Here is a 72,089-nt window from a genome sequence, read left to right as displayed (position 1 = left end):
CTTGTTGGCCATTTGAATTTCCTCTTTTGAAAAATGCCTTTTCACGTCCTTTATCCTTTTCTTAACTGGTGTGTGACTTATTGTTGCTGAGTTTCTTGAGCTCTTTATGGATTCTGTATATTAATTCTTTACCAGTTTCATAGTTTGCAGATATTTTCAAGGAGTCCCTTTGGATTTTCTCACAGAGCTGGTTTTTGCTGGGTGCAGCCAGAGAAGAAGCTGCAATCCAGAGGGACACAGTTGAAGGCAGGAGAATATTTTTGTCCATTTTCAAAACATGTGGAAAAAACTGTTTGCAGAAGGTAAATGTTCCAAAGAAATACAAAATAGTCTTAGAGGTGATGTGGTGCTACTAATGATAAAACAGACAACGGACCTCTCACATAGGCTGAGCTCTAATATGCAAGCAAAAATGGTCCTTATCTTTGTCTTATCCATTCCTGCAAACCCACATAAAGGTATTCCTTTCCCTTCTCCCATTATCCAGCTCCACATTATCTGCTGTTTCTTCTGGTATAGCCTGGATGGAAGTCCTAAAGTGTTCAACAGTACTACAGCTGTCTAAGCAGAAAGCAAAATAAGGGAGACAAAAAGGAGATAATGGTGATGATGTTGCTGGTGGGAGATAATTTTCTCCTCCCATAAAAATAGCCAAGTGACTATCAGAGAGATTAGAAGGGAAAATGCCATTCATTATGGCACAGTTCTTAGGTTACATGATTTAATCCTTACCATGAGGAAGTTTGCTTTAGGATTATATAGTTTGAGTGGTGGAATGACCTCAGTAGATATTGCAGGCAGTATCAGAAATGATTATCCTATCGTTTGGGCCACTCTTATCTCTATTGAAGTATGGTGGTGGATGTGTGGGATTGAAGAGATGATTCACTCAATGAGGCTGCTTGGTTGAAAAGAATGTAGTTAATTGTTGTTTCAGAGATCTTTCTAAACAGATAAAAAAAGCCCTTTACAGAGCCAGTCCCTATGCAAAATGTGCAATTTCTGCATTTAAGTGTTCACACCAGTGATTTGCACCCTCAATATGGCTCTTGTTTTTAAATGATTTTTCTATTGGTTATTTTCTCTCCTGTGGTTATGTTTAACTTAATTGGTATATCTTGCTTAAATGAAAATCCTACTGTTTTTCTTTCCTGGAGAACCACTAAAACTTGCTCACTCCTCCGCTTAAGCTTTGGACAAGTTGTATGAGACCTTTCTACTCAGAATCATGTTACAATGTGGGTACGTGCAAGTTCTGTAGAAGAAATGCACCTAATGTCTTTTTAGAGAACAAAGAAAAGAACTAGAAAAAAAAATGAACAAGTGTGGTTAAATGTATTTTAACTTGTCATGAATGAAAAATCTAGCAAGTATTTTTAAGTTAAAGATTACAGAATGAGTATGTTACTTGCCAGGTCACATTTAAACAGTTAGTTCATACCTACAGGATTATCCAAGCTATCATTTACCTTGGCAATGAGACAATAGTAACATTTTTTAAAGGATAAAATGTTCTTGAAAAATGTCCCAAGAATCTGATGTGGACTTGTTGCTTTCATCACTAGTCATGGTTTTTTGCCTATTTATCTTCCTCAACCAAGAAATAGGGAGTCTTTTAAAATAAATGTAGGAAAAATGCCATTTCAAACTCTAATTTCATGTTTTGGATTACTATTTGGATTATTGTTGGTAGTTTATAGAGTCATCATGGAAATACTTTTCTGAGAGTGTACGTGTATTTTGTCTTTATTGAAGTCAAATGATAGCAAAAGACCATAAATCAAGAAAAGAGGAGGCCACAAAGTTCTGACCTGAATCCAGAGGTCAAATTCATGCTTGTTCACTGTATCAGAGATGCCAATGACCAGTTCTTGTTCACAAAAAGGATTTATGGAATTAAAAGAAAGAGTGAGTGTTTCAATTAATTACTAAAGATACCCTTATTTGTGTGTTGTATCTAAATTTGGGGAATTGAATTGTAGTATATTTAATGAAATCATGGCAGTATTAGATAATAATAATGTGTTCTGAAAATCTCAGGATAGAATAAAAAACATGGAAATTAAATTGTCCTAATAGATTTTTAATATAATAATTTATTTGTGAATGATAATCTGATTACTGTCTTCAGTGAGGTGACTGCTCTGAATCTTGTTGAAGTACCACTTTCATTTTAAAAAAATGGTGATTTTATTTTTTTTCATTTCATGGTTTTCGCATGTCCAGTGGTTGCCTGTTATCACAGGCACATGAATTTCATTAGCTAATATAATCCTGTCTTTCTGGTGAGGATTATTTATGAAGATGTCAAAGTTTCATTTTACAAAGATTCTTACGGTTCCTCTAATGTATCAGTGGCTCTGGTAATACTATCTGGATGCCTACCTATATTATTTTCCTAGGGCTGATATAGCAGATTGTCACAAACTTGGTATCTTAAGACCAAAAAAAAAAAAAAGTATATTCTTTCACAGTCAGTGCTAGGTATCTGAAAGCAAGGTGTTGGCAGGGAACTATTCCCTGAGAAGGTTCCAATGAAAAATCAATCAATTTTTTTTTTCAACTTCTAGAGCCTCCAGGTGTTCCTTGGTTTGTGGCTGCACAATAGAACCCCTGCCTCCTCCACATTTCTCCCTTGTCTGTGTCTTTTCCTCTTATGGATGATTGTGATTGGATTTAAGGCTCTCCGATTATTCAGAATGATCTTATCTGGATAACCTTAACTTAATGAAATTTTAAGAGTCCCCTTTCCTGTTTTAAATAAAGTTATTCACAGGGCATTTCCATTTTCCTGAAGAAAGACTTTCAGGTTTCAATTCTTTCTTTTTATTTTTTCAAAGTGCTATCTTTTTATTTGCAAGTCAGAGTTACACAGAGAGAGCAGAGGCACAGAGAGAGAGAGAGAGAGAGAGAAATTCCATCTGATGGTTCACTCTCCAACAGATCACAACAGCCTGAGATGTGCTGATCCATAGCCATGATCCAGGAGCTTCTTCTGGGTTTCCCATGCAGGTGCAGGGACCCAAGCACTTGGGCCAACTTCTACTGCTTTCCCAGGCCATAGCATAGAGCTGGATCGGAAGTGGAGCAGCTGGATCTCAAACTGGCGCCCATATGGGATGCCAGTGCTTCAGGCCAGGGCGTTAAACCACTGCACCACAATGCCAGCCCCCAGCAATTCTTTCTATATCAGTTACTTAGCATTATTCAGGCAGATCCATAATGAAGTAGTAAATCTCACTATTTTATTTTAGAGAAAAACAATGAAGATCATAACAATTTTTGTAAGACATTACAATAAATAGACCCAGCCATTGCATTGCTTCTTTCTTTACCTGAAAAATTTTCAAGTTTCTACTGAAATTCTTTGCTATTAGAGTCCACAGGGGCATGTGGAGAAATCTAAGGTTCCTCTTTCTTTGAGTAAGGGGAACTGTAAATGCAGACCATCATTAAAACACCTTTTAACACCTCTACAAAAAGAAAAATGAGTGAAGTTCCTTTGGGATTTCCTCATTTGTTATTTTTTTCTCACTTGAAATTGTCATTTTAACCATTTCTGAACTCTTTATTGTATCTTCACAAATCTTTGCAATACAAGATTATATAACTTCAGAACCATATTTTCTGGGTTTGAATTCTGCCTACTCTTCTTTGCATATGACTTTGGAGAAGTTATACCTGTAAAATAAGAATCAATATAATCCATGCTCATAGAATTTTCTAAGGAGTAAATGCAATAATGAATATACCATCCTTAGCACTGTATCTGGGACAATGTAAACGATTAAAAGATGCCGGCTGTCATTTTCATTAACTGAACACAGAAAGAGATATAATAGCACTTGTCTAAGAATACCTAATACCAGCCCTCTTCCTTCATTTCTTTTTTTCCTTTCCTTCTCTTTCCCTTTCCTTTATGTTCTGTTCATTCCTTTCCTCCCTTCTTAACTTCTTTACTATACATTGAGTTATATCCTTGATTCATGACCTGATTAACATGATATATGTTTTATTAAAGATTTATTTATTTACTTGAAAGAGTTACACAGAAAGAGGAGAGGCAGAGAGAGAGAGAGAGAGAGAGAGAGAGAGGTCTTCCATCTGTTGGTTTACTCTCCAGTTGGCCACAACGTCCAGAGCTGAGCCGATCTGAAGCCAGAAGCCGGGAGTTTCTTCTGGGTCTCCCACGTGGGTGCAGGGGCCCAGGAACCTGGGCCATCTTCTACTGCTTTCCCAAGCCATAGCAGAGAGCAGGAGAGGAAGTGGTGCAACTGGGACTGGAACTGTTGCCCATATGGGGCGCTGGCACTGCAGGAGGCAGCTTTACCTGCTAAGCCACAGCGCTGGCCCCAAATATTTTATATATATATATATATATATATATATATATATATATATAATTGTTAATTTGTTGCTTTTAGAGAATTGGTTTATTCCTTTGCTTAAGCATTCAGTGCTTTAGAAAGCTAACTTTCCTCTCTGAACCTCAGAAAAAGTATCTTTACTCTTATGCAGCCATACGGTGTGTGGTAACATATATATGCTGGGAATACTTTGGTTAGAGTAGCAAAGCAATGCCCCAACAGATTTGTCTGGGTATCTGAAAGTATTTTTTAGCATCTTATGGGACCAGTGGGTTCTAATAGTATTCTCTAGAAGTGTCTAGAGTTGAGAGGAACTAAACTTTTTATTTACTTAGCAACTGGCAATTATTTTTATTTGTTAAAAGAGTAATTATGTTATATAAAATTGGGAAGCTTCCAGTTAATGAACAAATTTGAAAAAAAAAAAGCCATGTTTTCCAACCCTTTGATTTGTCCAAAGAAAAATTAAACAAGAGGGAAGCTAAATCCAACATCCGCCAGCACCGCGGCTCAATAGGCTAATCCTCCGCCTTGCGGTGCCCGCACACCAGGTTCTAGTCCCAGTCGGGGCGCCGGATTCTGTCCCAGGTGCCCCTCTTCCAGGCCAGCTCTCTGCTGTGGCCCTGGTGTGCAGTGGAGGATGGCCCAAGTGCTTGGGCCCTGCACCCCATGGGAGACCAGGATAAGCACCTAGCTCTTGCCTTCGGATAGGCGCGGTGCGCCGGCCGCAGCGCGCTGGCCGCTGCGGCCATTGGAGGGTGAACCAATGGCAAAAGGAAGACCTTTCTGTCTGTCTCTCTCTCTCACTGTCCACTCTGCCTGTCCAAAAAAAAAAAAAAAATCCAACATCCATAGTGAAACAAAAACAGTGAGAATCCCTGGGAGATGTTAACTAATGGATGTGTTTCTGTGACAAAGAGAAATATCATCTCCCAGGAAAAAACAAGGACCAGGTACCACAACTATCGGTCTTTGCTTGGGGAGAGCTTCCTAGGGTGTCCCCTCATCTTCATCTGCTCGTAACACATTCCTAGAGGCAGATTGGATAATAGCAGTGTCCACAGTGCAATGTAGAGAAATTGGGTGATGCTCACTGCAGCACCATAACTAGCTGTGCTAGGAGCTGAGAGAGAGGATCCACTTGGACAGATTGAACTCTTGGTATTTTCTAACCAACCCCAAAATTCTGAGTCAGACAACTAAAGCTGACAATGACACCTCTTAGAAAAGAATAGTGGCCAGAGCAGAGGAATCCAGAGATTTCCAGTGACGTATAACACTGCCTAAGATGGGAAGAAATTAAACAAGTTGAAGCTTGGATTTCAAGACTAAGACTGTTTCGGTGAGGCATACCTCCAACCCTTGCTCATAAACTCATGAGGATAGGAACAGAGTGGAGTCCGGGTGTTTATTCCACTTTCAGAAAAGATAAGAGATACAACACATTGAGCCACTTCTTTTAAGAAAAGATTTCATATCCTAAAAAAAAAAAAAAAGAAAAAAAAGAAACTTAAATAAAAATAACTCTTCTCAGATAAATAAGAGAAGATATTCAAAACTCCAGACAAAGTATTGGAATAAAATCACTGGAAGATATTAAGAAGTATAACTTCTGAAATAGAATACATTATATGGGTTGAATAGTAGACCAGGTAAAGATAACAAATAAATCAAGGAGCTGGAAGATTAGGGCAAATATCTCTACTAATAGCCACAAGAAGATGTAAGAGACAGGAAAATGAGATGTAGAAGATACGATCACAGGTTCCCTTATGAAAGTAGTCCAAGAAGAAGAAGAAAAAATTGCCTGAAGTTTAAAATATATTTGAAATAATCACAGATCAATAAAACTATGTAGTAGTATACATTCTTAATCATAGGTTTGACAAATATATGAAACAAAAGATTCAATGTGATTACTTTAAAGTTTACCGTTTAAGGGTGAAATGGTCATTTTTTTCATTCAATTATTGTCTATAGCCATTGTCTATATTCTCATAAAACTAGCATCCTTTTGCTTTTTACTTGCTAAACTTCTGATTTAGTGAAATACTAAGTCTTTTAAGTAATGTAATTGTAAAATATGTTATCTCAAAAACTAAAGGAGACGAAAGGAGGGTGGGAGGGAGAAAGAGGGATGGATAAAGGAAGGGAGGAAGGGAATATCATTATGATCTTGGAATTTAATCTACAAGCAATACTGATTAAGTTAAGAACTAATTAATTTTTTTGAAAAATAAAAACAAAATATTAATTATACCAGCAAGTAATAAAATCTATTTGAACACAAAATCAAGAATTTCTCATAATCGAAAACAGAAAATTAAATTCCTCAAAATGAAACAGCACACTTAAGTTTTAAGAGCTATAAATGGATCTGGTAAGGTTTTAGAAAGTTGCAAATAATCTATCAGGAAATAGGAATCACTTTAACATCACATTTTTCAAGAACTGCATGCCAAAGAGTTAGGAAAAATAACTTGGAACATAGAGTCTTATATCCCACAAAAAGGAGCATTTAAATGTCAACATGTTGTAAAAATATTTTTACACATGGATAATTACAGCATTTTAGCACAAGAAAACTTTCTTTAATACTAATCTTCAGTGATCATACATCAACAATAAAAGGAATGGATTCAGTAATGAGCAAGATATAAAGAGTAAGAATGAGTAACTACATAAAATTTATTGGCTTCTAAATAGCAATACCTTCTCTGCCTAGCAAACTCATGAAAATCTAAAACCAAAATACAGTAAGAGAAGCTGACTAGAAGAGAGCAAGGGAGAGAACACTAAGTTACCCACTTTGGAGAGAAGACATTGATATTACAAAATCTAGAAACATTTGAATCTTAATAAGAATAACCATCAGAAGAAATCATAACTTTCAAAGCAGCAACAGTAACAAATTGATCTAACCAAGACAAGGTAGAGGAGAAAAAAAAATTAAGAAAACCGTGATTAACAAAGATGTAAAAAATATGGTGGAAGAAAATCTGGATATAGCAATAGTTTCACAAAAGTATAAACTCATTGATTAAAAGACAATCTTGGTTTGGGTTTTACAATCACTTTCAAAGACAAATATTTCACTCAGCATTTAAGACATTGCTCAGGACACCCATATGCCACAGTAGAGAACTTGAGTTTGACTCCCTAGTCTGCTCTCCATCTAGCTGCATGCTAATGTGCACTTTTGGTGGGCAGGGGGGAGGTGGGGGTGGTGAACGGGGGTGGCCCAAGTAGTTGGATCTCTGCCACCCATGTGGGAGACAAGTGTTGAGTCCCAGACTCCTGGCTGCAGCCTGGCCCCGCCCTGGCTAATGGAGGCATTTGGAGACTGAATCAGAGGAGAGAAGAACTTTATCTGACTGTCTCTCTTTCTCTCTCACCTTCAAACAAAACCAAAATAAAGAAATAAAATCTAATCATTTTCAAGCCATATATGACTTATAACAGTCACATTTCATTTATTTACATACTTTAATTAATTAATTAATTTGAGCTACAGAGAGACAGAGTTCCCTTCTTCTGGTTTACTCATCAAATACCTGAAACACCAATGACCTTCTGTGCTGAAGCCTAGATCCAGGTACTCAATCCAGGTATCCCATTTGGGTGGCAGAAATCCATTCACTTGAGCCACTACCCCTGCCTCTCCCAGGGTCTGCATTATTAGGAAGCTAGAATCCAGAGTGGAACCAGTGGAACCACAGGACAACAGAATCATGTTTTATTATTTATTTATTTGAAACTCAGAGTTACAGAGAGAGAGGGAAAGAAAGAGACAAATAGGGGTGTAGGGAGAGGGAGAAAGACTGGGAAGAGAGAGAGAGAGAGAGAATGAGAATGAGAAAATCTTCTATCTATTGGTCTACTATGTAAGTGGCCACAATGGCAGGGACTGAGCCAGGTCGAAGCAAGGAGCTAGGAGCTTTATCTAGGTCTCTAACTTGGGTGGCAGGGCCCAAGTATTTGTGTCATTTTCTGCTTTTCCCAGACCATTAGCAAGGAGCTGGATTGGAAGTAGAACAGCATGGACTCGAACTGGTTCCCTTATGGGATACCAGTGTTACAGCCAGCAGCCTTACCTGCTACACCACAATGCAGGCCCAGGATGTGGGCATCTTAACCAGTGCACTAATCACTAGGCCACAGGTCTAGCCATAAGGACATATTGTAAATAAAAAGATACGTCAAGTATAAGAAAATGAGAAGATTTTTTTTTTGACCGGCAGAGTGGACAGTGAGAGAGAAAGAGAGAGACAGAGAGAAAGGTCCTCCTTTTCTGTTGGTTCACCCCCCAATAACCGCCATGGCTTGCTAATGATCCGAAGCCAGGAGCCAGGCGCCTCCCCTGTTCTCCCATGCGGGTGCAGGGCCCAAGGACTTGGGCCATCCTCCACTGCACTCCCGGGCCACAGCAGAGAGCTGGCCTGGAAGAGGGGCAACCGGGACAGAATCCAGCGCCCTGACCAGGACTAGAACCCGGTGTGCCGGCGCCACAGGCAGAGGATTAGCCTAGAAGATTGAAAAATCTTATGCCAGGTAAATACACACAATTTTGCCTTTAAAACCTGTACAGAAATTTCAATTTTAAAACAATTCAAGTTAAAATATATTAAAATAATTAAAGAGAAAAATTATGTGCTGATGAAAAAGAGTTCTAAACCAAGAAAATATAGTAATATAAGTAAATACTTTTATCTAAACCAATTATACATTCAAATATATGAAGAAACAATAGCAAAATTTATGAAAAAGCCAAAGCAAATAAGATAAGAGATTTTAAGTATTTTTTCTAAAATGTATAGTTTAAAATATTGTAATAGGCAAGTTGTGGAAGATCTAAATAAAACAAGAAGTTTGAATCGATATTCATGTATACCGCTTTACATTTAACAGAGGTTTGGTATCCATTCTTTTGAGACATAAAAAATGAAAATTTATACTGGGTCACAAAGGAAGCCTCTATAAATTCCAAAGAATCAACATCATGCAAACTATGATGGAAACCATAATGCCATAAAATTAGAAATCAATAAGAAAGGATAGATAAGTAGTCCCACATGTCTGCAAAGTGAAAAACAGAATGCTAAATTACCTTGGGTTCAAAAGTCAGTTGCTATGTAAATCAAAAGAAACCAAAAGCTGAATGATAGTGAGATTACTAAATATTAAAATATGAAAAAACTAAAACAATGCTTAGAGGAAAATTTAGAGCTCTGTGTGTGTGTGTGTGTGAGAGAGAGAGAGAGAAAGAGAGAGAGAGAGAGAGAGAGAAAGACTAAGAGAGTGCGTATACAGAAAGCAAAAATAACATTGAAAACAACTGAGCTAACATTTAACTCAGAAAGTTAGACCATGAGCAACAAAATAAATAAAAAGAAAATAGGCAAAAAACAAAAGGAAAGACAAAAGGAAATGAGGTGGAATCAAAAGGATGACAAATAAAATCTGCTAGTTTCTCAGAAAAGAAAATATAAACACTAAATGCAAGTAAAACAAATTAAGCAATAATTAGAAAATTTTAAAATACATAAAATAAAAATAAGAATATAACTAGAGAGAAAATTTATCAGAATAATACTATGGACAACCATATGCCATTAAATAGGATGTATAGGATTAAAATGGTTAATTTTAATGGCATTAATTTAAAAATGAGAGAATTTGGAAGATAATAACCATTACAGTATCAAAGTAGTAATTGGTTTTTCCCTAAAAGAGAAAGATTTAACATATGACTTCTAACAAATTTTGAAACATAATAACTCCCTACATTTTTAAAAGGCTTATTTATTTATTTATTTATTTGAAAGAATGGCAAACAGAGATGAAGAAACAGGGAGGGAAAGAGAGAGCGTGCAAGTTTCTGCAGGTGCTAGTTCTCTCACCCAAATGACTTCAACTGCCCAGGCTGGGCAAGGAAGACAGGAACTCCATTCAGAGTTACCTTGTGGGTGGCAGGCACACAGATTTTTGAGCCATCATCTGCTGCTTCCCAGGTCATTATCAGGGAATTAGATCAGAAGCAGAGTAGCCAGGATTCAAACCCATACTCCAAGATGCGGATGCAGCCATCCCAAGTGTCTGTTTTACCCATGTGCTACAATGAGAATAACTCAAAAAGAAGGTAGAAAACCTGTAAAAGTGTCTCTCTATTTACCTATGATTTATCTAGCTACCTATTTTTCAGTATCATATAAGACTAAATAGGAAATTATATAGCTCCAAATTAAAATGGTATTTCATATTATAAACTATATTGTTTGAATTTATATGAAACTCTAAAGCAAAATGTTAGTTAATTTAATTCAACAATGTATTGAAACATGTAATACACTCTAATCAAGTAGGATTTATAGTAGGGTTATAAAATATTTTAACATAGGAAATATATTAGAGTAAATCTTCATAGACCTAGAAGAAAAATTGCAATTCATTTTATTTTTTAAAGGATTTTTTTTTTACAGGTAGAGTCATAGACAGTGAGAGAGAGAGGCAGAGAGAAAGGTCTTCCTGCCATTGGTTTGCCCCCCAAATGGCCGCTATGGCCAGAACTGTGCCGATCCGAAGCCAGGATCCAGGACCTTCTTCCTGGTCTCCCATGTGGGTGCAGGTGCCCAAGCACTTGGGCCTTCCTCTACTGCCCTCCCAGGCCACAGCAGAGAGCTGGACTGGAAGAGGAGCAACCGGGACTAGAACCGGCGCCCATATGGGATGCCAGCGCTGCAGACAGAGGATTAACCAAGTCAGCCATGGCACAAGCCCTCCCCGCCAATCATTTTAATAAAGTCTTTGAATTAAAGTTTCAGGTAAAACTAGAAAAGAGAAACACATTGATAGTTTATAAAGTCTTTATACTAAAACATTCTCCACTCTCACCCAGAAAACATTATGTGCATTCTATTTTAGTTCCACACAGTGCAATATGTCTTCTATCACTTCTATTTTCAACAAAGTACTGGAAATTCCAGCTAACATAATGAGAAAAAGAAAGAAGTATGTGTGTGAACTAAAACAGCATTAGTCATTATTTGCAAATAATAATTTCATGAGAATCACAGAGAAATCATAAAATTAAGGAGTTTAGAAATTTACAATATATGATCAAAAGTAATACTAGTCACTTTTTCAGTGCCTTTTGATTATTCCTCTTTTTTCCCCAGACTTTTTAATGAGTGACTTAGGACTTATTTTTTCTTTTTCTGTATACACTCTGAAAACTTCATATAGTTTCACGGTTTGAAATATTGCCTGTGTGTTTCCAAGTTTATATCTCTTTCTCATACCTGGCTACCAAAGACCAGATTTGTATTCAAACTTTCAAGCCTGCCTTTCCAGGTGAGGTTTACTAGGCATCCCAAATGTAAGGCTTCCAGAACTTAACTCCTGGGTTTTCTTCCCTAATCCTCCTTCACGAGCAGTCACTCCCATCCTGATTAATAGCAATTTCCTATTTTGGAGTTACTGAGGAAAAATTTTCTGAAATTATCATTGTCTTCTCTCTCAAAACCTATTCAGAATCTGATCACTTTGAACCATTGGCACTGCTATGGCCCTAGGCTGAACAACACTCTATGCCCCCGTAGTTAATGAAATGGCTTCCAAGCAGCTCTCTTATCCCTTTGCAGTAAAATCTCCTCTCAGCACTGTAGCAGAGTTGTCCTTACAAATTATAAGTCAGATCCTGCCACTCCTCTGCTCTGCACTGTCTTCCTTTCTACCTGGCGTAAAAACTGAAGTGCTCATACGCACTTTGTGATCTGCATCCCCACCTCCTCAGTTCTGTCACTGTTTCTTCTTCTGCCTTCTCCCCTCACGCATTCCATTCTAGCCTCATTGATCTCAAATCTGTTCTTTTTGCATACCCCTGCAATGGGATTTTTGCTTAAATCATTCCCACTACCTTACAATTGTTTTTTCTCCAGACACCTGTTTGTCTAGCTCCCTTTTCCCCATAAGCCCTTGTTCAAATGTCATCACTTTAATGAGGTTTTATCATGATGGTCCTATTTAATTCTCGACTTTCCCCTCACAGCACTCTTTTTCTACATTTTAAAAATATTTATTCATTTTATTGAAAGGAAGAGTTACAGTGAGAGAGGGACAGAGAGAGCCCACACATGCACACGAGAGAGATAGAGAGAGAGAGATCTTCCATCTGTTGATACACTCCCCAGATGGCCATAATGGCCAGGGCTGGACCAGGCCAAAGCCAAGAATCAGGAAGTTCTGGGTGTCCCATGTGTGTGGCATGGGCCCAAGCTCTTGGGCCATCATCTGCTGCTTTCCCAGGTTCATTAACAATGGAGCTGGATAGGAAATGGAGAATCCAGGACAGGAACTGGTACCCATATGGGATGCCTGTGTCACAGGCAGTGGCTTGACTCATTACACTACATTGTCAGCCCCAAGAATGACTTCCATTTTTAATAATATTTTGAAATAGGCTTGAGCTTAAATTAAATGTTTTTCCCAATTCAAATCTCTGCTTAGTTAATGTGTTAATGTGGTTAGAACTTCTCTTAAGCATATGTCTTTAGTTTCCCAGCTGCTCCAGAAGGTCATTCATTTTCTGGACAACCAAGGACAACAGGCTACCATAGGACTCCAGTGTCATATTTCCATACATGCTCCTCCGAGAACTGCCCAGGTCCTGCCACTCTTCCCAGGTGAAGTCCACAGCCATGTCCATCCTCAAATAACACCAACACCTATAATGGAGATATTTTCTTTGCTCTTGGAAACATGTAAGGAACTCCAACATTATACCTTTGGGGACATGGCTTAGTCCCAGAGCCTACAGAGCCACAACAAGACAGCAGCACTGCACGAAATATCTGGGAGGGAGAATGTGGGAGAGGGCAGAGCAGCACACATGCCCTCCCAGCATTGACTCAATGCACTTCAAGTGTTCCTCTAGTTCATAGATATATCACTATATATGAAATAGAATTCCTTTGAAAATTCAAGCTAACCTTGATTCTTAATGACAAGGATATGGTCTGAGAGATGCATTGTTAGGTGATTTTGCTGTGTGAGCATTATAGTATGCAGTTACATAAACCAAGGTAATTTATGATGGCACTAGTCAACATAATCAAATGGGACTAACATCGTATGCATGGTCTGTCATTGAGGTGAAATACTTGTTTTACCTATGTTTAACTATAGCGATGCTACTGTTTTCCTTTGAAGAGTATAATGAAAACTCAATATTCAAAAATATGTGGCAACAAAGTTAGGAAAAATTTAGCATGGGCAAGAGAATAAACTGGTACAGCCATTCCATATGCAATTTGCCAGTTTCAGCTACCATTTCAGCTAACTAACATGTTTATACCCTTTTATGAACCCTCCCTCTATGGGTTTCTCAAACAAAAATGTTTCAGCCAGGTTCTTTAAAGTGGTGTGATTGGGTCCAGTGCTGTGATGCAGTAGGTTAATTATCCGCCTGCGGTGCCAACATCCCAAACTAGCGCCAGTTCTAGTCCCAGCTGCTCCTCTTCCAATCCAGCTCTCTGCTATGGCCTGGGAAAGCAGTGGAGGATGGCCCAAGTGCTTGGGCCCCTGCACCAACGTGGAAGACTGGGAGGAGGCTCCTGGCTCCTGGGTCCGGCTCGCACAGCTCCTGCTGTTGCGGCCATTTGGGGAGTGAACCAACAGAGGGAAGACCTTTCTCTCTGTCTCTTCCTCTCACTGTAACTGTACCTCTCAAATAAATAAATAAATAAAATAAAGTGGTTTGATTAAGGAAGTTTTATGATATAGAAAGGACCTTGTTCTTAAGAATTCATTCAGATTTCATCCCAAAAGCCCTGTCTCCAAAGAGCATTACACTCAAGATTAGGCCTTCAACATATGAACTGTGGGGAGGGGACATTATTCAGTTTGTAGCATCTCCCATGCTTGTTGAAACTAAGGAATTGATTTCAACTGTGAGGTCTCCTATCATTCCCTATGCCTATGAAGAACAGTTATCATAAACAATTTTCAAAAGATACGCCACCCTTACTAGTATCTTTTTCAAGGCCTCAGTAAGTAGAAAATGTTCTATGTCCTCTTGAGGGGACGTATTTGGGGGGGATAAGTAAATGGCTCATATATATTAAATACATGTTAACATTCATAGCTCCCTAAGTATTTGGATTGATTCCATACATTAACAAGGTAATTCTCGTATCTCTGCTTTGTTTACAGTGGACCAATATTGCATCCAGACTTCTGTCAGCCAGTTGAGTAAACAGTTGAAACAAGACCCAGTTGCTCAAGCCACTCCAGAGTCCAGAATCTCTGAATTAAAATATATTGATACTTTTAGCCTGATTCTCTTTCCTTGGATGAGTGTCCTAAGAATGCATGCCCATATAAAGAAAAGATTTTTGTTGATATAAATGACAAAAATCTTGCAAATATTTTATTTATAAAACTGTGTTTCCTGGAGAATACTGAGATGTGGCTTTAGTTCTAAGTCGTTAGGGCATCTTTAGAAGGGAAATGGACTCATCAAAGGAGAAAAAGCAGATACTCCAGGTGGCAATGTAAATTAAATTGAGATTGAGTGATTGGGAGTACACTGATTATTGTAAAATACTACCTTAAGTCCTCAAAGCTATCATTTGGCTCCTTCTATCCTCATCCCTTGCCTCAAACCCACATCTCCACTAGTGCTCTGACATTCACACTAAAAGAGTGGCATGGCTCTCAATTCAACTGACAAGTAGTTTGATGAGCAACAGGATGAAACATATGCATGATTTCAGCTATGAAAGATTTTGGTAGCATTTTTAAAGTTTATTGGCTTGATCTTAGAAATTCCCCAGTTTGATCTGTTTCTTGAGTGAGAATTTAGGGATTTTAGCTATCCATTCTTTTTTTATTTTTGCTATCATGTGCCATTAGAAGCAGTTCATGTTGGTCTTATTATTCTCCAGTAGTAGCAATAACTTTCCTGGAAAACTTAACTTGAAGCAAGAACCTCACTCCAGGTGATGCTGGGAATGGGTGGTTTTATTCCCAGAGTGCCACGTACTAAAATAATCTCTTCAAGACTAAGAATATTCTTGTATCTTCTCAGCCTCAGCTGAGACCCCAAGGCCACCTAATAATATCCTAGACTTCCAATCATTTTTTTCTTATCATTTTGAGAGATGTTGCCAATAGTGCCCAATCCCTGGAACTATTTTCTACATTAGGCAGAGTTCTTGTTACAAGCAAAACAAAAACACTATGACTAGTTTAAACAAAATATTAATAACTGGCCTGAAATCAGGTAGGTGTGGGAAACTGGAAAGTCAACATTACAAAACTGACATGAACTAAGAGAAGCCAAAACACCAAGATGATGCCTCATGAACAGTTTATTTAGAAGATGACCTTGTACATTATAGATGGCAGATCTCTGATTTTGCTGCTGTTCACTTGATGTCTTTACACTTTTGTCTATCACCAAGGCAAAGGGGGAAAATTACTCTCTCTGCTTCAGGTTCTGTAAAGGATTAATGCATTTGCTTTCCAGCAGAATTCACACAGATCTCCAAATATACTGCAGGGGATTGAATAACAAAAAATTACTACACCATAATCTCCTCATTTGGTAGTATATAGTACCAAAATATTTTTGGACTAAAATGTATTTGCATGCAAGAATTCTTGGTTTCTTTATCCATTTCTGGGTCATTTTTGTTTGAATCTTCCAGTTTCCTAGGAATTTTTTACTGCAAGTTAATAGCTGAAGGAGAGAACTGAAAGAATCCAAGAGGGTAAAATGACCGACTAAAGACAGAACTAAGTAACTGATAAATGAGGGGAAGAGAGGAAGAGATAAGATAGTCTGAATGCACTGATGGCTTTTTCTTTGCTGTTTGTTGTGATGGGGTGGGCAGAGAGAGGACGAGAGAGACTGGTAAAAGGATGCATTGTATGGCATTTTGAAAGAAAAAACTGAAGGAGTTACCTGCCACGATAAGGAATAAATACTATCCAGAATATAATGCCATGAGACTGAACAAAGCCAAAGTCATTTATTATGATTATGTAAATTGCATTTATGTATCTTTTTGATGACAGTCCAACACACTCAGTTTTATTGCAATCAAAATTTAAATAATCTTCTTTGTCCTATTTAATTACTTTGGAGTTGATTTCTACATCTGAAATTTTATTGAATACATGTCTTCTTGTATTCTATTGATGGATTTATATGCTTTGCTGGTTTTTATCTATTTTTTCATAGGGATGTTCTGTTTCAATTGCATTACACTGTTGGCCCTCAGTATCTGCAGGGATTTGCTCAAGGACACTTGCCGATACCTAAATTTTGAGATGTTCAAATCTCTTACACAAAATGGCATAGTACATGCATATAACTCACTCATATCTCCCCATATCCTTTAAATCATCTCTAGATTACTTATAATACCTAATACAATGTAAATTCTATGTGAATAGTTATGATACTATGTACTTAGAAAATGATGACAAGGAAAAAGTTGTTTATGTTCAGTACATGTGCACATTTTTCCTCATTATATTTTATCTAAAATTGGTTGAATCCACAGATAATGGAGGGATGATGAATACTTTTTGATGGCCTTGGTGTTTGTGTTTCATTTTTCTCAGTTGCAAAAAAAATGGAATCTATGCTCATGACAGGAAAAGGTGAAATCCATACTGCAGCTGCTGTGCTTTTTGGTGATACTACCAGTAGACAAAGGTATGGGGAAAGTACAATAATGCACTGTAGTGTCACTATCAACCCCACCAGGTAGTTCTCTTTACATGGACTATACCTCTTGCACACAGTAAACTACAGTCAATTACCATTTTATTCTGCTACTTTGACAATTGCATTTATCAAATGTTAAAACGCAGAGGCAAGGGTTGGTGTTGGGTGCAGTGGTGAAGACGCTGCTTGGGACATCTGCGCCCCATATTGGAGTGCTTGGCTTAGAAACTTGGCTCTGCTTTCATTTCCAGCTTCCTTCTAATGCGTATCCTGGGAAGCAGATGATGAATAAAGTACTTGATTCTCTGCACCTACATATGACTTTGATTGACTTCTGGGCTCCTGACTCCTCGCTGACTTCAGCTGGCCCAGCCTCAGCTGTTGCGGGCATTTAGGAAGTGCAACATTAGATGGAAGACCTCTCTCTCTGTCTCTGTCTCTCCATCTCTCTGACTTTCAAATAAATACAAATAAATCATTATAAAAAAGGAGAGATGTGTAGGAATAGGGGAAGGGACATTTTCTGATGAGGATAGAACTTAGTGTACAGGCAATGATAGATGAATAGAAATCATCCTTCCAAACTATTTTCAACTAGAAAGAATCACTGTATTTTACGTTATAAAGCACTATGGCCCTGAAATTATATTAATCAATCCAGCTATAGTGAATTTTTAATTAATTGAAAAACCTTCAAAAATCTTTCACTAGTTTGTGATTTTTTTAAGATTTATTTTTATTTATTTGAAAGGCAGAGTTACAGAGGGAGGAAGGGAGGGAGAGAGAGAGAGACAGAGAGAGAGATCTTCCATTAGCTGGTTCACTCCCCAAATGGCCACAATAGCTGGGGCTGGGCCAGGCTGAAGCCAGGAGCCTGGAGTTTCTTCTACATCTCCCGCATGAGGCAGGGTCCCAAGCACTTGGACTATCTGCTGCTTTCCTAGGTGCGTTAGCAAGGACCTAGATTGGACCTGGGGCCCATAAGGGATGCCAGTGTTGTAGGTGACAGCTTAGCCTGCTGTGTCACAACATTGGCCCCTCTGCTCTCTGTTTAACTCCAGACTTGTATTTCTCATGTGTTAAATTAAATTGACATTTTGAGGCTTGATAATTATTTACAACCTTTGTCTCGACTGTTGAGAAACAATTTTTTCTTCATACTATTTGTTGAACTGTTTACTTAATGTAGGTTTATTCTTATGAGTATAAAGTAAACTGAAAGTAGATCACTGTAAAAATTAAGGAGTAGGAGAGGAAGGAAGAGGATGGATGGAAGCATGGGCAGGAGAGATGGTAGAGGGAAGTATCACTATTCTCCTAAGTCTGTATACATGAAATACATTTAATTTGCATAGCTTAAATAATTTTTAAATCAAAAAGTAAAAAATAAAATAAAATGAAATCTTGTGTTTCACTGCACGTCCAATATTTCCAAACTCAAAGGCTATTCTCCTCTCCCCTCAATGTCAACTTTTCCTGAGCTCTTTCCTTGCATATTTTAAAACAAGTTAATGGAGACAGGGGTTAGGTGCAGCAGCTAAGATGCCAATTGAAATGCCAGCATCCTACATGGAAGTACCTGGGTTCAAGTCCTGGCTTTGCTCCCAACTCCAGCTTCCTGCTTATATGCATTCTGGCAAACAGCAAGTGATGACTCAAGTAGTTGGTTCCTTGTCACCTATGTGGGTGGTATAGGTTATGGGTAATCCAAATTGAGTTCTTAGCTACTGGGCATTTGACATTTGGAGGGTGAATCAGTAGATAGACTCCCTCTCTTTCTGCTTTTCTCTCTTTCAAATAAAGCAAATGAACAAATAAAAAAATTTAAAAATGAATGTTATTCACTAAAAACTAAAAATAAAAACTAAAGCCATTTGGTGACAATTTTGTTTCCCCATAGATTTCTGAACTACAAAGTGAGATTTTTCTTATTCCTTTTTCTTTCATGTATGATTCCCACATTTAATGTATTGATGAACTTAGTCAAATATATCACTTTTTTCTCAGATAAGACCCCGTTTTTCATCCGCACTACTGTTTTCTGTCAAATCAATATCTTTCCTTTTTCAGTATCACCCATCACTTTCTAAATCATGTCCACCGTATGCCATCAAAACCATAAATCTATCATGCATCTGCATATAGTCCAACATCTCTAGCAAGACATGTAAAACTCTTAATAATATCTTACAACATATCTTAACAGTTATCCCACTACCTCTTCCCTGTTAGTCTTCAGCCTCTCCCTTCTCTTACCATTCTGTGGTATTCACTTCCCTATGACTTAGCTGTTACTATTCTCTGACTGAAGTTGATTTGTCCCTGTCCCCTCCTTCCCTCTGTAGACTAGAATGTTCAATATGAAATCATTATACAACCTTGACTTTGCCTTCCCTCATAATTCATGATTTCACCACATCTTGCTATTTTTTTAGGTTGTTAACTAAGATTTCAACATGAGTCTGTATTTTCAATGTTTCATTGCAACATTCACTATTTTGTGGCTGTCCCTGAAATTCCGTAGGAGTTTGAGAAAATAAAGTAAGTATTCTTAAGATTTCACCAGGGTTGAATTCAAATTTAAGAATTATATTTAATACTTACGCCTAAAAATCCATGTCACAGATATATATATTCATAAATTTCTTTTTTTTAACTTTTATTTAATGAATATAAATTTCCAAAGTACAACTTATGGATTACAATGGCTTCCCCCCCATAACGTCCCTCCCACCCACAACCCTCCCCTCTCCCACTCCCTCTCCCAGCCCATTCACATCAAGATTCATTTTCAATTATCTTTATATACAGAAGATCAGTTTAGCATACATTAAGTAAAGCTTTCAACAGTTTGCACCCACACAGAAACACAAAGTGTAAAATACTGTTTGAGGACTAGTTATAGCATTAAATCACAATGTACAGCACATTAAGGACAGAGATCCTATATGAGGAGTAAGTGCACAGTGACTCCTGTTGTTGACTTAACAAATTGACACTCTTGTTTATGGTGTCAGTAATCACCCTAGGCTCTTATCATGAGTTGCTAAGGCTATGGAGGCCTTTTGAGTTCGCCAACTCTGATCATATTTAGACAAAGTCATAGTCAAAGTGGAAGTTCTCTCCTCCCTTCAGAGAAAGGTACCTCCTTCTTTGATGGCCCATTCTTTCTACTGGGATCTCACTCACAGAGATCTTTCATTTAGGTCATTTTTTTCCCAGAGTGTCTTGGCTTTCCATGCCTGAAATACTCTCATGGGCTTTTCAGCTGGATCCGCATGCCTTAAGGGCTGATTCTGAGGCCAGAGTGCTGTTTAAGACATTTGCCATATTCATAGATTTCTTATAAACTATTCAAAACTCACAAACTCCCACTACAATCAGTCATAAAGATATGTTTTTGAATATTGAACAATTTTAAGAAGCAGTACATTCTTTCAATCTATAATTTCAAAAGGCTTTTTATTTGAACCTTACCTACCTACAAAGATAATTTATTAATTTCATATTATTTATAAATGACTATTCTTGGATGCTTCCAGAGAGCATAGTGTAAAATAGAGAGAGAAAGTGGGAAGGACTGGGAACTTTTATATAGATGAGATGTTGTGAGAGTAGAGAAACCATCTGTATGGGAAACTAGGAGCATGTACTTTCATCCAAAGAACCTCAGTTATACACCAAGCTGATACCTAGAGCTAGTGGTTTATTTACTGTTGAATAAACTCTAGGTAGTTGGATGGAAATGATACTGGTGCAATCCAGACTTTGACCACATTACCATCTTATGATAGGCTGAGACTCACAGTAGGCGTACGTTTACATTTAGAGACCAGTTGTGCTTACCTCTTTACTAGATAACCAATGCTGCTCTGAAACACAGCTATTGGCCTTATCTACACAACACCATGATCGCCACACTGGATTCCAACTGGGTGAAAATTAATTTAGATAACTATAAGAAAGGGAAAAAGGATCAAGTCTTTTCAATATATTAGATATAATTCATCAGGAATCACATCCTGATTTATTTATGCTCCTCCAGGATTACACAGGCTTGGATTCCAGTATTTTGAATTTTGCTAAAACTCAAAGTTTTAGCTTGGAATTTGTAATCATACACTTCCAAAAGTCTCCTGTTTGCTCAAAATTGATTCAGCTAAAATTAAAATATAGCACTCATATGATACCTTAAAACCCATAAGGAGATTCTTCCTTTTAACTCCTTGAGATTAAACTTGAATTCTAAGGCTACTACAGAGTATTAAAATAAGGATCTCATGGTTGAATGTGGTTCACTTCACTCCTGCAGTTATTTTCTTGACACTTATTTTGGAAGCATTAAAACAATTTGCACATCAGAGGGCATTAATTATTAAGTTGGCTAAAGTTTCAAACTGGTCAATGTTTGCCAGAAATCTGTTGGTGGAGTCTATGCTCAAAAACAACTTTCTTTTCATACTTACCCTGGTTGCTTTGTATTAACTAGGGAGAGAAGGGAGAGTCTGGATTGAATAAAATCTTTCTAAGATGCAATTACATAGAGGTTATACAATCTACACTTAATTTAAACATTAACAGTAGCATTTCCTACCTGGTAAGGGCAAAGTCTATGTAGATGATCTTTCTACCACCCCGTGCATCTATACATGTTGCCTGGAAAGCAGCCACTGTCCTTGTTTAGGGTTTTGTGGACTGTGAATCACTTCTTACTCATCTCATACTTTGACCCAATTGGCTTATAACTGGCATTTCATACAAGGACCTCTATGGTGCTTTGTGAACAAGATATAAGCTGTTAAATAATCAAGTGACTTGTTCCTCTGTCTTTGTGTATGGTTTTAAAAATTATATAACTATAATATCTTTGTAGGAATTAAAAATCATTCCAAAGAATTACAGTCCAATATTTATGTTAAATAATATTAATACACTGTAAGTTTAAGAAGATTGATATTTAAAATATAACTGAGTTAAAAGCTACACAGCACAGCTAATTCACATAATATTTTTCTCTTAATCTATACATTAGAAAAAATATTTCTATCAACTGAAACCATTGTGTATTTTCTGTGAAGAAATACTTTTACACAAACCATTGAAAATCAATTCATGTCCATGTTAAATATCTGTCATAATAGCCATAAGTCTTCCTTTGCCACAAATACTCCAAACCTCCATTCCAGGGCCATATAAATCACACCTAATTTCTTTCATAATAACCAAAGGGTTTATTTTCCTCCACCAACAGTTACAATGTAATATACATAAATCCATTTTAGAACTACTAGACAGTAATTGTCTGTAAAAATTTTCTTTTCCCATCAGCTATCTGGAACAACACTTCACCTAGTCACAAAAATGGAGATAAGAATATGCTGTTGAAATGTACTGTTCATTCAAGGTGTAGCCAATAGCCATGCAACTGTAAAATTTATTGGCCCTTAGGAAGCTAATGAGATATAATCCATACTAAACAAAGAAACATGAGATGTTATCCATACTAAAGAGAGACAAATGGGTATCAGATTCTAGTAAGTTCTATCACTAAATACTTGAATGATCTCTGAAAATCACTCTGGTTCTTTGGGCTTCATCAGAAAATGAGGAATTTAGTCTAAGCAATGGCTCTTTATCATCATGTGTATTATTCAAATAGTTTTCCAATATGCACATACTTATAAATCAACAAACATATCAATGGAATAAATATAGACACACATCATTGCATAGATTTATTTTATGAAAAATGTAGCTTGTTTAACAGTGGGGGAAGAGATGGATTTTGACTTATTCATGTTGGAGTAATTGGCATCCCTCAAAGAAAAATTAAATTGTATGCTTAGCTTGTTCCTTATGCCAAGATAAATTTCCACATGGGCTAGAAATATAAATATCTGAATGAAAAAGCAAAACCGTAAAATTCTAGAAGCAAAAATAAAAGAATGAGTTGATCAGAAACTAAGTTACAAAACTTTTATGGTTTCATGGAGGAATATGCAGATGTATTTAATATAGAATAACAAAAATTCTTAATAAAGCTACAGATAAAGCCAAAAGCAAAATAGAGGGGAAAATTGGGTAGACATTTATGATACTTATCACATAGGTTACTTTTTTCATATTTAACAAGATCTGACAAATCAATCAATAAAAGACAAGTACCTTATTTTAAGTGGTTACATATGAAGATACACTAAACAGAAAAGATTATATGCCTTTTAAAAAAGAAATATACTCAATCTTACAAGAATGTTTGGACACATTTTTTAGAGATAAGCCCAATCACCTGTGGTTTTAAGAAAAAGTCAATGAAAACCACTAAATTAGATATTAGTGAAAATCCACTAATCTCTGATCTTGTCTAGGATCTCAAATCTTGTCTTTGTCTATAATCCAATCTATTTCATTGAGCCATCTTCCCTATCATTTACAGAAAATGCTATACCATTTACAAAGCCATGTTCTCAGGCCGGCGCGGCGGCTCACTAGGCTAATCCTCCTCCTTGTGGCGCCGGCACACCGGGTTCTAGTCCCGGTCGGGGCGCCAGATTCTGTCCCGGTTGCCCCTCTTCCAGGCCAGCTCTCTGCTGTGGCCAGGGAGTGCAGTGGAGGATGGCCCAAGTCCTTGGGCCCTGCACCCCATGGGAGACCAGGAGAAGCACCTGGTTCCAGCCATCAGCCGCAGCGCGCCGGCCGTGGCGGCCATTGAAGGGTGAACCAACGGCAAAGGAAGACCTTTCTCTCTGTCTCTCTCTCTCTCACTGTCCACTCTGCCTGTCAAAAAATAAAAAAAAAAAAAACCATGTTCTCTACAAACATTCAATATTCAAGCAACCATGTATGCAGCAGGGGATGGGTGAGGCTAGGGGAAAATCTGCAATTATTAGAACTGGGGTTATTTCTCATCATGTTTTCTAAATTTGAGAATTCGATTATATTCTTCAAGAGTGTTCTCATTTTCGCCATTCTCTTTCACATTTACTTCTGTTCTATCATTCTGGACAATTTGTACTTCACTAGTCCTCCTACACGGCTTGATGTTTGTTCACTGTTTACCAAATGATATTATCTCCTTGTCTCTTCATTTTCTAACCTCTCTTCCATCCGTAAATAAATATTTCTTTGCATTGCTATACTCTTTCTCTCTTATTTCAGTGTCAGAGGGATACAAGTACCTTCTATATAAAGAAAACACCTTTATATTCTGAAACCCAATGCCTCTAACAACTTCAAAGGATTCTGCATTATTTTTTCACCTCACCCCCTAATGTCTTCAATCTCTTCCACTGCCCTGTTCTCCTTCTTTAGTATTGCTCAACCAGGAACAGTCTCCCCAGAGGATTTTTGATTTATACATAGTTATTGACAAAACTGGGGTGTTACTGGATTCAGTGGGTGAAGATCATGAATCACACTAAACATTTTGCAATGTATGAGACACCCTCCAACCCACATTTACATATATTGAAGTACCCTGTGATGCGTAATGTCTGTAGCGTCAAGACTGAGACAGTCTTTAGCTCATAAACTTGTTCAAGTCCCCCCTTCCCTCCCTCCCTTCCTTCTTTGCATTCATCCTACCTTCCTCTGTCCTTCCTTCTCATTTCTCTTTGTCTCTTTATTTCACTTCCCATCCCCATCCCCAACAGGCTTATATCTCAGCTACCTAAGACAATCTGGCTTTAGCCAATATGGTGCCACTGCAACTACCCTGGCAATGATCTCATGACTCGACATCACCAATCCTAAACAAGTCTCAACCTGCTCTCAGAATAATTTTCTGTGGCATTGGCATTTGTTTGCCTCTTCTCTTCTTTCCTGACAACTTTCTCCATAATAATTCTTTTTTTCTATGTCTTTCAGATCTTGGATTTCTAGATTCTGAAATGATAACTTCGCTATTCTTCTTAGGAGCTTATATCTTTGTTTTTGATACAATGATATTTCTTATTGTTTTCTTATTATTCTTCTATAATCTCTTCTAAGATCATACCCTCTATTTCAAGCATATTGCATCTGCCACCTAAAAGGTGATAACTTATATATACACAATTTTAAGCAAAATTGGAAGTCAAGCCAAAGACATCAATAATTTGTTAAGACATTATTGTGTGTATCTCTAGAACACTTTAAATTTTATGTATGAAATATGCACATATATCTGACACTGAAGACAGTTCCCATTGTCTGTATTTCCTATCACTGAAAATATTATCCAACCAGTCAACCAAGCCAGAAGCCTTTGGTCAATCTGTGACTGTTTCACCCCATATATGCAATCAAATATTACCTAACCCATTTAAATATGTCACATTAGTGCCCTAATTCAGGCTTCCAACATCACTTAGATAATTCTAAAGCCTACTAATCACCTCCAGTCTCTCTACACCACTCCAAAGTTTAGCTTTTAAGGTTGTACTTTACCATGACTCTCCTTTTTCCTAACTTCTTTCCTAGTTGTTCACTTCCTGTCAGACTCTGACTTACTTTACAAAGCACAGAAAACTGCAGTAATGTGTCCCTTTCCAAGATCAGAAGCCTTATATCTTTCTAATTTCTATTCCAATAATATGGAACTGCTTCTACTTTCCCACCTTCAACAAATTGCTTCAGATCTTTGTGCTAGAATCAACTGTCACTTTCCATCTGGCAAACACATATATTACTTTCACTATTCAGATAGGTGTTTTCCCAAGAAAACGTCCTTTAACATTCTAGAGAACATTACTAGAGAACATTGGAGAAACCCTTCAAGATATTGGCACAGGCAAAGAATTTCTGGAAAAGACCCGGGAGGCACAGGCAGTCAAAGCCAAAATCAACTATTGGGATTGCATCAAATTGAGAAGTTTCTGTACTGCAAAAGAAACAGTCAGGAGAGTGAAGAGACAACCGACAGAATGGGAAAAAATATTTGCAAACTATGCAACAGATAAAGGGTTAATAACCAGAATCTACAAAGAGATCAAGAAACTCCACAAAAACAAAACCAACAACCCACTTAAGAGATGGGCCAAGGACCTCAATAGACATTTTTCAAAAGAGGAAATCCAAATGGCCAACAGGCACATGAAAAAATGTTCAAGGTCATTAGCAATCAGGGAAATGCAAATCAAAACCACAATGAGGTTTCACCTCACCCCGGTTAGAATGGCTCACATGCAGAAATCTACCAACAACAGATGCTGGCCAGGATGTGGGGAAAAAGGGACACTAACCCACTGTTGGTGGGAATGCAAACTGGTCAAGCCACTATGGAAGTCAGTCTGGAGATTCCTCAGAAACCTGAAGATAACCCTACCGTTCGACCCAGCCATCCCACTCCTTGGAATTTACCCAAAGGAATTTAAATTGGCAAACAAAAAAGAGGTCTGCACCCTAATGTTTATTGCAGCTCAATTCACAATAGCTAAGACCTGGAACCAACCTAAATGCCCATCAACGATAGACTGGATAAAGAAATTATGGGATATGTACTCTTTAGAATACTATACCGCAGTAAGAAACAACGAAATCCAGTCATTTGCAACAAAATGGAGGAATCTGGAACACATCATGCTGAGTGAAATAAGCCAGTCCCAAAGGGACAAATACCATATGTTCTCCCTGATCGGTGACGACTGACTGAACACCAAGAGGGAAACCTGTTGGAGTGAGGTGGACACTATGGGAAACGGTGGCTTGATCAGCATAGCCCTGACTGTTAATGAACAACTTAATACATTATCCCTCTTAGTAGTTTTTTTATCTGTTCTACTTAATATGACTGGTTTAGTTCTGTAATTGATGCACAGTTATTCTTAAGTGTTGAAAATTAACTGAAATGTGATCCCTGTTGAACATGGTGGTGGGAATGGGAGAGGGAAGAGATGTATAACTTGGGACATGCTCAGGCTGACTTGCCCCAAGTGGTGGAGTTGGAAGCATACCAGGGGATTCCAATTCAATCCCATCGAGGTGGCATGTACCAATGCCATCTCACTGTTCCAGGTGATCAGTTTCAGTTCACAGTTGGTCATGGTGGAGGGACTGGGAGTCAAAGGGAGCACATAGACAAGTCTAGTACCTGCTAACACTAACCGATGGAGTAAATAAAGGGGAGAGTGATCCAACATGGGAAGTGAGATACTCAGCAGACTCATAGAATGGCAGATGTCCTAAATAGCACTCTGGCCTCAGAATCAGCCCTAAAGCCATTCGGAGCTGGCTGAAAAGCTCATGAGAGTATTTCAGGCATGGAAAGCCAAGACACTGTGGCAAAAGATCTCTGCGAGTGAGATCCCAGTGGAAAGAACAGGTCATCAAAGAAGGAGGTACCTTTCTCTGAAGGGAGGAGAGAACCTCCACTTTGACTATGACCTTGTCTAAACAAGATAAGAGTCGGAGAACTCAGAGGGCTTCCATAGCCTTGGAAACTCATGACTGGAGCATAGGGAGATTACTGATGCCATAGACAGGAGTGTCAATTGGTAAAGTCAACAACAGGAGTCACTGTGCACTTACTCCTCGTGTAGGATCTCTATCCTTAATGTGCTGTACATTGAGATTTAATGCTATAACGAGTACTCAAACAATATATTTCACTTTGTGTTTCTGTGTGGGTGCAAACTGTTGAAATCCTTACTTAATGCATACTAAACTGATCCTCTGTAAAAAAAAAAAAAAAAAAAAAAAAAGAAATTATCAATTCCCAACTTGACTCTCACTGGGATTAAACATGACAATAGGTCTGCTCTGATTTCATCATCATTTAAAAAAAATCATCTATTATTTTTCACTTTATGTTTCTGTGTGGGAGCAAACTGTTGAAATCCATACTTGATGTATACTAAGCTGATCTTCTGTATATTAAGATAATCGAAAATGAATCTTGATGTGAATGGAAGGGGAGAGGGAGTGGGAAAGGGGAGGGTTGTGGGTGGGAAGGACGGTATGGGGGGGAAGCCATTGTAATCCATAAGTCGTACTTTGGAAATTTATATTCATTAAATAAAAGTTTAAAAAAATAAAAAACAAAAACAAAAAAAAATTCTTTGAAAATTAATTACTGTCTTTCCTTTTCTCTTCATTGGCTTTCTATCTTGTTATTATTTTAAATATTATATTTCCCCATTTTATTGTAATTTTAAAATGCATATTTACTTCTCCTACTTAATCTGGACTTCTTTAGGAAGGATCTATGTCTCCATTACCAGTTTTCAGGGCCTAAAAAATGCTTAAGAAAATGCATTTAATGAATATTTGCTTAAGAAAGAAAGGACAAAGATATGTAAAGAATAAATCAGCCACAAAATATTTGCTATCCATCTATACAGTCCAAACATAGTTTAGAAATCTTTAATTTCAGCATCCAAAGCATTTACAAAGTGTTTACTTCCCTTTTGTAGTGCATGGAATATCATACAAAGCAAATTAACATAACTGGTGAAATATTTTGTAGGTAAATATAAAACTAATAACCAATCCAAAATATTACTCAGTTTGATGCAATTCTATCAGCACAGCATCACACATTATTGAGTTACCCTAGTCATGAAGCTTGCTTTCTTTTGTGCCTCACTGAATATTTTATTTCCCTGGGTTAATTGTAATTCCCTCAATACAAGAACCAAATTTCTGAATACATGTCCCAAGGAAACTGGTCCCAAGAGATTTGATCAAATAAAAGAGTTCTGTGGTCAACAGTGTTTGTACAGCATCCATGTCACATCTCTATACTGGAGATGTAGAATATTCATTAAAAGCTCTGAGAAAGTTAAATACTAAGGAAATTTGGTTTTACTAGCTAAATCTACTGTTCCACAAATTCATTTAATCATGCAACATTTTTCATGCCTTATCTATGACATCTCATGAAACTAGTGTTCTGTGAAATAAGCTTTGGGGAACACTTGTTAGAAGAGTAATTTTAAAAGCACCCAAATTTCACACCATTCTCAAGTTCACAATCCTCACTTGCTCCATAGGCACAGGTAGGGGTAAAGGTTAGGAGTGATATATGGGGTTGGATGCTTACTCCATGAATCTCAAATAAATCCCATATTTACTCAAAACAGTTTCACCTAAATTTATTTAAAGTGGAAAATTTTCCTTACTTTAAAATAATTGATATTCACTTTTCCATAATACTTGATAGAACCAAAAGGACACTGTTATTTTTATATGAGAATTAAGTGACAAAGGAAGGTTCACTTATAAGAGATCTTTCATCACAACACTGATCTGAAAATAAGATGAATACAAAACTGAAAGATCCTAGTCAATAATGACATCAGGGACTTTCATTTCAACAAGGATGTGGATTATACACACAAAGTCATAATACTGAAAAAAAATTGGAGATCTCTTAACGCAGTTCCTTGCTTTTGCCAGTGCTACTTTCTCTTGGGGCCCAGAGAAGATAGGTATCTTGTGGAATATAACCTGAATATCTAGAGAGGTTGAAAAGGTCGGGCTTCTGATTTCCACTTCTACACTCCATTTCCTGCCAATCAATTTAAGTCCAGGAATCGCGTTCAGAGTTGAAAACCAATAAAATGTACCTTGATACTAACTGATGTGTATTTGGCTCTGTGTTGCTTATAAAATGCTGTCATATGCAGTATTTCATTTGACAGGCACATCAACCTTGTAAGGTGAACTGAGACTTCCTTGTCTCCTTATCAGTCAGATTTACAATCTAGGTTTAAGTGAATACTTCTTGTTCACTGTGAGATGATGCCTTGATAAAATGTGGAGAAGCATAGTTATGCTTTCCAGAGAACAGCGCAGGAATAGGTTAAATAGACCAAAGATGATGTTGATATACTTTAGAGGAAACTGGTTCTGAGAAAACTTAGGCTAATAAACAGATATGCTTGTTTTGTTGCTGTTGCATACTGCAGATGGAATTCCAGACTCTTAAAGGTTAAAAATACACATTTTTCAGCAATCCAAAGTGTTTAATTTGAGTCAAGTGTAAAGTAAAAGACAAACAGTCTGGTACATGGGGAACTCTTCTAAACCAACTCTTCAGAGGACAAAAGAAAACAAGGTTGATATTGAAGTGGAGCCTTCCCCAAACAGCTCTCATCAACTGGCACTGAGACCTCACTAAACACAAACGATTAGAGCTTCATGGAAGATTAGAAAACACTGTACTGCAAACAGCACTCCCAGGCCCACAGAAACCAGGTCACTACTATGTAAACATTTTGCACCACTTTGTAAACAGATAAAAATATCAAGTCGGTTTGGTGTAAACAGACCAACAGCAAGACAAGCCAGCATCCTTCTGAGATAGGGAGTCTGTGGACAAGCAGAGACACATTGCTAACCAATTTAGAATTGCATGTGACTGTCTCCTTTGAAGTGATTACTCTTTCTGAAATCTGGCCCATTTGTTGGGAAGCTAATGGCAGGATAACAGTAATTCAGGGTGGCCCATAGCAGGCTCCAGATACTACTTCATGGCTTGTAACTCTGCCCACACCATTTCTGAAGCAAACAACTATTTTTATGTCACAATCTAAAATAAGAGTTGAACAGGGTGTACGTGAAAATAACAAATTATTGCTAATGGGCAGAGTTTGGGGATAACAAAACAGGAGAACTAGAAAAATAAAAAAAAAAAAACCTGAGTACCAGCTGATACCATATTTGGGGTTGTGACACAGGATTTACAAAGAAACTGGTATATTTTGGCAAAGTTTCCATTCCCTTCCAATAAACCCAATATCGTAACCTGACCCATTTTTTCACCTACTGCTCCTTACTGTCTTCACATTTGTTAGAAGAAAAAGTAAAATATATAGTGATGAGAAGGGGTTTATGACCTCCATTCTGAGTGATAGTGAAAGGAACAAGTGAATTAGTTTTACTTTAGTTTCAATTGTCTTTAGAGATCTTTGTTTCATTTACATCATATTATTGTCTGTCCCTCTACTACACACATGGCGGCAAAATGAAACATGTCTCCCAATCTCAAAGAACACATTTTATATATTTAAATATATTTTAAGTTGTGGAAGCCTTTGAGAATATGTGATTATTTATGATCCTTGGATCTTATAATGGTAGGTAGTAGAAGAAAGGCAGATGAAATACATTCAACTATAATATAGCACACATGATCACCTGGTAATACAACACTCATAAAATATTGACAATTTTTATGAACTATGAGCCTGACACCTCTTTTGTCCCTCTTCAAGTCCCTCCATGCAGTCTGTCACCACCTTTGCACAGATGTAACCTGGTGGTGCCATGTCTCAGATACTTGTTACCCTCTACCTCCATTTCCAATGCCTTTTCTAATATGTGGAATGATACAACTACATAACCATTGGCACAACCTAAAAAATGTAATGCCTTGTGACACAATCCTTGGGAAATGGAGGCAGGACCTAATATATAAAGTGCTTTTCTCTTTCATCTTTCAGATTGACAGTTTTTAGATGCATTCCACAAATGTTCTCAGAAAGTCACAGTGAAATCAAGCATCTGTCACCTGCATAGGCAGGTGGTCCACTTGATGACGCATCTTGAATTGACATTCCCTGCTGCCTGGTTTCACTCCAACAGTCCCTCACTTCTTGTCCCTGGGAGCATTTCTACATAAATTCCGTGCCTACAAGTTATCTCTGGTCTGCTTTTGGAAAAATCATAAACAATTTTAATGGTCCCTCTATGCCTGAATTGTTTAATTATGGTTTTTTTTTAAACTTTTATTTAATGAATATAAATTTCCAAAGTACAGCTTATGGATTACAATGGCTTCCCCCCCATAACGTCCCTCCCACCCGCAACCTTCCCCTCTCCCACTCCCTCTCCCCTTCCATTCACATCAAGATTCATTTTTGATTCTCTTTATATATAGAAGATCAGTTTAGCATACATTAAGTAAAGATTTCAACAAATGCAACCCAGATTTATTTATATTGTCTTCATTGATTCCTCTTTTACACGTACAATTGTATAAACTTAGCAAAGATTTCACAAAAAAAATGTATCACTATATTTTTCAAAGCTCCTCCCTAAAGGGACACCTTCATTATGGAGTTGAATAAGAAAGAAAGAGTTAAGTCAAACACATTTGTTAACTCTTTGACAGAATCTGAGAATTCATCACATTTTTGAGAAGTGTCAGCCTCATAAATCATTTGCTATGATTAAGTTGTTGCCATAACAAAGAATTACAAGGTGTTACCTTTAACAGCTTTCATTTGTTCATGTTTGCCCCCTTGCTGCCTCCTTTTCCATTTCCAGCACTGTTTCTTCTGGTCAGTTGAGTGTTGGCAGGTATGGAAGTGAGAGATAGATCAGGGGAGGGGATTAGAGTCAGATTCAATTTGAGAAGTGCGCCTGATAGACATTGGGAGCAGTGTGAAGAGAGGATCACGTCAGAGACACACACTAGTGATGAAATAATCTCATGAACTCATTTTTCACTTATCATTCATAAAACTGTTACATATCTACTTTGCTCTCTTAAAACGCAGCACAAATATTCCATCATGTAAATATGTGACATTTTATATGATCATTTTCCATACTGAAGGAAACTGAAGCTTCTTCACGTACAGATCAAAGTGACAGAATTATTTCCAGGAAAGTGAATCAGATTGGCTTGGTAATCAAAGGGTAAATAATCTGCATCCATAAACTGTAATGTCTTGTCAGGAGAATACACACATTGAGAAACCTAAAACAAGTAGAAAAGCTCTGATACTTTTGTTCATATGAAAAGATAGGATATGTTGGAAAACTTTATTCCTACTTTTATTTACCACACAGATCACTTGCTATACTTTTGGGACAATCCTCTGCTTTGTACCTCCTTTTGTATACAATGTTTGAATCTTTGTTATTAATTATAATCTGATTTTATGTTTGTAAAATGTTAACCAGGAAAACACCATTGCTTCTACCTGGCTATTTGTATTGTCTCTAGTTCCAAATCTGTCCCACTGTACTCTGCTTTGAACTTCTGAGGTTGCTAGTCTGAAAACTACCTTTCCTATGTTTCTTCCACTGTTGGCTTCTTAGTCAGTTGTGTCATTTGAAAGCACACTCAGATCAGAAAACAGGGAGAACTGAGATGTTTTGTGTTCTGTCTCCCATAGCAGTAGCCACTGCTGGCATTTCTGGGTTGTTTCTGCAGGGCAGCAGGGCATGAGCTGCCTCTAGGCTCAAGAATCCCAGGCAGCTTGGTGCCTGAAGCTCTGGACTTGGCAGAACCTCCAGAGAAATCTGCAGAAACAAACAGCTTCTAGTGGTTTTGCTTAGGGGCACGACCAGGTTCTGAGATCTGTACATCACTTCGTCTTTCGGGTTCCCTTGGCATCACTTCCTTTTTCCCATGTTACTTCTCCAGGCTTGCTAAGTCCTTTGTACCCAATTTCAATCTACTTGAAATACTTAGCATGGATTTGTTTCGTTGACTGGACACTGACACCTTATATTTTTGACTCTAACAATGTGCAACATATTTTTGATACTGGAATATTTGCCCAAATTACTTACGTATCCTATATTTGATTTCAACCCTTAGTTTAGATAAAAATATCCTCAATTCACTCAACACATATTATAATACAAGAGGATGATTCAAATTTAGAATGTGATTATTGGGCGTCAAAGCACAGAATCCCATGGTGAGCAAGTCAATATAATGCTAACACATCAGGATGTCAAGTGCAAGTTTAGGGCTGTCATCCAGGTGTTTTATATTAATGAAGCAAAGCATCAAAGCATTTGAATGCATCTGGTTGATTGACTAAAACATTCCAGGTAGCTTGAGGTTATGTAGTCAAACCTTTAGAAGCCTCTCAGACAGTTGCAACAGTTTTAACAGTTGTGCTTTTAACATAGGAAAGTAAAGTGCCTACAGTACTGCACCACATTCCCATCACGTGGATCCCTGTGGCACTCAGCCCATTATAATGCTTTTAAAGAGGACATTGACGAGTCCTCTGTGGTTTCAGAGACAAGAGGTCAGCAATGAATACTGTCAGAATCACATGGCACTAAGGGTAGACAAATAAAGAATGCTAAAAATACATGTATTAATATGCCACAGTTAATATGTCTGCACAGTTTGTTTTCTCAGCAGTATTCTGCTATCTAGGGACCAAAAAAAATGTGTTTTGCTTTACAAGTGTGACATGATTGATGCTTCACTAGGAGAGACTTTTCATAACAGAGCAGATGTCTTCTGACAAGAAAGTTATTGGTACAAGCAAACTACATTATTGCAATAATGTTAAGGTTCAGACTTAAGCAAAGATAGTAAGAGAGCATGGAGAAGATGGCCGGGAGAGAGAAAAAGCAAGAATGAGCAAGACAATGAGATAGAGTTTGATCTGTATTTATATTATTAACTTTGTCACATTGACTTATCCTGTGGTTTATCAGAACAACCTGAACTGTCATATTGCTAACATATAAGTATTAAAAAAGGCAGCTTTGGGCCAACACTGTGGCCTAGCAGGTAGCCATCGCCGGAGGCACCAACATCTTGTATGGAGCACTGATTCCAGTCCCAGCTGCTCCACTTCCAATCCAAATCACTGCTAATGCGCCTGGGAAAGCAGTGGAAGATGGCCCTAGTCCTTGGGCCTCTCTACACAGGTGATAAACCAGGAAGGAGCACTGGTTCCTGGCTTCGCTCCGCCCCTGCCCTGACCACTGTGGCCACTTGGGGATGAACTATGAGATGTAAGGTCTCTCTCTCTTTGTGTCTCCTTCTTTTTCTCTCTCTCTGTAACTCTGCCTTTTAAGTGAACAAATAAATCTTAAAAAAAATAAAAAAGCCAACCTCTATACATATTAATTTGTCAATATCTTAGCAATAAACAATTCTAATTTTTCCAAAATCTCTTAATTTTCATATAGCAAAATGCTTTCTGTGATAATTTAAGGTGAAAGTACATTCATTCCATCATGGCAGGTTCACAGAATCATGCAATGTATGAGAAAATATTAAATCACTTAAAATTTTGGCAAAGTGTCAATTTGAGTATCCTACATTTTTATATGTATCATTTCATATAAAATACAAATCTGATGAAATTAAAGGATCAGTTTTAGAGTTAACAAGCCTTCTGGTGAAAGGTGGATAAATGTTATTACACCTATGCTCTCCATAGGAAAAGAAAGCCTGATAAATAAAACAAACAGAACAAAATAAACAAATCTTACAAGATGTAAGCTAAAGTAACAGATTAGAGTGGAATTTATTTTAGAAACTTAACAGTTTCATTAAAATATTGCTTTTTCAACCAAATAGTTATTAAAACATTTAATATCTTGCAATAAATCTTATTCAAATATGTCACTGTATAAGTGTATGGTTTCAATAGAAGAGATAATGGTGTCTTCAATTATACACAAAAGAAAAAAAGGTAGTCAATAGCTTAGGAATATTTAATAATAATAGACATTCAGTTGTCTGGGACGTAGGTGCCAATATCTCAAGCACCTGATAAGGCATTTGGAATCAATGTTGCATCTTTTTCCTTCTAGTTTATTTTAAAAAGGTATTAACAGTCATTGTTGATGATTTGGGGCTAGATCCTTTTGTGACAGTAGAAAAAATGTTGTTTGAATTTATTGTCTTGGTGCTGGCTTTGTGGATAGCAGGTTAAGCTACTGCCCATAACACTGGCATCCCATATGGGTGCTGGTTCAAGTCTTAGCTGCTCTACATCAGATTCAGCTCCCCATCAATGTGCCTGAGAAAACAGCAGAAGATGGCCCAAGTTCTTATGCTCTGCCACCCATGTAGCAGGCTGAAATGGAGTTCCAGGCTCCTGGCTTTGGCCTGAACCAGCCCTGGCTGTTGTGGCCATCTGGGGAGTGAACAAGTGGGTGGAAGTTCTCTCTGTCCTTCTCCAGATGTTTCTCTGAAACTCTACCTTCCAAATAAATAAGTGAACCTTTTAAAAATGTATTATTTTCTGGGCTTGAATTATTAATCAATATATGAGAGATTTGGAAAGTCTGTCAAGGAATTTCAGTAATCATTGTACTGTAGTTTATTGAATATCAAGCATTTTGTTTCCCCAGAGGAATGTAAATGTATTATACAATGAGTATAGATAGTGTGAAGAACAGATAGTGATCGTTCTCACAGATGATATCCTGGTAGACATTTGGTTGGAACTTATTTGTGTGTATAAAACAAACAAATAAACAACCCTGCACATTTGAGATTTTGAAGCATATACAGTAAAGTGTGTTGAATTAATTAGGTTCTTTGATCAAATATTATTTTACAGCTCATGTGATATCAAGATTCAGCTTAAGTTATAATGGCAACTCTCAACATAGCAAACAAATTTCAGGGAAAATGTAAACATACAGAGATTTTTCTGAGTCCAGGAAAAATGCTAAATTATGTAAAATAAAAAGCATGTTAGTATGGTTGGATGTATTTTGCACAAATTACAATCTGAGCCAGGAGAGGACGTTTCCCATGAGAAAATGCATGATACAACCCTCCCCTGTATTTCAGCAGCAGACACTTCAGAAAAAGCCGAGAATAAAGCTCATGGAGGCAGATTTTGGAATACAGCCATTCCCATGATAACATTCCCAATTTGGCAACCAGCACTCTCCAGAGCTCTTTAAATTTGTATTTGAGCAATTTCTTCTTCAACAGAAATGGACAATATTAAAATAGTTATAAAGATACTGGATGGTTGGAGACTAAAATGTGAGCTGTGGAACACAGAGAGGAATCAATGGAACATGAAATAAGAGGTAACAAAGTAGATGAATCTGGCCTAGCAGTTAAAATTCCCATATCCCACATCAGGATTTGCTACCCAGCTCCAGCATCTGACTCCACCTTCCTGCTAATACAGACCCAGGGAGGCATTAGTGATAGTTCAAGTACTGGGTTCCTGCCACTAACAAGGGAAGCCTGGGGTGCATTTTTGGTCCCTGGCTTTGGCCCTCGCTCAGTATCAGCTGTTGTGGGCATCTGGGTAGTGAATTGTCGTGGGAAACCTTTTTCTTACTCTCTCTGCCTCTCCTCCACCCTACAATTGTTTTTTTTAAAAAGAAGAGGCAACCAAAATTGGACAAGTTCCTTTTCTCAATTTCTATGAAAAAGTGTTTCCAGAAGATCTCGGTAAAGAGGAAGTAAGATTGAAATACCTATCAGAATTACACAGTGTATCCATTTGGTTCTCTTTCTAGAGTTTAACAGAGATAGTCATTCTCAATAAATTCATTTAAATATTTTTCTGGAATTCTATGTTTCAACCCTTTCAATCAGGATGGGAGAAATACTTGCACAGATAGATTCTGCATGCCACTGTATATCCTTCAGGTCCTTGAGAACATCATTAGAAAATGGAGATATTTTAGTTCAATTTTATTTCTAAAACTAACATTTGGCTTGTTGAAATAAAATTTAAAAACCTAAATTATCCTAAATCCTGAAAATTCAACTAATATTTTTTATTTAGTAACCAGGTAAATGTTGTCAAGCATCAACAGGCAGTTTTAGAAAACATGTTGAGTGTGGGAGCATACTGTTGAAATCTTTACTTAATGTATGCTAAACTGATCTTCTGTATATAAAGAGAAACGAAAATGAATATTGATGTGAATGGAAGGGGAGAGGGAGTGGGAAAGGGGAGGGTTGAGGGTGGGAGGGACGTTATGGGGGGGAAGCCATTGTAATCCATAAGCTGTACTTTGGAAATTTATATTCATTAAATAAAAGTTAAAAAAAAGAAATGAATACAGAATAAAACACAAAAAGGGAAAAAAAGAAAATATGTTGAATTTACTGTATTTGATTTTCATTTGAAACATTTCAAATGTTGTCTAAATACTTAAGCATTTTTATAAATCTAATACATTTTATTTTCAATACAGTGATCCATGAGTTATTTTAAACTTCTAACATAGTTTACTAACAATATAATTTCTCATACTTCTAACTTAAAATCTTGAATCTAACTCAACATTCAATTATATTATGAATTGAAGTATAATCTCATATTTTCAAATGTGCCAAATTTATTATAAGCACTTAAATATTACATATATAAGATAATTTCCAGGAAAAATTTATCATTTCTATACTGATTTGAGCTAAATTGAATGCTTGATATATTAAATAGTATATTGATAAATCAGATAATCAATTAAAATTAACTGGTGCAAGAGAAATTATTGTTCACAGTTGACTTCTATCTCATCTGTGTTACCATCTATTCTGAATGATTGGTTTCAGTAATGACATGGAATACCTGCTTTCCAAAACTAAAGTCCTCATCTGTATCATTTAACCATTCCTGTGATACAGATACTCATCCTTGAGTTGTTTTAAACTGCTTCAGATTTAGTAAAAGGTTTGTAAGATTACTGAAGGTTTACCAATCATTTCTCATGAGCCAGTTTAATCAGGCTTCTTTCGGCACATCACTGGTTGCTACCCACCCCCATGCTGCACCACTTGTTAAATAATTTGAATATGGCTTCTGGTTAGAGACTCAATTACAGTAACACAGAGACATGAAAACACATTTACTATACAGACATTGTTAATGGTAATACTAAATGCCGTAGCCACTTTGGAAAATAGTTTGACAATGACTCAAAATGTTAAACATAGAGTTACCAGGTGAACTAGCAATTTCACTCCTAGGTTTATACACAGGAATGAAAACACATGTCCATATAACAATTTGAATACTTAGCACATGTTTCATAACAATCAAAAGGTGGAGGCAACCCAAATATCCATCTACTTATGAATGAATAAATAAAATGTCATATCTATTCAATGGAATATTATTTGTTATTAAAATGAATGAATATGAGCATATGCTACAGAATGTGTGGACCTCAATGATGAATGAAACAAGCCACCAAATGCCACATATTTTAAAATGTCATTTATGTAAGTGTCCAGAGCAGGCAAATACATATATACAGAAAGTAGGTTGCTGTTATGTAATGCTAGAGGGATATGGCTGGGGTTTTCAGGACAACGGATTAACTGCTGATGAACATAAGGGTGTTTTTTTGGTGGTAAAATATTCTAACATTAAAATATGGATTATTTGCACAACTCTGTAAATATACTAAGAAACCATTAAATTGTCCAGTTAAACAAGGTGCACTGAATGTAAATTGTATTGCAATAAAGTTGTTTAAATATCTATTAGCTTGAGCAGGATATAGTTGTATTTATTTCTCATTTAAGAGTTTAGAGATAGGTGAGCAGTGGATTAGTCCCTCTTCTCTGGGTTAAATAGACTAAATTTTCCATCTCTAAAGCAGGATACATCTGAATTACTTTAACAGAAAGTCCAGAAAGGAGCACAACCATCTTCCATTCACAATTTACTCATATAGGCACGACTATGAGGAAATCTAAGAATATTCTATAGAAGGACTTCCATGCACCTCGCTAAAAATTTCAGTAGGTCCAGTTATGGAAAATGAGGAGAAGATGAATATTGCATTCACCAGGTAAATCTGAAATACTAATTAATAGTTTTATCTTCTAAAGATAATTTGGAAATACTGTTCTCCCAAATTTTGATTATCTTAGGTAATGAGACTTCATATTTAAAAGTAATATTTTTCCATGTTAAGAAATGTGCAAATATTCATGATGATTTCTTCCTATGGTCTTATACAGTGAATTTAACCTATTATTGTCAGCTTTAGTAACAATAAGGATTCAAAGTTCATGCCTTCTTTTCTTTTTAGATTTTATTTAATTTTTTGAGAAGTAGAGTTACAGACAGTGAGAGGGAGAAACAGAGAGAAATGTCTTCTGCCCATTGGTTCACTCCCCAAATGGCTGCAACAGCCGAAGCTGCGCAGATCCAAAGCCAGGAGCCAGGTGCTTCCTCCCCATCTCCCGTATGGGTGCAGGGGCCCAAAGACTTGGGCCATCTTCTACTGCTTTCCCAGGACACTGCAGAGAGCTGGATTGGAAGAGGAGCAGCCGGGACTAGAACCGGCACCCGTGTGGGATGCTGGTGCCTCAGGCAGAGGATTAACTTACTGCACCATGGTACCGGCCCTGAAAGTTCATGACTTCTAAATGAGTGTTCTTGAATCTTATAATTCTAAAGCACTCATTCCCCAACTTTCTAGTCTGATTTGTATCTGCAATTGTCTCACATAAGTCGCTTGACAATTAGATTGGATTCAGACCATCTACTTCTTGATTCTATCTCTAATTCTTTTTAAGATTCATCCTATCCGGTTGTGTCTCAACTGTTATTTTGATGTTTAACTGGCATTCAGGGTTTTTTTTAGCATATCTTTAGGATCTACATTTGACACTTCAGTTTTAGAGACTAAGATCAGTCAATTAATAGTGATTATCACAACCAAAATATTAGCCCCCAAATGTGCAAAATCATGTGAGTAACATCATTTGTCAAGGGCCAGCAAAAGCTTACATGGTCCTTTGTGGACCTATGTGAAGACTACTTTTCTTTTCAGTTAGCTAAAACATTCTAATTAACAAAAATCAAAATTGGTCATTGCTAAATAATATAATCCTCCAGTGACTTTTTATTTTATCCTGTTCCCAATATGTGTGGAAAGATCACTTTTATAGATATCCCTCGTTTCTTCAAGAATTAGTCTGTCTTTTTAGTATCTACAGTTATAAGAAGGAAAGAATATTTATTAATGATATCCTCATCATTCTTTTAGTTTAGGAGTTTAAAGAGTTACTAGATAGGCATTCATACTCTTGATCCACATTAATAATATGCTTGACCTCATCAGTGTACCAATTTCCCTAGTCCATCTCTGTCAAAAAGAGGAAATAAGAGTATGACACAGAGTGAGTCAATGTTAAATAAAAACATCAAACATTGAGCACAAATAAATTGTCTAATGTATCATCAATTATGATTTTAAAAATGAATATGCATTGTCTGAGCAAAACGTTTATCAAATTGCAGGGGATTTATCCCCACGGGGAAAAAAATATTCTTTTCAGAAACAAGCAAGCAAGCAAACAAAAACTCTCATCCATGATCTTTTAGTGTGGGTGTTAATTCTTCATGTTTCACATAAAACTAAAAATCATATTTTCATTGTAAATACAATGCATCATCCTTTCTCTCAATTTTTTCCTACACTTCTTCCTGGTGTCCCATATTGTGGATTTATTTTCTCTGTGTTGAATAGGGTAATTCTCCCTCTCCTCCAGTTACCTTGGCATACCTGACTGTGACACCTGCACTCCATCTGGGCATTGGTTCCTGTCCAATTGGATGCTCCAATTCCAATCCAGACCCCATTGGTGAGCCTGGGAAATAAGCGGAAGATGGCCCAAATATTTGGGTCCCTGCCAACCACTTGGGAGACTCAGATGAAGCTCCTGATACCTGGTTTTGGCCTGGTCCAATGCTGACTGTATTGGCCATCTAGAAAGTGAACCAGTGGATGGAAAAATCCTTCTCTGTCTCTCTTTCTCCGTCTTTCCCACTCTCTCTCTCCCTCTGTAAATTTAAAAAATAAATACATCTCTTTTTTTAATAGAAGAGGATCAACATATTTTTCCTATCTATCCCTCATTTGAATTAACTGTGGAGTCCTGAGCAGGGAACTAAGGATCTACAGTACTGTAGGGTGTCACTCCTGGCCCTTCCATGTTCAAGTACATATCATAGTTTATAATATTTGCTCTGCTATTAGCAGAGGGAATATGCTTCATGGCTCATCTTGTATCTTAAGGAGATAAACTACACCTCAGATGGAATGTCCTCTTGCATATTCTATGTTGAAAATAGCCATTGTCCTTCACTCATTGCATGTGTTAATGTCAATGGAGGCAACCTTATCAGGAAGACAAATGATTTACTCCATGAGAATTGCAGGCCTAGAAATCAATATGAGAAAAATAATCTTAAAATGAATATGTGTGAGTATTTATCATCTATGCATCTATAACTCTTTCTATATTCACACATACGAAACAAACATAATCACAAACATAAGTGGATATATGTTTGTATACTTGGTCTATATAAGTGTATATATGTATTTTATTTTCAGTTTATAGAGAGAAACAAAATTCAGGAAAAAGTTTGAAAATTTTTCAAAGAAAATTAAAGGCTATATTCTATCTCTCATGGACTGAAATTTTCTTTGTGTACTGTATGCTGTATTTTCAACTTTATCCATTAATTCTGTGTAATCTCTTCTTTTCTTGAGAGGAGATTGAAAACATCAACTACTTTCACATAAAGCACACTGAATATTTGAACAATTACTACCAATTTCCTTTCATCGGTAATTAAGCTTGACACAATTGCTTACGTTTGAAATAAATTCATAAACTCATCTCCCCCAGAATTGTTTTGCCTTTCCAGCATCAGACCTATGTCTTAGGCAAAGAATGGATCAGATTGGTGTGAATTGGAGTCTTGAAAGCCAACATGTGTGATAGTGAGACACAGACATCTTGGCCACATGCTATCCTTTCAAGGTTCAGACACTCAGTGTTAGGAAGTTGGTCAGCAATGTCTACAAGGCATCTGAAGAATTAAAGAGCATGGTGAAGGTTGTGCGGGAAAGGCTATCCCCAAATATGGCGCCTTGGCACATTGAGTATCGAGAAAAGTGCAGAAGTAAAAATGTTTCCCTGATATTTTCTGTATTTCTTTACCTTCTCCCAACTTCATCCTCCGAGGACATAAACAAAATTCTAGGACCCCCCCTCCCTGAAAGTGACCCCTAAGACCTTCATTTCAGAGGAATCCTGCTGTATAATCAGAGATCAAGAGCCTGAACAAACTGACTTTACTAAGTTCTTGCTGCTTTATTGCCTTTAGATCATATCCATTTTTCCAACCATACCACTATAAGACTGTCCTTTCTTCTTCAAAGTTAAGCAAAAAAAATTCATATTTTTCTCTGGGTCTTTGAGTCTTCATTTCTGAATGTACCCACATCATATAAATCTTATATTAAATTAATTCATCTAGTTAATCTGTCCTTGTTGTAGGAACATCAACCATGAATTTTGTGATAGGTTAGGAAGAGAGAATAATTTTCACTCCCTACAATGGAAAACAGGTAAAAGGGAGAAGTTACTGTGCAACCAATGGCAATACAAGCAGACATAGGGCTAGAATTTGGAGAAGTGCCAGTAAGGTGTGAGGTTCTGACTCCAATAGTTAAATGCAAGATTGAGTGATAATTTCAAGAAACTCCATGCTAAAAGAACTTACATAAAATTTGGTCATCACTACAGGAACTCTGACAGAGAAGAACAAACCACGAACAAGTTATTAAAAATAATACAATGAAATTATTTGTATTTCTCTTAAGAACACAAGGCTGACACAGAACTGAGATAGAAGTTGTGATATTTGTTAACCTTTGAAGCTTGGGTTGAGAGTAGACCCTGAGATTCTAGCTGTGGTTCTTGGGAGAGAAGTTATAGAAGCCAAAAGGCATGATAATGACAACCAAGAATTGGAATGTACTTTTTAGTTAAGCCAGAAATATAAAGGTAGTCAAAGGAATTATTTAATTCACAAACTTAAAAAAGAGCAAATCATTTGTGAAAGATAAAATGCTCTAATCACATAGATTTCAACTTTCTTACTTGATTTTAACTATCAGACAAGAAATAAACTATCTGAAATTATGATTGCAAATGCTTATGCACAAAAAATATAAGAATTCTAATAGTGATTCACTCCTTTATATGTAGCCTGTTTTTCTGATATGCTATACTCTGCATATCTGGCAAACAACAAGTCATACTGAAAAATATCAATGCACGTGGATGCTAACAGTGGCAGTATTACTAAGATAGAGTTAAAGTTGAACTTGAAGTCAGCAGACTGGGTTTCAGATGTTACTTTTGAGTAAGTAACTGTATGACTGAGGTAAATAAGAAAATCAGTAGATGTGGAGCACATCTTGCCAACCCTGAGCAGTATGTTTTATAAATGCTATGCCAATTAATCATCATCAAACCTCATTGTCAGATATAAATTACTACCATCTTATAGCTGAAAAAAGTGAGACTTAAAAGTTCACAGATGGGCCAGTGCCATGGCACAGTGGGTTAAAGCCCTGGCCTGAAGCCCTGAACCTGAAGCCCATATGGGCCTGAAGCCCTGAACCTGAAGCCCATATGGGCGCCAGTTCTAGTCCCAGCTGTTCCTCTTCTGATCTAGCTCTCTGCTGTGACCTGGGAAAGCAGTAGAAGATGGCCCAAGTCTTTGGACCCCTGCACCCACCTGGGAGACCTGAAAGAAGCTCCTGGCTCCAGGCTTCAGATCAGCCCAGCTCTGGCGGTTGTGGCCAAGTGGGGAGTGAACCAGTGGATGGAAGACCTCTCTCTCTGCCTCTCCTCTCTCTGTGTAACTCTGTGTTTCAAATAAATGAAATAAATCTTTAAAAAAAGTTCACAGAGCTATCATTTGTTTTTAAGACAATCAATGAGTAGAATTCTTGACTGTTATTATAATTATTATTTTCAGTGAAAATAACATATTTTATCTGAATATTATTAAATAATAAAATGTTTAATACTATCAAATTAAGATGAGTTCCAGTACTTTGATAATCATTTTGATCAGATATCCACTAAAAGCTAAAAGAGTTAAATATATTTTGTTTTTCATGTTGAACTTAAAATTGGGAAACACAGGTCATTTGAACAATGATTTGTATGTCATTGTTTCAGTTCTTTGAAGCAAGGATTCTGTATTGTTGTGGAAAAATAATGGAACAAATGTTTTAAAATGAGATTATAGGGGCTGGTGTTGTGACATAGCAAGTATAGCCACAGCCTATGATGCCAACATTCCATATGGATGCTACTTTGGGTCTCGACTAATCTGCCTCCAATCTAGTTCCCTGCTAAACACCTGGGAAAGCAGCAGAGGATGGCCCAAGAAGTAAGTCCCCTGCATCCACGTGGGAGACATGGCCAATTTTGACCACTTTGGAAGTCAATCAGCTAATGGAAGATATCTCTCTCTCTGTCTAACTCTGATCTTCAAATATATAAATAAATCTTTAAAAACTGAGATTCTATGTAGATGACACTTGGACTATACACAAGGAAAGCTATCACTAATAGTATTGTAGATAATTCATTTTCCAAGCAATTGGCAAATATTCTCCAATAATTAAATTGCTTATTTTAAATGCCTATGTATATCAGAGTAAGCATTTGTGTCAGATTTGTATGTATTTTGACTTCAGGGTAAAGATAAAATCTAATCTCAGTTATATAAATAATTCCTTAATGAGTTATATCCTGGTCATACTACCATGTTGTGATATGATTGCTGTTTTTAGCCTTTCTTTATATTTTTGTGAAACTGTGGTCCTCCTGTTTTTTACTTGTTGAATATATGTTTGGTGATGAACTAAGCTTCTGATTATAGAAGGGATTGACATTATGTCTTTTCAAAAATTAAAGAGTAAAAGAAAAGAAGAAAGAAGGGGGATTGAGAGGAGAGGGAGGGAAGTATGGTTATCATCTTAAAACTACACCTATGAAATACATGAAATCCATTCTCTATATCAATAAAAATTTAAAAATAATAACTTCTATGAACCAACTCATTTTTCAACAGGAAGGCTCCTTATCGGTCATAGTTTGCATGCTTAAAGGAAATGATATTGGAGAGTTTAATGAAAAGACAAAATTGGGGTCAGTATTGTGGCACAGTGGATTAAGTTGCTAATTTCAATGCTAACATTACATATTTGAGTCCCAGCTGCTCTTCCAATTCAGCTCTCTGATAATGTACCTGGGAAGGTAGCAGAAAATGGCCCGTCTACCTGGGCCCCTGCCACCCAAATGGGAGACTCGATGGGGTTCTGGGCTCCTGGCCCATCTTCTGCCATTGAAGTCGTTTGGGGAGTAACAGTGGACAGGAAAACTTTCTCATTTCTCTCTCTCTCTCTCTCTCTCTCTGTCACCCTTTCAAATAAAAAATTTTAATAAAAAGGGACAGAGTTAAGGCAAACAGCAAGAGAGTAAGGCATGTGGAGCTATCACCTTTTGTTTTAAAGAGACAACAGACTGGAACCCGATATTCTTGCCTTAAGAGAAGGAATGCAGCTATGGCAAAATCTATGGCTTGACTCAGAGAGAAATGGAAGAGTAAATACCTCTACTCTTCTTTTCTCTTTATGATCCATGCCATTGACTAACAAAACTGGAGAGCAGAAGGCAAGAATGGTGGATGCAATTCATAGAAGTCCACTTCTCTGGTCTTATAGCAATGTGGTGAAAAGGCAGAGAACAAACAGATGTATCCATAATAAATGCTTTTGTAACAAAAATCCATTCATTCCTTCTTTCATTACTTCATTGCATGCATATATATGAGCATCAAGTACATTCAAGATAGAGTACTTAAAGTAAATATTTATATATAAAGAAGAGAAAATTATATCAGAAACTGTGTACAGTTTCAAGTAGCTGAAAGTAATAGTAAGTGTACATATAACATAAGGCAGACCAGGAGATGCATAAGTACAAGGAGTATATAAAAGAATGATTAAGGCAGTCAGGAAGGACTTCATAAAAGACATATTATTTGAAATTGGCCTTTTAGACAGATAAAGTATTGATAGATACATATAGACATCCACTTGGAGAAAAACAGCATAGGAGACAATTATAAATAATTAAGCTGTGTCCAGGGCAGTCTCTTGGGAATATAGTGTTCATTTAATGAAACAATTGGATTTAAAGACAGAAATAAACCAGAGAAAGCCACAGTGCCTGTTCTGCCCCATACACACGTGTGCGTTCATGTACTTGCATGCACACATTTACTAAAGCACTGCTGCCCTAGTGCAGAATCTAGACATATAACCTCTAAGGAAAATAAAAAGATACTAAAGTTAATTATATAATCCCTAATATTAACGTCTCTAGTGGAAGACAAAATCCAGTATGCACAGCGGGTATTATTTCCTTGACTCTGGCTTCATTCTACACATGCACTGCCTCCAATGCATGATTGCTGTTAGGATAACAGCACCATCTAGTGTGTTCCAGTCTTAAGTTATTTTCAAGGACTTCAGATCTAATTCTATTATTATTGGACAGAATAATTATAAAGGTACAAAACAAAATAAAATCTTACCTATTTTTAGCTCTGAAACCTGCAATTTAATAGATTAAAATTTGTTGAGGTTCATGGCATTTCTTAAGACTCTCCTGAGAAAATTGCTCTTTCTCACCAGTAACTGAGATGAGAAAAACATAAAATGTGGTTTCTGGTGATTCTTCCAGTTTGCCAAATTTGGCAATTGAAATGTAAAAAAATTCTGTAGAAGATAAATGGCACTTTTATCTCAAGTGTACTGTTTAATGTATAAATTAAAAAATGCACATTCTTAAACATTAGACATTAATAGACACTAATTATATAATATAAAATAACATAAAGGTTATAAAGACTTACTAAGTAGTTCTTGGAATATGAGGGTGAAATTTCCAGCTATTGTAATAAACCAACATTGGAAAACAATCCAACAAACAAACACTGGGAAATAATCAGATCATGAAACAAAGAAATTGACACACACAAGTAACACAGTCCCATTTGTCCACTGTTGCTAGGATTAAGAGGAGGCAAAGGAGAGTGCTGTGATGCAGAGGGTTAAGCCTCCACATGCGATGCCTACATCTTATATTTGAGTGCCTATTCGAGTGTTGGCTTTTATGCTTCTGATTTAGCTTCTTGATAATGTACTTGGAAAGCATCAGATGATAACACAAGGGCTTTAGGCCTTACCAACCACATGGGAGACCTGGATGGAATTACTTGCTCCTAGATCAGCCTGGTATATGCCTGGCTGTGCTTGGCATTTGGAGAGTGAACTAATAGATGGACAATATCTCTTTCACTTCCCCTCCCCCAGCATGTATGTGTATGTGTTTGTGTTGTGTGTGTGTGTGTGTGTGTATCTGTTTCTCTCTCTCTGTTGCTCTGTCAATCACCTTGATAAAAATAAATAATCAGCATTAAAAAAAAGCAGCAAAGATAATAGTGAAAATTATGAGTTACCAAATCACAGTCTGAAGAGAAAGTGCAGAAGGGGAACCAGAGAAGGCAATGATTCTGGAAGAAAAGAGTGAAAGTCACATGCTTACCCTCACCAATTTCCACCCTTGGAATTTTAAATGTCAACATCAGGTGTGCAATCTCCAAATGCTTTGGAATTAAGCTAGTTGTTTCCTTCTTTATCGTCATTAAAAATATATAACAAAAACATCCAAGAGACTATGTCTAAGCTGATGATGTTCGGTTGTGACAATGTCCAGGATTCTGCAATATACCCAGACAACATTTAAGAGGAATGTAACTTGCTGTTGGTGCCACAGCAATTAAGTCATTCTCCTGTTTAACTTAGTGTCCAGTGATACAACTGAAAAGAGCTAATATGGGCATGTAGAGAATATGTAACTAGAATATTAAAGAACAAAGCAAATTGAGACTGTGTTTCTCATTGCTCTAAAGGTCTATGTTTCAGAACCATTTCCATGAATACAAATTTTCCCTTCAGTGAGAATAACCTGCTACCCCATTGACAATGGATTGGCTTGGTTGGCCTCATATGTCTGTTTCTTGATATAGGCTGAATTAACTGTGAAGAAATGTGTTTTCTCAATCTAATCTGCCTGAAGTACATAGATATGCTTGAAAGTTAACAAAAACTGAGTCCACGTTTTCATTATAAAGGTTCTAGTTCTCAAGTACATGATGGGTATGTCCACAGAAGCTGGAGTTCTTTATCCCCTATATTACAAATACATTCAATACTAGTTTTTGTGCATTTTCAAACATCTTATCTTCACTAAATTATCATCTCTTTGGGCAAGGTCAGAGATTTAGTATTTTTTCAAAAGCACACTAAGCATTTTTTGGTCAATCATTAAAAATGTGTTTTTATGAAAATGGTGTGAATCATTACATGTTTATCTTAACCAATAGAAAATTTCCCCTATATACTTCTCATTTTTTTTTATTTTTATTTTTTGACAGGTGGAGTTAGACAGAGAGAGAGAGACAGAGAGAAAGGTTTCCTTTTCCATTGGTTCACTCCCAAAATGGCTGCTACAGCTACTGTGCTGCGCCAATCTGAAGCCAGGAGCCAGGTGTTTCCTCCTGGTCTCCAGGTGCAGGGCCCAAGCACTTGGGCCATCCTCCACTGCATTCCTGGGCCACAGCAGAGAGCTGGACTGGAAGAGGAGCAACCGGGACAGAATCTGGTGCCCCAACCAGGACTAGAACCCCGGGGTGCCAGCGCTGCAAGCGGAGTATTAGCCTAGTGAGCCGCAGTGCCAACCTACTTCTCATTCTTTTTGTAGTTTACTCTTTGGTCTGAGATCACATTTATTGAGAGAATTATACTTCATAGTTTTTAGAAATATTTACCCTAATTGAGAATGCAAAGTTTCAATATCAGAGATCTTCCACTCAACATTCTAAAAGCCTCTATCAGCAGAGACAGTGACTACCCAGAGACCCAGCTGCACTCCATACCCTATTGCGCAATATAAGAATTCCCCAAAGTGACATTATACAAGACTCCACAGTCACAGGGTGCAGAGGATCTGCTCTCATTGGCATAAGCAAATTTTATTGGAAAAGACCTCAAAAGCATAAGTAGTAAAAGTAAAAATAGACAAATGAGAAGACATCAAGCTAAGAAGTGTCTCCACTTCAAAGGAAACACTCAACAAAGTGAAGGCACAACTGACCAAATAGAAGAAAATATTTGCAAACTACGCAACTGATAAAGGATTGATATCCAGAATCTATAAAGAGGACAAGAAATTCAACAACAGAAAAATGAACAATCCAGTTAGCAGACTCATAGAATGGCAGATGTCCTAAACAGCACTCTGGCCTCAGAATCAGTCCTTAAGGCATTCAGATCTGGCTAAAAAGCCCGTGAGAGTTTCGCAAGCATGGAAAGCCAAGACACTCTGGAAAAATAAATGGCCTAAATGAAAGATCTCTGTGAGTGAGATCCCAGCAGTAAGAACAGGCCATCAAAGAAGGAGGTACTTTTCTCTGCAGGGAGGAGAGAACTTCCACTTTGACTATGGCCTTGTCTAAATAAGATTGGAGTTGGTGAACTCAAAAGGCTTCCATAGCCTTGGCACCTCATGACAAGAGCCTCAGGTGATTAATGACGTCATAAATAAGAGTGTCAATTGTTAAATCAACAACAGGAGTCACTGTGCACTTACTCCTCATGTAGGATCTCTGTCCCTATTGTGTTGTACTATGTGAATTAACAGTATAACTAGTACTCAAACAGTACTTTATACTTTGTGTTTCTGTGTGGGTGCAAACTGTTGAAATCTTTACTTGGTATATACTAAATTGATCTTCTGTATATAAAGATAATTGAAAATGAATCTTGATGAAGAATGGGATGGGAGAGGGAGTGGGAGATGGGATGGTTGAGCGTGGGAGGGAAGTTATGGGGGGAAAAGCCATTATAATCCAAAAGTTGTACTTTCAAAATTCATATTTATTCAATAAAAGTTGAAAAAACTAAAAAAAAGAAAAGGGCAAAGGACCCGAATAGACATCTTTCAAAAGATGAAATTTAAAATCCAACAGATACATGAAAAATGCTCAGGATCACTAGCCATCAGGGAAATGCAAATAAAAAACCACAGTGAGGTTTCACCTCACCCTAGTTAGAATACCTATCATGCAAAAATCAAAAAGTACTAAATGCTGGTGAGGATTTGGGGAAAAAGATACCCTAATACACTATTGGTGAGAATGTAAGCTAATACATCCATTGTAAAAAAAACAGTGTGTATATTCCTCGGAAATCTGAAAATAGATCTACTATATGTTGCAGCCATCCCACTTATGGGAATTTACCCAAACCAAATGAAATCAACATATGAAAGAGTTATCTATACCCCCATGTTTATTGCAGTTCAATTCACAATTAAGATACTGAATCAACCCACTTGCCCATCAACTGATGACTGGATAAAGAAAGTATGACGTGTGTGTGTGTGTGTATAATGGAATTTATTGATGTACTTAATCATATACATTGAACTTCACCTACAAAGCAATGTAGTAGCCTTCAGTTATTATAAATTTACACTGATTTCCAAACAAATTCATTAGGTATTTCATTTTAAAAAATTTTTAAAATATTTATATATATTTATATATAGTATATATAGTATATATTAAGGAATACTACTCAGTCATAAAAAATGAAATTCTGACCTTCACAATAAAATGGATGCTACTGGAAATCAATATACTTAGTGAAATAAGCCTGTCTTAAAAAGATAAATACCATATGTTTTCCCTGATCTGTGGTAACTAACAGAGTAAAAAAATATAATATGAGAAAAACTGACATTTGGAGGTTTGCTGATTCTTTACAACTCTTGTCTCTACTGTTGAGGACCAGTTTTTTTTTCTTCTTACTACTTGTTGAATTTTTTTCTTAATGGAGGGTTAAGTTTACAATTATGAAAAAAATTAAAAGTATGTCATTCTAAAAATTTTAAAAAAAGAATTAGAAAGGAAGTAGGAGGGAGAGTGGGAGCATGGGGAGGAGGGCAGGATGGGAAGTATCACTATGTCCCTAAATCTGTATATATGAAATACATGAAGTTTGGTCACCTTATATAAATTGTAAAAATTTAAAAAAAGAAATGGCAAATGAATGTGTTGAGAGATCAGTGTAACACTATGATAACAGAAGGCTACATTACTATATAGGTGAAGTTCAACATATTTAATAAAATCTACCAAGTACATACTTGTGTTACTCAGCACTAAATTAACAGATACAAACATGATAGCTGACATAGACTGTTAGATTAATGTACTTACAGTGTTCACAGAATAAAACCTCACAAGAAAAAAACAAAAATTCTAAAAGTATATTTTGCACACTAAAGGCTAAATAAGGTTTTAACAAAGATTTTTAAAAAAAAGTATATCCAGCATCCACTGTATACTCCTAAAAGACAATTAATTTTCCTCCCTTTCTTTTCCTTTCTTTACTACAAGCATCTAGTGCATTTGTCTACATTCTTTCTTCTCTTCTTGCTATACTTCAGTCATGCTGAAATAACAAGTCACTGGATTCAACAGCTTACTCCGTTCTTCTGTGTGTCCCTATGTCTGCTTCCAATGGAATGTTACTTCTCACATCTAATCACCTGGGAAACTGCAGCACATTTTTTCAAAACACAGATCAAACATCACCTGTTGTGAAGCCTTTCTTGAGCCCCACAGAAAGAATCGACCACTTCCATTCCTGCCCTTCTAAAGTGTTTTGCACACAGCACACCACACATAACAGAGTAGTGCTTATTGTGTTCCTGCGTCCTAACTACCAAGCAGTAAGCCCTTTGATGGAGGTTGGTTTCATACTTACTTTGTAGTCTGAAAGAAGACCAGAGTAGAAGGGCAGCCAGTAAGTTTTCATAGATTGAGTGTGAAACCAATACTAAGCACCTGGTCATCTGGAAATCCGGTGTGACTGAAAACATTCTAAAGTAAATAGCCTGAAGAATAAAAGAGTTTGAAATATTTGATATCTTCAGCAGGAAAACACCAAAGGCTTCATCTGGCCTTAACTTCTTTTACTGAAGGAAAATTTTTTGCTAATCTAATCCTAATTTTCAGATATATATTTGAGATAAATAAAAATGGGTGTGGAATGATAGAGCATCAGAAGTAGTAGCTTTAAATCTCCTTAGGTTAGTCTAAATACTAATATGAGATTCTTCGAGATGCATCATTTCGATGTACGGAGCTGTTGTTATTTAGTAATATCTGTCAAACACTACTCATTTTCCAGTCAGCTACAGGAACTTCCAGAATTCTGACCTATTTCTTAGAACAGGAACTGATTCTGCAATGAAAGAAGCGATTTCTCAAGAGCATGAGTAGATCCCAAAGTGACAAAAAATTGCCCTTCATATTGATACCAACTCGAGGTTCTTTGGCTCACTTGAAAGTAGAAATTTGGGGGGCTGAACCAATGGAAGGAAGACCCTTCTCTCTGTCTCTCTCTGTCACTGTCTAACTCTGCTTGTCAAAAAAAAAAAAGAAAAAAGAAAAAAAGAAAAGAAAAGAAAGCAGAAATTGACAAGCGGCCAGCCAATGTGCAACCCAGAAAAGTTGTACCGTGGGCTTGCACAGGGAGACAGCACACCAGGAAGAGGTTCCACCAACTGACTCAATGAGGGGAGCTGGGCAGGTCTTTGCCTTTGAAGGGGGGAGGCATGGTGGTTCCCACTCTCACATGTACTGTGATTTGCACCTGACTTTGTTCTGTATGGTATGGTTCCTTTTTGGTGTTGTTGCTCATTACCACCCTTCCAGGAAGATCATTTAATGGTTGTTCCGGGCTATTCTGGACATGTGTGCAGGTTTGGGAAGTCTATAACAGAGTGGTAGACAGTCTTTGGGGCTTAGGGTCTGAACACTCTTTAGTGGTTTGAAACCAGAGATAACACATGCCAGGACAGAAAGGGCCTGCTCTCCTAAGTCCTGCTTGTATTCTGTCTCAACAGCATAGGCTCTTACAGGTGAATAAACCTAAAATGTTTGCAAAAGTGAAGACATCCTTTTTTATAGATTGTACAAATAAACTGTTCTATATAAGTCTATAATACAAAACACCACGAGAAGTCTTAGTACAAAATATAATTACTGGGGGCCAGCGCCATGGTGCAGTGGGTTAACGCCCTGGCCTGAAGCACCGGCATCCCATTTGGGCGCCACTTCAAGACCCAGCTGCTCCTCTTCCAATCCAGCTCTCTGCTATGGCCTGGGAAAGCAGTAGAAGATGGTCCAAGTCCTTGGGCCCTGCACCCGCATGGGAGACCTGGAAGAAGCTCCTGGCTCCTGGCTTGGATCAGCACAGCTCATGGGATTTCCACCAATTGGAGAGTGAACCAACAGATGGAAGACCTCTCTCTCTCTGCCTCTTCTTCTCTCTGTGTGTAACTCTGATTTTCAAATAAATGAATAAATATTTTTTTAAAAAAGAGTTAATGTCCTTTTTATATAGGAGCTTTACAATATCAATTATTTTCATTTTACAATTTTCTTCAAATAAAGATTTTGAATGCCAGTTAAAACCCATATCTAGTTACTGTCAAAAAAAGCTTAAATCTTCCTTTTCTGGCATATGGCTTTTTTGTGGTTGCTGTTTAAATAATGTCTTCTGCAAGGTATGTTAGATGAGTAAAATTGCTTTCTGCTCATAGAAGTTTTACACTTTGAATATCATTTTTTACAGATCTCACTTTCAAGTAAATAGATAAATCTTTAGAAGAAAGAAAATATAATCACTGATGAACACTAACCACTAATAAATAATAATCAAGTAATATAATTATATGATACAATATATATTTACATTTACCAGATACGACACAAATTTTTGTTTTATATGGTGATAATAATATTAACTGAAAGATTTTTTTAAAAAACATATATATTCCACTTCATTTTTTTATAAAAGATTTATTTATTTATTTGAAAGGCAATTACAGAGAAGCAGAGGCAGAGAGAGAGGGAGAGAAAAAAGTCTTCCATCCTCTGGTGTGTTGCTGTTGATTTCTCAACAATGTTGCAGTGGATTCTTTTCTGAGAGGAGCAGCGTGGTGGGGGCAAGAGGCGCGGAGTCACCACACAGACCCCGGGAGTCGGGTGAAAGCAGGCTTGAGGCGAGCAGTCTGCAGACTCGTTTATTTCAGTTGAAACTACATCTTATATAGCCAAGACCAGCCAATCTGGTCAAGGGGCAGTCTATGCCCCAACCAATCACAGCCTGTTGCCAGGCAGTTTAAAAAGCCATCCAATCACAGCCTGCTACCAGGCAGTTTCAAATCCATCCAATCACAGCGTGTTGCCAGACAGTTTCCAAAGCCAACCAATCACAGCCTGTTGCCAGGCAGGCTCCGTTGCCAGGTGGGTTTCAAAGCCATTCCTGAGTAACATGCTCACTTGCCAGTGGCCAGCTTGGCATGGCCTTCTCATTCCACCACACTGGTGCACTCCCCAGTTAGCCGCAATGGCCAGAACTATGCCAATCTGAAGCCAGGAACCAGGAGCTTCTTCCAGGTTTCCCACATAGGGGCCCAAAGTCTTGGGCCATCTTCCACTGCTTTCCCAGGCCACAGCAGAGAGCTGAATCGGAAGACGAGCAGCTGTTTCCTGAACTGTAACCCATACGGGATGCCAGCTGTGCAGGCAGTGGCTTTACCTGCTATGCCACAGTGCCGGCCCCTCCACTTCAACTTTTTTTTTTAAAGATTTATTTATTTATCTGTAAGAGATACACAGAGAGAGAAGAAAAGGCAGAGAGAAAGAGAGGTCTTTCAATCTCTGGTTCACACCCCAACTGACCGAAACCGCTGGAGCTGCGCCAATCTGAAGCCAGGTGCCAAGATCTTCTTCTGGGTCTCCCTCGCAGGTGCAGGAGCCCAAAGACTTGGGCCATCTTTACTGCTTTCCTAGGCCATAGCAGAGAGCTGGATTGGAAGAGGAGCAGCTGGGACTGGAACTGGTGCCCATATGGGATGCTGGCACTTCGGGTGGTGGCTACGCCACAGCACTGGCCCCTATACTTCATCTTTAAACATAAAATATTCACATCAGCTGAAAAGAAAAATAGTTTTTATTTTATTTTGTAGTTTTATTTTGTTGAGGATAAAATTATTATCCACCTTCTTAATTTCAGAGTTTGCATTACTATCGGAAAAACATACGGACTTGATAATTTGTTGTTGTTTTCTTAAAGATAAATTCACACACTGTAACTGCAAAATAAAAACATAGATTTAAAATAATGATATGTTTCCATATAATGTTTTCACAGTACAGAAAGTATATGCCATAATCACCAGTGGAATTCACAAGTATCTGTGCTGAATAATTGCTGTGGAATTTAATTTCATCAATACTAATTAACTTGAAACAAGGAAAGCTAAAGTTAGTAATTTCATGATGAATACGTTTAGTCCTTAGACATTTTTATTGTTGTTCTGATGTCGTTACAGAGAACTCATGGGGAAAAATGTTCACCTTTATAATGTGTATTTCACAAAAACATTCAGAATAAAAGATATTTAAACTATTTTTAGTGCTTCTTGATGTGAGCACATTAGAAAAATGGTCTACATGTGAAAGATTTGAAAAGATTAGTTCATTGAATACAAGGTACATCAGTGATATTTACATTGGGAAATGAGAATCACAATTCAACAGCTTAAAGTTGCTCCGTGATTAAAGGGCATATGTAGTCATCACCCTGTATCCAAGGGTTCCACATGCATAGATTCAACCAAACACATATCAAAAATACCCACCCAATTGCATCTGTACTGAATTTTTCTTATTATTAATCTCTAAGCAATGAACTACTTCAATTTATGTAGCATGTACATTGCAATAGGTACAATAAGTAACCCAGAAGTGATTTAAATCACAGGAATGGATGCCACTTTGCATGAATGGAGTTGAGAGTCTGTGGATTGGGGTATCTGAGGAACACCCTGGAATCCGTCCCCAGTGGCTACCAATTTATACTACATGGAAGGGCATATGCTTGTTTTGGCCTCACTGCCCACCAGAATTCAGTATCCCCATGACTTTTTCACTTGATTTCATGAAGTATACCTTCTGAAGTTCTACTTATATGCCTTGATGCATAGCAGTTATTTATTTCAGTGGCCTGGAACTTTCTTGTATATGGTGTATAAATGTTATACAGCTAAGTGTCCAAGTTAGAATGAAGTGAAAATATGCAGCACATAAGTCTACCTAGGCTTGGAAGTCAGTAAATGTCCCATTTCCATTTTATGAGTGCTATCTTGACAATCAGTTGGATTCCAATATTTGTGTTATTTTAGTCACTCCAAATAACTTTACTTTTTAAATTTTGTTTATTTGTTTATTTATTTATTTATTTGAAAGGCAGAGTTACAGAGAGGAAGGGGGAGGGAGAGAGAGAGAGAGAGAGAGAGAGAGAGAGAGAGAGAGGTCTTCCATCTGCTGGTTCACTCCTCTGTTGGCTGCAATGGCCTGAGCTATGTAGATCTGAAGCCAGGAGCCAGAAGCTTCCTCTAGGTCTCTCACGCAGGTGCAGGGGCCCAAGGACTTGGACCATCATCTACTGCTTTCCCAGGCCATAGCAGAGAGCTGGATTAGAAGAGGAGCAGCCAGGACTCAAACCAGCACTCACATAGGATGCCATAGCTTTACCTGCTACACCACAGCACTGGCCCCTCCAAATAATTTTAAAAGCATAGCCCTTGCTATGGAGTTCCTCAGTGTTGCAAATTCAGTCTGATGTTCAGACAAAGGCTGCTTCTTGTAGGTTTTCACTGTTGCTCAGTTTTGTTTTAAACATTAAGCAGAAAGGAGATCAGCAGAAGGAGGAAGATCAAGGAAGAATAATGTAGGACAGGGAACTGGTGATGTTAAATTAGTGGGCTTTGGAATTTTCATTTGATGAATGAAGAACCTTAATTAAATCATGATTTATTGCTTCCTTTCTGTTATTTTATATCTAATAGCTATATGTGAATTTCTAATATGTTAGCAGTGTAGTATAGGTTTCACTAAACTACCTGGCAAGTAATTTGAGCTCTGGGTAGAATTATTTATGTAGGACGATTTAATAACTAATAAAATATTTTGAAGTATTTCTAAGTATGCTGGTTTTTCTGTGAAGTAGCCCTATCATTAAACTACTCCCACAAATTAGTATAATAATGATTATTCATCTACTTTAAAATTATAAATACTTGTCAATTAGAAAGAAAAGAAGCAAATCAATCAAATTAGATTGAAGCAAACTAGTCTTAAATCTTTTTATAATAAAAACGAAATGTGATTCCATTTTTTTTCAATGCAGGATAAATTACATACAGACCCATAATGAGATCCAAGAATGCATTCAAAAAAAGAAGAAAGGATATGAAGAAAGGAAGAAAGGAAGAAAAAGGAAGAAAAGAAGAAAGGAAGGAAGGAGGGAAGGAGGGAAGGAGGGAAAGAGGGAAGGAAGGAAGGAAGGAAGGAGGGAGGGAGGGAGGGAGGGAGGGAGGGAGGGAAGGAAGGAAGGAAGGAAGGAAGGAAGGAAGGAAGGAAGGAAAAGAAAGAAAGAAAGAAAGAAAGAAAGAAAGAAAGAAAGAAAGAAAGAAAGAAAGACAGACAAGCTAAACTTTAAACAGACATTTAGTACAAAATAACATATAAAATTATCAATGATTTTAAGATAATACAGGATTAAAAAAACACAGAGCCTTTAAGAAAACTGACTTTACTACTATGAGAATAAATTTAGATTCAGATTAAAAATCTGTCTGGTGGACAGTGCTGTAGCATAGCAGGTGAAGCCCCCCGCCTACCATGTCGGCATCCCATATGGGCACTGGTTCAAGTCCCGGCAGTTCCACTTCCGATACAGCTCTCTGGTACGGCCTGGGATAGCAGTAGAAGATGGCCTAAGTCCTTGGGCCCCTATACCTGTGTGAGAGACCTGGAGGGAGCTCCTGGCTCTTGACTCCTGGCTTCAGATCGCTGAAGCTCTGGCCATTGCGGCCAACTAGGGAGTGAACCAGCGGATGGAAGATCTCTCTTTCTCTCTGCCTCTCATATCTGTGTAACTCTTTCAAATAAATAATAAATAAATCTTTTAAAAAACCTGTCTGCAGCTTCTGCTCCCAAAAATTACTTGACATTCCTCAAATTTAACAAATTTCCAATTGTACTGTATTATAATGGTATCTTTCAACTTAATACAAACCAAAAATTTACCATGTAAACCTCAATTTCTGTTTTGTCTGACCCCTTGTTTGAGTAAGAAAATGTTTACCTTTCAAAGAATGATTTATTAAGATTTATTTATTTATTTAAAAGCACAACAACATAGAGGGAGAGTAAGGGGAGAGAGAGAGAGAGAGAGAGAGAGATAGAGATGGGGAGGAAGAGAGAAGTCTTTTATCTTTTTTTTTATTTTTTATTTATTTTTTATTTTTTTTAATTTTTTTTAAACTTTTATTTAATGAATATAAATTTCCAAAGTACGACTTATGGATTACTATGGCTTCCCCCCCATACCGTCCCTCCCACCCACAACCCTCCCCTTTCCCACTCACTCTCCCCTTCCATTCACATCAAGATTCATTTTTGATTATCTTAATATACAGAAGATCAGCTTAGTATACATCAAGTATGGATTTCAACAGTTTGCTCCCACACAGAAACATAAAGTGAAAAATAATAGATGATTTTTTTTTAAATGACCATGAAATCAGAGCAGACCTATTGTCATGTTTAATCCCAGTGAGAGTCCAGTTGGGAATTGATCATTTTTTTTTTTTTTACAGAGGATCAGTTTAGTATGCATTAAGTAAGGATTTCAACAGTTTGCACCCCCATAGAAACACAAAGTGAAATATATTGTTTGAGTACTCGTTATAGCATTAAATCTCAATGTACAGCACATTAAGGATAGAGATCCTACATGAGGAGTAAGTGCACAGTGACTCCTGTTGTTGACTTTACCAATTGACACTCCTGTCTATGGCATCAGTAATCTCCCTATGCTCCAGTCATGAGTTTCCAAGGCTATGGAAGCCCTCTGAGTTCTCCGACTCTTATCTTGTTTAGACAAGGTCATAGTCAAAGTGGAGGTTCTCTCCTCTCTTCAGAGAAAGGTACCTCCTTCTTTGAAGACCTGTTCTTTCCACTGGGATCTCACTCGCAGAGATCTTTTGCCAGAGTGTCTTGGCTTTCCATGCCTGAAATACTCTCATGAGCTTTTCAGCCAGCTCCGAATGGCTTTAGGGCTGATTCTGAGGCCAGAGTGCTATTTAGGACATCTGCCATTCTATGAGTCTGCTGAGTATCTCATCTCCATCGGTTAGCGTTAGCAGGTACTAGACTTGTCTATGTGCTCCCTTTGACTCCCAGTCCCTCCACCATGACCAACTGTGAACTGAAACTGATCACCTGGAACAGTGAGATGGCATTGGTACATGCCACCTCGATGGGATTGAATTGGAATCCCCTGGTATGCTTCCAACTCCACCACTTGGGGCAAGTCAGCCTGAGCATGTCCCAAGTTATACATCTCTTCCCTCTCCCATTCCCACCACCATGTTCAACAGGGATCACATTTCAGTTAATTTTCAACACTTAAGAATAACTGTGCATCAATTACAGATCTAAACCAGTCATATTAAGTAGAACAGATAAAAAAACTACTAAGAGGGATAATGTATTAAGTTGTTCATTAACAGTCAGGGCTATGCTGATCAAGCCACCATTTCCCATAGTGTCCACCTCACTCCAACAGGTTTCCCTCTTGGTGTTCAGTCAGTCATCACCGATCAGGGAGAACATATGGTATTTGTCCCTTTGGGACTGGCTTATTTCACTCAGCATGATGTGTTCCAGATTCCTCCATTTTGTTGCAAATGACTGGATTTCGTTGTTTCTTACTGCGGTATAGTATTCTAAAGAGTACATATCCCATAATTTCTTTATCCAGTCTATCGTTGATGGGCATTTAGGTTGGTTCCAGGTCTTAGCTATTGTGAATTGAGCTGCAATAAACATTAGGGTGCAGACCTCTTTTTTGTTTGCCAACTTAAATTCCTTTGGGTAAATTCCAAGGAGTGGGATGGCTGGGTCGAACGGTAGGGTTATCTTCAGGTTTCTGAGGAATCTCCAGACTGACTTCCATAGTGGCTTGACCAGTTTGCATTCCCACCAACAGTGGGTTAGTGTCCCTTTTTCCCCACATCCTCGCCAGCATCTATTGTTGGTAGATTTCTGCATGTGAGCCATTCTCACTGGGGTGAGGTGAAACCTCATTGTGGTTTTGATTTGCATTTCCCTGATTGCTAATGACCTTGAACATTTTTTCATGTGCCTGTTGGCCATTTGGATTTCCTCTTTTGAAAAATGTCTATTGAGGTCCTTGGCCCATCTCTTAAGTGGGTTGTTGGTTTTGTTTTTGTGGAGTTTCTTGATCTCTTTGTAGATTCTGGTTATTAACCCTTTATCTGTTGCATAGTTTGCAAATATTTTTTCCCATTCTGTCGGTTGTCTCTTCACTCTCCTGACTGTTTCTTTTGCAGTACAGAAACTTCTCAATTTGATGCAATCCCAATAGTTGATTTTGGCTTTGACTGCCTGTGAGAAGTCTTTTATCTTGTCATTCTTTCCCCAAATGGCCACAACAGTGAGACCTGTACCAGGCTGAAACCAGAGTCCAGGGGCCCAACTACTTGGGCTATCTTTTGCTGCGGCGCCGGCACACCAGGTTCTAGTCCCGGTCGAGGCGCCGGATTCTGTCCCGGTTGCCCCTCTTCCAGGCCAGCTCTCTGCTATGGCCAGGGAGTGCAGTGGAGGATGGCCCAAGTCCTTGGGCCCTGCACCCGCATGGGAGACCAGGATAAGTACCTGGCTCCTGCCATCGGATCAGCGCGGTGCGCCAGCCGCAGCGCGCCAGCCGCGGCGGCCATTGGAGGGTGAACCAACGGCAAAGGAAGACCTTTCTCTCTGTCTCTCTCTCTCACTGTCCACTCTGCCTGTCAAAAAAAAAAAAAAAAAAAAAAAGAAGAAGCTGGATAGGATGTAAAGCAGTCAGGCTCAAACCCACACTCTGAAAGGGGATGCAAGGGTGACTTAGTCCTCTGTGCCACATGGTGACCCATTGTGTATACTTATAAATTACATTCACAATAGACGCCTGTGGGATGCACAGTTTGGATCACCCGTTGTGTTCCCGCTGGCGGTGGTTCTTTTCCTGACACCGTGGTGGACGTCATAGAGCTGCCCAAGTTGCAGATCAACGCCAGCATGCTCTCTCAGTTCATCGAATGGCCAGGATTCTTTGTGGGGTAGCTGGAAAAGATTCATCCCAGTGGAAAAATGTCTATTCTTTCAGATGGAGAAGGACAAACTGGAACTGTTGGGTTGATGGAACCTCTTGAAGAAATCTCTGGAACTGTGGAAGTCATTGGAAGAGTAGCATCAAAGGCAACCATCATGTGCACATCTTATGTCCAGTTCAAAGAAGATAAAGATCTTGGACTTTACAATGAAGCTGTGAAAATTACCCATGAGTTCCCTCAGTTTTTTCATTTAGGGGTTACAAAATGAATGATCTGGACTGATTTTCTTAGGACTGCAAGTGAGCTACAGTAAAGAATATTAAAGGAGTTCTCATATGTATGAGGAAGAGAAAAAAAGAAAAAAAAAGACATTCACGCATGATAACATGTAACTGTCTTTGGAAATCAATTGCAATTCTCATTTAACATATAACTTTGAAAGAGAATTGTTCTTTAAAACTATATTTCTTTCTAATCTACTTATTTGAGAGTCAAAGAGAGAGAGAGAAATCCCACCTATTGTAAACTGATGCAGACACTGTGGAAGATAGTATGGAAATTCTTTAGAAATCTGAATATAGGCCTCCCATATGATCCAGCCATTCCACTCTTGGGAATTTATCCAAACTAAAACAAATCCGCATATGAAAGAGTTATCTGTACCTCCATGTTCACTGCAGCACAATTCACAAGAGCTAACAGATGGAATCAACCCAGATGTGCATCAATTGTTGACTAGATAAAGAAAGTATGGTATATATGCGCTATGGAGTACTACTCAGCTGTAAAAACGATCAGCCCTTAAGGAATTTGGATCCGGCTAAAAAGCCCACGAGAGTATTTCAGGCATGGAAAGCCAAGACACTCTGGCAAAAAATAAAAAATAAAAAATAAAAAAATTAAAAAAAACCTGTGAAAGATTTCTGCAAGTGAGATCCCAGTGGAAAGAACGGGGCCATCAAAGAAGGAGGTACCTTTCTCTGAAGGGAGGAGTGAACTTCCACTTTGACTATGACCTTGTCTAAATAAGATCGGAGTCGGCGAACTCAAGAGGCTTCCATAACCTTGGCAACTCATTACAAGAGCCTGGGGTGATTACTGACGCCATAAACAGGAGTGTCAATTGTTAAATCAACAACAGGAGTCACTGTGCACTTACTCCCTATGTAGGATCTTGGTCCTTAATGTGTTGTACTATGTGAATTAACGGTATAACTAGTACTCAAACAGTACTTTAAACTTTGGGTTTTTGTGTTGGTGTAAACTGTTGAAATCTTTACTTAGTATATACTAAATTGATCTTCTGTATATAAAGATAATTGAAAATGAATCTTGATGTGAATGGGTTGGGAGAAGGAGCGGGAGATGGGATGGTTGCGGGCGGGATGGTGGTTATGGGTGGAAAAAGCCATTATAATCCAAAAGCTGTACTTTAGAATTTAAATTTATTAAATAAAAGTTAAAAAAAGATAAAATCCTGTCTTTTGTAACAAAAGGGATGCAACTGGAAACCATTATACTTAGTGAAATAAGCCAGTCCCAAAAAAGGCAGATAGCATATGTGTTCCCTGATCCAAAGTAACTGACAGAGTACCTAAAATGTAATGTATTGGAGGGAAAATGGACATTTGAAATTCAGGGATCATTTACAGCTCTCATTTCTGCTGTAAAGGGACAGTGTTTTTATCTTTTATAACCACTTTATATTTTGTAACCACTTCATACTAGTTGTTGAACTCTTTTACTTAGTGTTGGGTTAACTTTATGATCGTTAAGTAAACTGAAAATAGGTCTTTGTAAAAATTAAGAGTTGGAATGGGAGAGAGAGGAGGAAGAAGGGATAGAGTGGGCAGGAGGGAGGATAGGGTAGAAAGTTTTACTATGTTCCTAAATCTGTATATATGAAATACATGAAACTTGTGTAACTTAAGTTAAATTTAAAAAAAAAGAAAAAAAAGAGAGAGAGAGATCCCTACTGCTGGTTCACTCTACTGACGCCCACAATGGCAGGTACTGGACCAGGCCAAAACTGGCAGCTAGAAACTCAATCTGGGTTTCACGTGGTGGCAGGAACCAACCACTTCAGCTATCATCTTGTCCTCAGGGTGTGGATTACCAGGAAGCTGGAATTGATAATAGAGCCAAAACTAGAATCTAGGCACTCTGATAGAATATGTAGGCATCCCAAGTGTTGTCTTAACACTAGGTTTAAATGCCTGCCCAATGCCTTTCTTTAAACCAAGTCCTATTAGGAAACCAGCTAAAAATATAGTTAAGACTATTCTGGGCAGTTTCCTGGCTCCTGGCTCAGGTCTGGTTCGGTTCTGGTTGTTCTGGGCACTTGAAGAATAAACAAGCAAATGAGAGCTCTTTCTGTCTGTCTGTCTGTCTCTCTCTCTGTGGAAAAAAAAAAAAACACTTCAAAGAGAGAAAGAGAGTAAAAGGCAGAAAAATGCCAACAACCTTAAAGTGTTGGAAACACATATCTATTTAAGATACTGGCCAGTATTTGAAGAGAACAAAGATTCATTTTTCATTAAAAACTAAGATCTGTCATTTAGTAAAGTTGGTGTTTAATTTAGAAATGTGTAAGAACATATTTAACATGAAAGATAGTTGATATTTCAGAGCAGTTGATTTTCTGAAAATTAACATGAATTAAATTCAATTCAAATGTATGGAGCAATAACTTTCAACTGGCCACTATGCTAGGATTAGGAATATATTAAAATAAGCAAAGCAAAGTTCCCTCGAAATTTCTTTCATCTATAACATTGTTTTTCTATCTTTTGATTTACAATCATTTCAACAATATAGAAGTTCACATTTTCTTTGATGCAATTAAAAATTTCAGAACAAAGCATTCTGTTTGTTTAACATAGAAATAACACAGACATCATTTTAGAATTTTCTAATTTTTAAAATAACTTTTTGAGGTATAAAATACATACAATAAAATTCACATATGATGGTACAGTTTAATGACATTTGACAAATAACTGTATAACCACTATTCCACCCAAAATGTACAGTAATTCTATCATCAAAAGTTCTCTGATACTCCTTTGCAATCAATCTACTCTACCTCCTGCCCCAGGAAACCACTAATCTGATATGTCTGTATGTATCATTGTTTTCTGTTCTCAGATACCATATAAATAGAATGAGAAATTTTATAATGACTGTTTTGAGCAATGTAATCTTTTTGAAAAAAATCATGATGTGGTTCTTCCTTTTCATTGTGAAGTACTATTCATTATATGGACATACCACACTTAGTTTATCCATTGAGTTGGTGGCAGTTGAGTTCTTTCCAAATAGGGACTATGAATAAAGCTGTTACAAATGTCCCTAACAAGTCTTTTAAATTGTTTTTAAGGTTGGGTTTAACCCATGTGAAGAGATAGATAAGTCTAGGCCTCATAACTCACAAGGCCTTAAAGCCCACCAGATTATTATCAAGTCCCTTTTGTCAGTTTCTCTCTGCCTTTCAATCTTCTGATTGATTAGTTGTGGCTTAGATAGCACTTTTCTTAGGTCCTCTAATAAAGACGCTGTTCTTTGTTCTAGACCGTGTCTAGCCCAATTGGGGCCTTATTCCTTTGTAATCATAGCCTCTACTCTAACATCAATGGCTCTACTCCCAACCTGTGTATATTGATGGTTCTCTCCTCCACTCAGTGTTGTATGATTGTTCAGGATTTCTCTACAAACAAACCCCTCTACCTGCAAAAGTTGAGTTGTCCTTCTCCCAGTCTTGGTTGGGATCATCTTTAAACCACGTCCATCAAACAGTCCTTACAAGGGTCCAGAGACCCCCCTCTCATTTCCTCTCCTTTATGAAATCCTCTCATTACCTGGTTAATGCCACTCTTAGGATCATTGGTTGCTATTCTCACCCTGCTTTTTATACTACAGTGTCTGTGTCAGTGTTTACTAGAGGTGATAATGGAATGAACAAAGGCCTTCAGCAACCCGGTGGTCAACCAAATGTTGCTACAGGAATATACTCGGCTACCCATCCAGGAGACAGCGGCTTGAGACATCACCCCATGCCAGCGAAGAGTACCTCATCGCCCCATGTCAGCAGGAAGTAGCTCTAAGGACACATCATTGTCCCTCTACCCCTCCTGAACTTTTGGGACTACTGTAATCCCATACAACTCCTGCTTTATAAAAAACAAAAGGGGGGAGTGTTAGTAAAATGGCGCAGTCTTATCTATGGAATGATTTACACCCTGACACCATCATAGGCTCTAGCCCCCACCACCATTGCTGGAAGCCAGGTGGCCACATGGCTCCATCCCATCCTAAAGGGATTCATTGCTCCTACTTCCCTGTCCACTGTGGTGGAATGAGAAGGCCATGCCAAGATGGCCACTGGCAAGTGAACATCAGTTACTCAGGAATGGCTTCGGAAACCCACTGTGAAACCACCTGGCAACGAAGCCTGCCTGCCAATGGACTGTGATTGGTTAGGACATAAACTGCCCCTTGACTGGATTGGCTACCTCGGCTATATAAGCTGCTGTACGAACTGAATTAAACGAGTCTGTGGGCTGCTTGCCTCTGGTTCGCTTTCACCTGACTCCCGGTATCTGTGTGGTGACTCCATGCCTCTGGCACCCACTGCACTCCTCCTCTCAGAATGAATCCACAGCAACAGCCCACCCCCTGGCAAAGTTTTAAAAGGACCTGTTCTTGAACATGTGTCTCTCTCTCTTTCTTTCGTCTCCTGACCTCTAGCTCTGTCTCTGTCTCTCTTATGCTCTCCTTCTCCCTCTTTTCCTTCTTCGCCCCTTCCCTCCAATCTATGGGATTCCCCCCCAGTAAACTCTTTCCCTTAAAAAAATAGACTGGGTTTAAGGTCATAATCTTATTGGTTTTGTTTTCTTTATGATGGATATTTTTATATTCCCTTCCATCGCTGATTTTTTTTTTTTACCTTTACTTTGAAAGCAGAAGAAGAGACATAGAAAAAGAGCTCCCACCTTTTGATTCACTCTACAAATGCTTGCAATCACCAAAGACTGGGGCCAGGAGCTACAAACTCAATCCAGGTCTCCCATATGGGTAACAGGTAGCAGGAACCCGACTACTTGAACAATAACCATTGCCTCTCATGTTCTGAATCAGGAACCTGGAGCCAGAATCCGGAGCTGGGAGTTGAGCTCAGGCACTGTGATGTGGCACCTGGGATCCTACCTAGCATTTTAAATTCTGGGTCAGGAACCAACCCCAACACCCTTTTATGACATTTCAGTTAATCAAATATTTTAATGTCTATTATTTTCTATGATGGCTTTTTTGCTACATTTATTATGATTTTTTAGTTGTTACTCCTGGATTAATAGTATGCATCATTCTGGTTCTTGGTCTACATCTAAAGTTTTTCATGTTTTCAGTTGTTGACAGTTAATATCATACCTCTTTACTCTTTGACTTTTAAAATTTGTGTTTCTTCATTATCCCTCATAACAAACAACACAAACCTCCCACTTCTTGTTTCCTGTTTCCGCTTTTTACCTCCTATTTCCCACTTAACAAATTAATTATCTTACAATAGTAAAATCTATTTACTTGCCGCTATACTTTGTTTAATTGTTTGTCTTTTACTTAAATATGTGTTATAAGCCTGAAGCATAATGTTGTTATTTTTAACTTAAAGTGAATTATGAGAAAAAATATAATCATCCATACTCATCTACTAATTTTTTTACTATCAAGATTTATTTATATACTTGAGAGGTTGAGTTACAGAGAGAGAGGCAGACAGAGAGAGGGGTCTTCTATTCGCTGATTCACTCGAAATGGCCACAATGGCCAAAGCTGGGTTGATCCAAAGCTAGGAGCCAGGAGATTTCTCGGGGTGTCCCACGTGGGTGCAGGGGCACAAGCACTTGGGTCATATTCTACTGCTTTCTCAGGCAATAGCAGAGAGCTGGATTGGAATAAGAGCAGTTGGGATGTGAATTGGTAACCATATGGGATGCCGGCACTGCAGGCAGAGGCTTAGGCCCCTCAATTACTGTTTTTTTTTTTTTTATTTTGGTTTCCTTTAATTTTTTTTTTTTTTTTGACAGGCAGAGTGGACAGTGAGAGAGATAGACAGAGAGAAAGGTCTTCCTTTGCCGTTGGTTCACCCTCCAGTGGCCGCCGCGGCCGGCGCACCGCGCTGATCCGATGGCAGAAGCCAGGTGCTTCTCCTGGTGCATGGGGTGCAGGGCCCAAGACTTGGGCCATCCTCCACTGCACTCCGTGGCCACAGCAGAGAGCTGGACTGGAAGAGGGGCAACCGGGACAGAATCCGGCACCCTGACTGGGACTAGAACCCGGTGTGCCGGCACCGCAAGGTGGAGGATTAGCCTAGTGAGCCGCGGCACCGGCCTCCTTTAATGTCCTTTATATCACTGGAGTTTCAATTGCTGTCATCTTCCTTTTTAAATATTTATTTATTTGAAAGGCAGAGTTCCAGAGAAAGGGGATGGGAGGTGGGAATGGGAGAGAAAGAGAGAAATATGTTCTATCTGTAAGTTTACTCCCCAAATGTCTGCAATTACCCAGGCTGAGCCAATCTGAAGCCAGGAGCCAGCAGTTTCCTTTGGGTCTCCCATGTGTGTGCAGGGGCCCAAGCCCTTGGGCCATCTTCCACTACTTTCAAAGGCATACTAGCAGAGAGCTAGATCTGAAGTGGAGCAGCCAGACACCAACCAGCACCCATATGGGATGCCAGCATCACAAGTAGTGACTTAATTCACTATGCCACAAGGTCGGCCATGTTATCAATTTCTTTTGACCTCAAGGACATTTTTTGTACTTCAGGTCTGTTGGTGGTGAATTCTCTTTTTGTCTATGTGAGGATGATTTTATTCAATTTTATTTTTGAATAATATTTTCAATTGATATAAAATCTTCAGTGACTGTCTTGTTTAAGGCATTTTCAATGTACCACTTCCTTGTCTTCCAGCTGACAATGTTTCTAATGAGAAATCTGCAACTTTTATTACCCTGATTCTTTTGTACACAATGTTCCTTTTTTTGTTACTATGCTCCAGGGTTTTTCTCTTAAATTTTCAGCATTCTACCCGGGATGTGCCAACATTTAGTTCTCTAATATTTATCTTGATTGAAGTTTGCTGAGCATATTGTGCTTGTAAGTTATTGTTTTTCTCAAATTTGAAGTTTTGCCTGTTATTTATTCAAATATATTTTTTTCTTTTTTCTTTTTTTTTCTTTTTTTTTTTTTTTTTTTGACAGGCAGAGTGGACAGTGAGAGAGAGAGACAGAGAGAAAGGTCTTCCTTTGCCATTGGTTCACCCTCCAATGGCCGCTGCGGCCAGCGCGCTGCGGCCTGCCGGCGCACCGCGCTGATCTGAAGGCAGGAGCCAGGTGCTTCTCCTGGTCTCCCATGGGGTGCAGGGCCCAAGCACTTGGGCCATCCTCCACTGCATTCCCTGGCCACAGCAGAAAACAGGCCTGGAAGAGGGGCAACAGGGACAGAATCTGGCACCCCGACCGGGACTAGAACCCGGTGTGCCGGCGCTGCAAGGCGTAGGATTAGCCTAGTGAGCCGCGGCGTCGGCTTCAAATATATTTTTCATGAACTATCTCATTGTCTTCTTCCCAGACACAAATTTAAATTAGCCTTTTATATATTGCCCTATATGATATATAAAAAGTACCTAGGGTTTTACTTATTATCTGAGATCAAATAGTTTATATTTATCCACCATCAACTTTACTCTATTTCTTGTATATTTTTTCCCATTTTGTTTGAAAGGCAGACAGAGAAAGAGAGACAGACAAGACAAGATCTTCCAACTACTGGTTTACTCTACAAATGCCTGCAACAGCCAGCTACAGGCTTGGCAGAAGCTAGGAGTTCAGACTTCCATCTGGGTCTCCTACATAGTGGCAGGGAATCAAGTACTTGAGCCATCATCTGCTACTTCCAGGACGCATTAGCAGGATGCTGGATCAGAAGCAGACTCAAACCAGATGCAGGCATCCAAACAGTGATTTAACCACTGTGCCAAAATTCTACTCCTCCCCTTTTTCACATCTTGAAGCTACTCTTTTTTTTCTTTAAAGATTTTTAATTATTTTTTGAAAGGCAGAGTTACAGATAAAAAGAGGGAGAGACAGAGAGAGAGGTCTTCCATCCACTAGTTCACTCTCCAGATGGCTACAATGGCCAGAGCTAGGCAGATCCAAAGCCAGGAACCAGGAATGTCTTTTGTGTCTTGCACATGGGAATAGGGGCCCAAGCACTTGGGCCATCTTCCATTACTTTCCCCAGCCATAGCAGAGAGCTAGATTTGAAGAGGAGCAGCCATGACATGAACCGGTGCCCATATGGGATGCCAGTGCTACAGGCATGGGCTTAGCCTACTGTGCCACAGCACTGGCTCCTTGAATCTATCCTTAAGCTCATCAATAATTTTTTTTCTGTGTTTCCAGCTTATTCTTTTTTTGTAGTTTTCACTTTTAGGTGAATAGTCCTCATTTTTTTTCACTCATCAAAACTATATTTTCCTTTTTTAATTAAAAGAAGTGTATTAATGGCTTTAATGTCTTCTTTTGTTTAAATTAAGCAACTGGCCCATCTCAAGTTTGGTTTCTACTGATCACTCCTTTCTTGACTGTGAATCAAATGCTTCTATTTCTTTTAATGCTTTGTGATTTTTAAACAAAATATTGACATTTTTGAATAATGTAACAATTTTGAGCTTTAAAAATCTTCTGAAAATACTTATTCTTTTTTTCTTTTTTCTTTAGTAAATATAAATTTCCAAAGTACAGTTTATGGATTACAATGGCTTCCCTCCCCCATAATTTCCCTCCCACTCGCACCCCTCCCATCTCCCGCTCTCTCTCCCATTCCATTCACATCAAGATTCATTTTCAATTATCTTTATATACAGAAGATTGATTTAGTAAAGATTTCATCAGCTTGCACCAACACAGAAACACAAAGTGTAAAATATAGTTTCAGTACTAGTTATAGCATTACTTCACATTGGACAACACATTAAGGACAGATCCCACGTGAGAAGTAAGTACACAGTGACTCCTGTTGCTGACTTAAAAATTTGACACTCTTATTTATGGGGTCAGTAATATCCCTAGGCTCTAGTCATGAGTTGCCAAGGCTATGGAAGCCTTTTGAGTTTGCCGACTTCAATCTTATTCCGACAGGGTCATAGTGAAAGTGGAAGTTCTCTCCTTCCTTCAGAGAAAGGTACCTCCTTCTTTGATGGCCCCATTCTTTCCACTGGGATCTCACTCACAGAGATCTTTCATTTAGGTCTTCTTCTTTTTTTTTTTTTTTTTCCAGAGTGTCTTGGCTTTCCATGCCTAAAATACTCTCATGGGCTCTTCAGCCAGATCTGAATGCCTTAAGGGCTGATTCTGAGGCCAGAGTGCTATTTAGGACATCTGCCATTCTATGAGTCTGCTGTGTATCCTGCTTCCCATGATGGATTGTTCTCTTCCTTTTTGATTCTATCAGCTAGTATTAGCAGACACTAGTCTTGTTTGTGTGATCCCTTTGACTCTTAGACCTATCAGTGTGATCAATTGTGAACTGAAATTGATCACTTGGACTAGTGAGATGGCATTGGTACATGCCACCTTGATGGGATTGTATTGGAATCCCCTGACATGATTCTAACTCCACCATTTGGGGCAAGTCCGATTGAGCATGTTCCAAATTGTACATCTCCTCCCTCTCTTATTTCCACTCTTATATTTAACAGGGATCAATTTTCAGTTAAAATTTAAACATCTAAGAATAATTTTGTGTTAATTACAGAGTTCAACCAATAGTACTAGAACAAAACAAAGAAAAATACTAAAATGGATAAAGTATTACATTGTACATCAACAGTCAGGACAAGAGCTGATCAAGTCACTGTTTCTCATAGTGTCCATTTCACTTCAACAGGTTTCCCCTTTGGTGCTCAGTTAGTTGTCACTGATCAGGGAGAACGGATGATATTTGTCCCTTTGGGACTGGCTTAATTCACTCAGCATAATGTTTTCCAGATTCTTCCATCTTGTGGCAAATGATGGGGTT

This window comes from Oryctolagus cuniculus, chromosome 2 (assembly GCF_051225735.1).
Source record: "Oryctolagus cuniculus isolate XC-2025 breed Fujian yellow rabbit chromosome 2, ASM5122573v1, whole genome shotgun sequence".
Lineage (NCBI taxonomy): Eukaryota > Metazoa > Chordata > Mammalia > Lagomorpha > Leporidae > Oryctolagus > Oryctolagus cuniculus.
The sequence above is the reverse complement of the archived record's forward strand: the minus strand, read 5'-3'. Positions refer to the sequence as shown.